The 72089-nt window shown below is 37.7% G+C and overlaps 1 long non-coding RNA gene across 1 annotated transcript; it reads left to right on the top strand.

Annotated features, from left to right (window-relative positions):
- The first annotated feature begins 37479 nt into the window (after positions 1-37479).
- Positions 37480-61275, top strand: LOC109144837. Its single transcript, XR_002045830.3, has 4 exons — positions 37480-37554; positions 46214-46289; positions 52813-52853; positions 58024-61275. It is a non-coding gene; the product is annotated as an uncharacterized LOC109144837 (long non-coding RNA).
- The last annotated feature ends 10814 nt before the right edge of the window (positions 61276-72089 follow it).

Here is a 72089-nt window from a genome sequence, read left to right as displayed (position 1 = left end):
CACATGTGTTACAAAAATGAAGACTGGAAGTCAGCTGAAATGCCATTTGTATGTCTCTAAATAGTAGCAGTTTGGCTGCTAGAAAAATTTACTGGGTTTTAGTCACAATGAGGCACAATATTTAGGACTTTGTACAGCCTCAACATCCAGAAGTCTTTAACAGTGTGCAGTCTGTGTAGGTTTAGGAAATGAAGATATTTGTTACTGAAAGTTAGGTGAATGTAGGGAATAGCAAATATAAGCAGTGTTTGCATAACTCACAAGGTCTGAGTTGCAGATTGGAGTGTGCACACTGATTAACAGATTCTGTTGTGTTCACAAGTGGTACTGAGAAAGAGCCTGCATTGTCAGGCATTTCTTTCCTCAACTAATGTGACACAGAACTGTTTTATAAGCAATTTTCCATCAAAATCTAAATTATACTAGTATGTATTTCCAAACTTCGTAGAATAAACCTTCTGTAAAATTTGCTTGTTTTGAATTGGAGTAACTAGGGCAAAAATTGAATAGTGCTGTCCTAGAGGGGAGATTACAACTTCCTTGGTCTGCTTTGAAATTTAGGAAAAACATGGTTGGCACAAGAAAGAAGATGTATCAGAAAATGTACAAATCAGCTCACAGCATTTAAGATTTCATTGAATTCTTTAAACTTAGCAAACAGAAAACATACAATTAATAAAAATCAAACTTTCTCTGGAATCTGTGGCTTGAGACAGGTCCTAGATGTCAGTTAGAGGCTATATTTGAAGAGGCACTAAAGAGCTGTGGTTGTAACACTAGTGCTCCAGGTTGTTAGATAGTAAGAATTAAATCTTCCCAATAAGTTGTTATAATAACAGTATTCTAAGGGAAAAAAATGCTATTTCTTTCCATGCTTTGCTGACAAGATTTCACAGAAAAAGACAGAACAGCATTTACCCTTTCTTGTCTTGTTGTTTTCTCCTATTCCAGTTGAAGTTACTGTTAATAATTATAAACTTCACCATGCTTGTGTTTTCTCACATTTTATTTCACTATGTTCTACATTGGTTTTATCACTTAAATTTTAATTACAACAAAATTATCTAGATTCTCCTATACCATACTTTTCAGGGAAAATTTTCATTAAAAAAGTGAGAAGGATAACAACGTGAACTTCTCAGCTGATGAGTTAGATAATGGTTCCTGTTTTTCTAAGATGCTATTAATAGTGTGCTTTTTTTCTTTTTAATATGGTCAGTAAAAAGTGTACGGATGTTGTGTGGCAGTCAGGTGAAAGTTAAAGATCTTTTGACCAGTGTAGCTGGTTTGTCACAGTTTCTGGGAATTGAACAAATAATTTTTAATCCATTTTGTATTTTCCATCAAACAGTTAATGGCCTGAAGGTTTGGAGGGGTCTAAACTGAAGTGTTATGAATATTATTCAATATCTGCTAATGTTTTATTAACCTACTTTACATATTCTGGAGTCAGTAGATTGCATCTAGGAAAAAGAGGTCAGTGGTCTCACATCAATAGGAAAACAGAAAGCTTTTCTTTTTGAGAGATGATAAGCAAAATAGGGACAAGAAATTTGGCTTATGCTAGGCTGAAGGGTAATGAAGTTTCCAGGAAAAAGGCATAGCTGCATTTTCCTTCCCATCTGGGTGGTTAATATATCAGGTCACAGATCCTGTGTGTTGATGATTCATTCTTGTTCCTGGACCTCCTCTGTGGTATATCTGCTTGGATAACCTCCACCACTTGAAGCCAAAAGCCACAGCACCTACCTTAGTGCTTTTTTTATTTCCTTTTCTTTTTAATCATAGTGAATGAGTGACTCTCTCATTGCTTTTCTTGGTGATGTGACAACTTTATAGCATAAATTAATTTTCTTATTCCTACTATATCTTCTTGCCATGCAAACTTCTAAAGAGTATTGAAAACATAGGCTTTTCATTGCTTGTTCCTTTTCAAACCTCACTTTTGCTACTACTGCAGGCTTTCCCAACAACAGAAAGTTACAAGCTTCCCAAGGGATAAGTTTTATATGCTTGTTCAGATGATGTCAATATCATCATACTAAATTACCAGGATATTATGAAATTTAACAAATGTTGTTAAAACATATTTTAAATATTGGTGCTTCCATTAAAATTTGTGCCAGGTGCTCATTACATAAAACATTATAGGTGAATGGTTAAGTAGAAAGTGTGAGAAGTGTCTCTTTTTGTTATTTTTGCCTTAGTCTGATCATTCATATGTAAGAGAAAATGGGGGAAGGCAGAGGTAGGCCTGGCATCTCTAAATGTGATACCACCTGAGCTGACTGTAAAATGGGGACTGTAGACTGTATTGCTGAAAATACCAAACAAATCATTAGATAAACCATAGTGAACACTGGAGCCTCAATTTATCTCTAGATGCCTGGTCAAGCTGTTCCTAGAGACTGGAAAGAACCAGAACAATAGCTCCAGACCATCAAGAAAATGAACTTGTGGAAGTCTATCATCCAAATGAAGCCAACTGAAATTCTAACTATGATTTTTTTAAAAAATGTAAATATTGAAATACCTATATTTATGAAGCAGGACACATGTAATCACACACAAAATACAAGACTGAAACATAAGGAAACTACTTTCATATCTAATTTTTCAATCTTTTTTTTTCATCCTGGTCCAGAAGTAGCCTAAACAAAAAATCTGGATTTGACCACCCCTAAGTTTTGAAGTACCAGTGTTCCGCATGAGCAATTAATATATATTGTTACTAATACATAAGCCACACATCAAGAATAGTCCAAATAAAAACACTCTCTGACCACCTTTAGTGTATAGTATTTCCTTGGACAGGATCTGTTAGTGTAGGCAGGGCAATAAACTGTACAATAGGAAAAGAAAACCAATAATAATTAATATTTGTCTAGAATGTAATAATAAGAGAATCCCTTTCTTATTCATTATGCACAACAGAAGAGTGCTGGTGCAAGCGGAACATCTTTTTAATCTAGTAAAATTATGCTTTTGCACTGAAATCAAATAGCATAAAATAATAATTCAGTTTTCCTTGTAGATCCAAGTTGAAATATAAATGGTTCAGATTAGGCCATCTCAGAGTTTCAGTTTTTCTCAGCCATTTAGGAATGATTGTCTTTAACCTCGGGAGGTTTGAACTAAGCCTCAGCCTAGGTTGCAACCTTTATTAGTTTGTCATTCATACAAATGATAGAAATGTTTTGCTGTGACAAATTTCCCTCAATATGATTGACAATCTTTGATAATAAGTAGTCTGAGCTGAGCTAAATTGCAGGCAGAATTTAATTTGCAGTAAAAAGTTATGTCCTGCCCACTCTAAAAAAAAATTAAGAATTTTGTAATTTCATAATCACCTCAAACAAAAACAACACTGCTCAGTTAAAAAAAAATCAGGAATTATAGCATAGTTACATTGCTATGATTCCTCTACATGGTTATTATATTTTATTGCTTTCTTCTTTTTGCCCAGCTGTCCACCATGTTATGGTACCAACTTAAGCAGGAACGTGGAAACATACCACCATGAATGGCCTCAAGTATTGGTGAAATAGGGAGATCCATAAGGGGCAACTTAACAAAATGCACATGGAAAAAAAATGAATAATTCCCCTGCTGTTCTTATTTCCCAAGTTGTGTCTTGAAAGCACAGTTCTCTGGATCCACTCCAGATGTCCTTTCTTCCTGCGTGGGAAGGAGTCCTAAGTCCTGTTCCAATGGCAGTGACTCGAGTTTTGCCTACATGACTGGAAGGCCTTGAACCAGTATTAGAACTATAAAGGTTCACTCACAGAATTCAGACATATATGGTCTCTCATTGCAGTTTCCATAAGACTATCACTCTGACTGCTGGTTGTTGATAAACATGTACACCAAAAGAACTGGGCGGAATCCAACATCTACTAGTATAGGAGCACGTTATAATTGCAGAAATTCAAAAGTTTTCATAAATATTTCAAAGCTTTTTCTGGTTGACAGAGTAATCAGCAAGACTATTCTTATCTTCTCAGAATAAAGAAATCCAAGTTCTGCTGAACTGTTAGCTGTGAACGCGCTCAAGTGATAGAAGAGAGCCAGTTGGTGTGTGTCATTTGGTCTTTAGACTGGCCTTTAATTTAAACTTAGCAGCATATGTTCTAGAATAAAAATATGCCTTTGAGTTTTTTGTTCAGGATAAAAGCTTGGAATTTTTTGTTTAGTTTATTTTAGCTCTTATGGCATGAAAATGATCAGTAAACACATGTACTTCTTTCATCTTTTGGAAACTAAGTTGCTTCAAATTTACACAGAAATTTTGCTGGTTGTTCCCACAGAGCTCATTTTGTTTTTCTGGAATAAGGTTATTTAATACATACTTTATAAAATATCTAGAAAGAGGATGTGGATGAGAGAAAGTGAGAGCTGGAAAATATATATGCAGAAACAATAAAGTATAAAGGAATTTTTTCAAGAAGCTGTTCTCTGCACATTTAGTAGCTTACTTTCTGAATAACAGTCTATGTATTTTTCTGTATAGGTGGCTATGCACAAAATTAAAAGACTTTATTTATTACTGAGCTCGGGCTACAAGCAAAGACACTCCAAAGAACAGATATCTTATTTAATAGAAATGTAGAATATTTAAATTCAGCTGGTGAATGGTAATACATTGGATATTTTCAGAAACAGGCCCTAATATCTTTCACTTAATATGCTAGATGCTGGATACTGCATGTGTCACTTAGGGATCTAGCTAATGTTAGAGAAAGCATACTCAGAGGAAGTGTCTTGCATGAAGAGAAACATAAATATCTAACTCAAAACATAAACCTGGGCTCTGAACACTTGGCACGGTGGCTGGTCTCCAGCACTGGAGCAGGTATATCTTGGTCAAGGTCTGAGCTGTAAATTTGCTCTACAGAACAACACATTCATCCTTAGGCTCCCAGTTTCTCACTTTCAGTTTCCCTGCCTCAAAATGCTTGAAAACTCTCTGCGCTGTCAAAATCCAACAAGTCTCTGCAAAGCACAGTTATGATTATTAAGAATAAAGGTGTGTGAAAATCTGTCACAAACACTACTAAAACGGTGACATTAGTGCTTTGGTTTTATGACTGATTCATTTTGCCTTATGCAGGGAGAAAATTCTAATAACTTGTTCTAATCAGGAAATTTATCCTGCACATAATTCAAGGAATTTAACTGTCAGATAAATGGAAAATTAGGTAGAATTTAAGGAGTGAGCACAACCATGTCATATGTAATAGTCGAACTAAGTGATGTAGAAGACTTTTTAATTTTTCACTTGTTTTTAAAGAGTTATTCCCATGGGAATTTAGTTCTTTGACAGTCAAGGTACTGAGCATTAGTAAGTAAAGGAAATGGTTGAAACTGCAACCATACAAGAACAGCAGTAAATTCACTTCCTTTTGTTATCTCCTTGCAATTCTGTTCCACTTCCGTAATTTCTCCACATTTAATGTGAAATTTAGTAGAGTCCATTGGTATGCCTTTCCCAGGCGGCAAAACTTTCTGTCTCTCATTTTGGGTGTGCACTGCTTTCTTCTCTTTCTTTCTTGTGCTGTCAGGCTTTCTTCCTTCATCCTTCTGCTCTGAATGCGCACATGACTAGGGCTGCCTGGCTGGTTATCTCATTGGGACAAGGAAAACAAGATACCACTCCTCTGGCAGATGAGACCACATTCATGGTTAAGCGCCCAGCATAAGCAGCATAATATAAATTCACTTTGAAAACGGGAAGAAGGCCCATTTTTCTGCAGCAGGTAGATCTGCCACCACTGTCAGAATTGCCTGAGGTCAGGTTTTCCCAGAGGAGTCTTTACCACAGGATGTATTTGTGTATGGAGTAACGCCTCCCTCCATATTTCTGCAAGCTCTAGGAACTGTTTGTTACAGAACAGTCCTCCATGGACAGCTGGATCTCTCACAAACCATTCTTTGATAAATATGCCTATTAGCCAAGTTTTGGTAGCAGTTATTATCTCTGAACTGGGAGCCCAGGTACATGTGGGATCTATGCAGGATGTTTTTTCTGTCGTACCACATGTAGATACCATGTGGGTGTACCCAGATGTTTGTCCTTGAATAACTAACTGTAATTTCTCTTGTGAAAGAAGTAGCAGTTCTTTTTTTTTTTTTTTCTTTTTTCCTTACAATTCATTTGTTGGAAAAATACTTTTGCTTAAAAATTACAATTCAGTTGGATAAAATAGGGAGAAGAAGTGATTTTAGATATTAACTAAGTATTTCCTTCTTAAATAGTCACTGTTTTTGCTGGCTTTCACTTATTCATAAATCATTGATTGTGTTTTCCTTTGCACTTAGGTAAGATCCTTTATATCTTCTTTTATGTAAACTCAATAAAAACTGTATATATGTTGCACTATCACCCTGATGCTAAATGTATTGTTATGGTAAAACAGTAAAAGTCTCATTGTGTGCTTTCCTGGTGTCAAAAGCCTGACAGTCCTCACCTGAGACCTTTGCTATACTGGTGTTGTTATTCAGAGATTCTAGTCTCAATGGAAAAGTGGATAAAATGTTCTTCTTCCTTTGCCTATGAAAATTACTCTAGTATTTCCTTTAAACTATTTTTCTAAAGTACTTAGAGGAAGAAACTCAGGTTCAATTCCCAGTACATGCTGTGCACCTTATACTCTCCTGCCACAATATTTGGTTCTGTCACTGTATTTCCCACTTTTTTGTAATTGCAGCTCATGATTGTCCATTTATAAAGCAACCTGGGGTTTGGCAGTTTCCTAATGAGATGTTACAAGCCCTCATTACAGCTACTTTCAAACAGCTGAATGTGATGTCTTTGGGGTTTTTTTAGATCTTTTTTTGTCATGGGTTTCACTCCAGTGAGAAGGTTAAGCAAGCAGGGATTCTTTTATTTCATTTGTAACCCCTTATTTTCAGTACTCCAAAGAAGGTGATTAACAGCGCAGCCCTAGAGAGCTTTCAGTTTTAAATGTTGAACTCCACCTGAAGCAGTCAGTTCCTCTTCCTTGTTCCAGTTGTAAGTTTTGACAATTTAGAAATACATTTTCATTCTCAGGTACTCTGAAAAATAGCTTCTCTCTAAATCTAATCTTTGGAGAGCTGTCTGATGCCTTTTTCATGTTGTTTGGCAGACATACGAAACAACTGTTAATCATCCTCTGAGTCGTACTTTGCCAGCTGGATCAGAGGATCCTATTTGCTAGGCAGATTAATCTATCTGTTGCTGCTCCATAACCTACTTTGAGGCTTCAGCCCTCATTATGCTGGAAATACACAATGTAGTGATGGAGAGGAATCAGCCCTTTGCACACTCTAAGGCTTCTGTCAAGTCACTGTCTTTGAAATGTTGTAGGACTCTTTAATATTCTAAAAAATAGTAGAATGGTCACCGATAATGATGGCCACCAAAAAGATGGGGCCTTACTTCAAGTTTTGACCTTAATGTCACAGGGATATCAATCTTCATTTGCAAATTGGATATCTTCCTGTGGATTAATTTTCAAGCAATAGAAAACTGGTCTGCTGTTTCTACTGTATATATGAAATAAATAAGTAAATATGTGTTGTAAATGACTTAATTTCTGGGGTGTCCAAACAAAAATACTTTGGCATACATATTTTTAAAGCTCAAATATGCACTATCGAAACAATGTTCCAAATATATTATTGATTTGTGTTAAAAAAAATGTACAAACATTAATTTATACACAGATGTAATAGGGGAAAGCAAGCAAACACACAGAAATACATTCAGTCACATATGTTTGTTTACAGAGAGAAGTGAATATTGGCCTTTTTTTTCTGTGAGGAAGTAATTTTTATCCAAATTTAATCAACTAATACATTGATATTGGTAACTAATAACATTGTCTATTGAATCTCCCACTGCATTTTGCTTTTGTTGCACATCTCCTTAACTTGAAAGTACTGTTGTGGTACCTCTGCAACAATAGTCCTGAACATTCTAATAAGCAATTGCCCATAAAACTTGTCCTACCTTTTAAAGATTTTGCAACTTATAGAGTGATTGAGACAAGAAACAGTAAAAAAACAGATTATATATTTACTAACTACCTGAAAGTCAAGCTAGTTATTGAGTCTTCCCCTGAGGTACCAGCTAGTTATTTAAATAAATTTTTTACCTGAAGGTCATTGAAGTTTCTCGTTTTCTAAGCCCTCAGCTCAAGAAGTGGATGATTTGAACTTTTCAGAGCTCATTGTTATCTCTAACATCAAGGAGATTTTGCATTTACCAAGCGATGTAAAAACCTTTAATATTGTGAGGAAACAGACTGTATGTTTCCAAACCAGGCACCCAAAAAAACTGCACGTACTTCAGGTTTTGGCCTTAATATCTCTGAGATACCTGGCTCCATCTGTAGAACAGGTGAACAGAACAGTTTTACAGCCCCATCTGATGTGAAAGTCTGCAGGAAACTTTAAATAGTGTGCACTAAGTATGACCATAACTTGAATAAAGGGAAACACAACATTATCAAAAGCACCAAATTAAGAGAGAGAATGTTTTTTCCAAGGTACAACTCTCATTTGTGGTAATGAGTAAGTAGTGACCTGTGGAAAATGGCATCTGATTTCACATCATGCCCAATGCATCCTGCCAAACAGACTAGAAAAGAAACTCAAATGATGATGGATTGAAAGACAAATATCACTTACTTGCCCTAAGACTGCATTTGTTGCTCCACTGTGAAACTGTAGTATTTCAATTATAATTTAAATTGTTTTAATTATAGTTTCCTAAGCAATCATTTGCCAGCCAAAGTCCAGATAACCTCGGAAAATAATGAAAAGAATTATTTTTAGCTACACCTCTTACTAAGTTACAGATATGTCTCTGGATTCTTACAGGAAGTAAATGAGAAATGAAAAGAAAAATTGACTTTTGGTTATGTTTGGGTGATGAAAATTAGAAAACTCCCTAATCCTGTCTTAACTCCCGTGTGTCCTTCTTGGCTTGAGTAAAACTCAGTTTTGCTATACCCTGCCTGATTACAAGCATAACACAGATGTGGATTATTCCTTTTTCCTTCTGCCTTGATACTTATTCTCACAGCTGTGAAGGATCAGAACAGTTGTTAAGGTGACCTCTATTAAGTTTTTGGATGGTTTACTTAAAGCATCTAAATTGATATTTTTCATAAATTTTCCTGTACATGTAAGATCTTGACCTGGGGTTCTCCTATCATTCTGGGTGTCTGATCCCATCTAAACCTACTTTGTTATGAAGCCATCAAATTAATCCATTGCATGCTGCTCTTTAATTAGCAGTGATATCAGTTTCAGATCTAAAATTTGGGACTGCTGTGTTTGTCAAAAAATTTTGAAATGAGGGCCCAGCTCTGCTGTGTCACTTCTGTGTTGTGTTACAGGGTGGGTTTTTTTCAACCATCACATGCAATAGACCAAGCCATTATTTTGTAATAGCAAATGTAAATACCCAGACCATTACTGAGGCACTGTTTCCTCTTTATTGGAAGCATGGAGTCAGACTGAATATAGAACAGGAATGTTTCAGCACACAATGGATTTCAAAGACATTGTGTAACCTAGCCATTTTCTCTCACCTCTGCTGTTGTGTCCCGGGTCTGGAGCTGTCAGTGGTTTCCTATGGCCCTGTCACTTGCTAAGAATACCTCTCTTCTTTTTTGGGACAGTGTAGTCTAAAGACTTCATATCAGTCAGACTAGAGTGAAGGAGAGATTTCAGGCTGTAATTGTTCTATTACAAATAAAGGACTTTTTTTCTCTTCTTCGGTACCTTTTTTTTTAACATGGCTTTTATTTACCGATTTTTACTTACACTGTCTTTTTAAATCTCTTTAATATATTTGAGATTATTGCTTTTTTTTTTAATATATATCCAATAACTGCATAATGATACCATTTTGTCTGCATATTCTAAGTACATATTTTGGGTAATATCCTCTGGGATGATTGAAAATCATCCTTTATTTTATGTTACTCTGTTGTCTGGTATCTGTAATACAGCTATTTTTCTTCTGCAGCTGATATAAAGTAAATGGAGAGAATTCTAATTTTACTTTGCTGGTGTATAAATGTGTCATTTCATACAAGTAGCTGTTTTTCTTTGTTGTAACTTCTTTCTCTCTGTTGTAGCCTGCGGCTTCCCTTTTTATTTGATCAGTATAGTTTAGAGCATCACTTCTTCCCAGGAGAAAAACAGGATTTCAAATTGCTACTCATGATTCCTAAGGCGAACTGAAAGGGCACTGACTGAATTAATGTTTCCTTTGCTGTTTTCAGGGCTTATTGGTTTTATTTCCTTTGCTCGTGGATCCATTGTTTTTCTCTACGTCTAATAATGTTTTTATCCAAAGATTGACAATTATTTTTTTCTCAGTAGTTTACAGTTCACCGGAATACAATTTGTTAACTAGAAAATTAATCAATCTGAATATTACCTGACACAAGAGATGAATTTAAATTGCACAAAGCCTAGAGTAACAAATTTCTATCTATATCATCAGAGGGAAAGTCATATAACTTGGTATTCATGTTACCTACTCAGTGTCCCCAGGAACAAATCTTACACAATTGGAACTGTTGCAATGAATTCCTTAATATACGCAAATCCATAAAATGATATATTTTTTGTGTTTGAAGTGGTTTCCTACAACACAACTATAGTTTATAACTCTTAAAGAGAATCTTCTGGTAAATCTAATTAATTTTCCCCTGAGAAAATTCCCAGCATTTCCAGTCCAATATTAGAAACAAAATTTTAGACATCATTATTGGTTGAAGGAGTGTGTATTGTAACTTTGATGTTGGAACTTTGAAGCTATTGGCAAATCTGGCATTGACCTTGAGATTGAAAAAACCGACCTAGACTTTAAAACACTATCTCTCCTCCATACTTATATACAAGAGCATAGATATAGGTTCTTGACTGCCCACATAGGCAACATCATAAGCAGTAACTGAGACTGATAATGTAACTGAACTTAACAGAGAAGACCCATTCTCCTTGTCTAATATTCAGTTGACAAGATCACCTGGCAGAAAATTTTCTGTAGTACAGGTTTTTGTCTTAAGTATAATTATAGGAAATTTATAAAATTATATAATTAATTATAGGAAATGAGATATTGGTGCTCTTATGTTTTCCATCCCAAATCCAACTATATATCATACTACAATCCTGGAATTTAAGAAACTGTGTCTTAGAAGGGTATTACAGCTGAAAGAAAAGGGAGCATACAGACCATCTGACTCCAAATCTTCTTAGGACATTCTGCTAGATGTGTTTACAGTGGGGATGGTGAGACACCGGAAGAAGTTGCCCAGAGAAGCTGTTGCTCCATCACTGTAAATGTCCACAGCCAGGTCAAGTGGTTCTTTCAACAACCAGATCTAGTGAAAGTTGTCCCTGCCCAAGGCAGAGGGGTTGGACAAGATGGTTTTTAAAGATCCCTTCCAAACCAGCCATCCTAAGATTCCATTTTCCTGTATTCCACTGCCTTACAGCTCACACAAAAGGATGATTCCACACAGTTCTGGACCAACAAGTCTCACCATCTGTCTTTCACCAATGACTTTGATGCTTTTAGTGATGTCATGCTTCCACTGATTTATTGACGTTCTGTTTGTCATTTCTGTTCAGGTAACTCCCTCTCAAATAATTTTTCATTTTTCATGTTGACCTGGAAAGATGTTTTTCAGGAAATTCTAATCTAAATATATATAAATAAATAAATAAATAAATAAAAAGAGAAGAAAAAGGAACTCCAATTACCTATGAGGTGAGAAATAAAACATTTTCACAAAGTCATATTGCTGAGAAATGTATTTGTGGTTTTTTCACACCAGTGAGAATATTGTTTGGAGATAGTTCACAAAGAAACATAAAAAAAGCTATTTTCTGGTAGCAATCTATTTATTGTTTTCCATGAAGATGTTCCTTGTCGTGTTCAATAGCACTTGCTCATAATTATTTCCCACTATCAAATGAGAGAATATGTAAAGTTATACATCAATTTCTAGTATTTGGCACTCTGTTCATTTGAAAAATGTTATTAACTTGCAAGTCTGTGTCTCTTCCACCCTTTGCTTTCATCATTGATTGAAATGATGCACTTCCAGTGGATACTCTGATCTCAAGCTGGGCTGAATCTAGACGTTTAAATCTATTTTATATTCATTCTGTCAGGAGGACTTTAAAATTGACTCAGTGCAATGACGTATTTTACTTTCCCTTGATTAGATTAATATATTTGCAGTAAGTAGAGATGACAAGATCAGCTCTCTGGGTCTTTGATTATCTGTGGGAAGAGTATGGAACTGGAGAGGCTGGAAAACCAGGATTAAGCAGTCACTATGAAGTTCTGAATCTGCCATTTGATATAACCTTTGACAGAAAAGTCAAAGCTTGAAAACATGTTTTATAATGACATTGCAGGTCAGGGTCAGATATCCAACTAATTTTCCTTCTTCATATTCACACAAATGAATTGCGTTTGCCATAGTCAGTTCTGTCTGGTCTTTTTAATTAACACTGTATCAAGGCTCTGGCTAAGGGTTTGGTCGGTCCCTGCTGTGAAGGCCATGCTTATGTTTGTCTTCTTCACCCCATAAACTCCATCAGCCTGCTGGTTATTGGTTTTGGGAACACAGACTCTCACTAATACTGAGTACTATTATAAAACAGAGGTCAACAATATATTGTATAGCTACCGCACGAAAGCATTTTAACCATCTGCTGTTTGCTAGGAGCCATTGATATCACCCCACCTAACACTGGATGAAACGTTGTTCACCTTTACAAACAGATGAAAATAACTCTGCTGTTATTGCCAGGGGTAAAGAATTAGTAAGTATGATGTGTGATTAGGCACTTCTCATGATGTCTGTAACAGCTTCCACATCACAGTCCTGATGAGGAAGACATTTCACCTCTCTTGCTGTGTGTTAAATAGCATCCCACACAAAACTGTTTATATATAACTGCAGTGTTTGTCTGCACTAATCTTTATTTTTTGATGGCAGTATGGAAGTTTGTTGGATTATTATCATTGAGTATATTAAAAAACTTGAGAATTGTCTTGGAAAGGCAGTGGCAGATGCTCCACACTGCTTCTTATCTCCTGATTTGGAATGGAAGTGAAAGTCAGCAAGTCCATTTTTTCTGGCATATTGGCTTGGTCATTTGAATTAATTTTTCACTGTCCTTATTAGTTCATGACTAATTAAGAATCATATTGTAAGAACAATATGAAAAACTAGCAGAAGAGTGAAGATTACCGGGCAAAGAAATAAAAAGCAATACCAACCAAAACGGAAACTCAGATAATCTTTGCAGCATTTCTCAGTCATTGCAATCTAACAACCTCCCATCCCTTCCTTGTTTGGAAGACCCGGTAACCTTCCCAATTTTCATGCCTCCCTCACCTCCCTCCCAGCCTCTATGCAGTGTTTCTGTCTCAAGATTCTTTGGAAAAAATGCAGAATCTACAGCCTTTGGTAATAGCAAAACTTATTTTCAGGTAATCACAAAGTAGATGTGAGCAGTCAGCTCTAAACTCAATTTCTCAGAATTGCAATATATCTGCCTTACCAAAGCACCTATGAAAGGTGAATAGGGCTATGCCTACCAGTGCAGCCAGTGAGTTCAGAAATTACTTTAAGGCTATTATTTTTAATAATAGGACATCTGCAGGAGTGAAAATCTGCCTAAGTAATTCACTGTCAAATTTACTTTTTGAATGCTTGAAAATGGCTGCAAGGCCTTTGGCAGCAATGACTTATGTAGTCTAGCTATTCTGTATAATGAAGAGGATTGTTGCCTGCTTCTTTCTCCTTGGCTTCACAATATGACAATGTCAGAGTGACAGCAGCCACGGGTCCCTGGCCTCCTTATTCTAATTCTATCGGATATCAATTGACAACATTACAAAATGCTGACATTTTTTTCACTGACATTACAGTATGTAAAACTTTACCTTGGGATGGACTGCAAAGTTAAGGAAAATGCTGATACAGCCAAAGTACTGCTGGATAATGCTGTTGTGGCAATAAGGGACCTATACTTTGCTAAACAGAAGCACCTCATAGTAACAATAAAGGCATTTTCTTTATGAACATACTTCAAATTGTATTTAAAAGCATAACATTGATTTTTCTGGACTGCATCTTTTCAAAGATTGCTTTGTGATAATGTTCCTTAGTTGTACCATGCTTTTCCAGAAAAAGTCTTCAATGACCTCAACAATCTTCACATTTAAATAATACTCTACCATTTTTCTCAATGCATGGCCTTGCATACATTACTTGAACATTCATTTCTTTCATCTGTAGCAGAGGGAAACCAATGTTTGTTTACCTGTTTAATAAGTATCTTGCGAGAATTAAGGTTTTGATGTTCAGTAACACATTTAACTAATGTAACCAAATGAAGCTAATTAGATGTTTAAGCATTGTTGTTAAGTGGCTGATCCAAGGGAAGATAGAAGTTGTACTTGAAGACAAGCTGGAACCCTAAAATTTGAAGCGAGGAATACCGTTCTGTTTCAGATCATTATGGTCTATGATCATGACGTTTGTATTTGAATGGGGTAAGTGGATTTCAAAGCATTTCTGTGATGCTATAAATTTTGAGTTTTGAGATTTTGAGTTCAGATTAAGTATCTTGGAAGTCAGAGATCCTTGCTGGTTTACTGGGAAATCAGCTTACCAGACCTCTGACCATATCAACAACTTTTCATATAGGGGATCATTCTTCTGTCTGCAAAAATGAATAGCTTGATTAGGCTGCCACTTCTGACTGGGAAGTCAAAATACTCCAAAAAACTAGCCAGAGTCAAAAACTCTAGCTAATCTTCTCCCCTCATGTTCCTCTCAAAAGTATTTGAAGAGCCTCAAAGGAGATTTAAGCATCACCCTGGCAGAAGACAGCAGCTGGAAACGGGAAAACTGTCCATGCAAAACTTATTTTAATTTAGTAAGTCAGATTTCGGACCTTGCAAATTTTCAGGACCTGTTTTCAGGTCATCACACTTAATGTGGTATGCTGCTGCAGGAACTTTTCAGGTCTAAAACTAGGTGTCCTTAAAAGCTGAAGTAATGTTATTATCTAGAGCAGATTTTGATGTGACTAACCTTTCAAATGTATGCTTTTTTTGTTAGCAGATAAGATACCTAAGAATTACTGAACAGTGTTTGATAAAAGGTGCGTCAAGCATGTAGTTAATGTCTGAAAAATAGCTGTAGCAGACACTTTAGAAAAATGAATAGTCTGTACAGGAAATGACTAGCCCCCCTCATCTTCCAGCTTCTTCCCCACAACAATTTACTGACTTTCTGAATTAGATATTGCACATGGACAACTACATTTAATAGACCCCAGAAAATAGGTATTCTTCTGCCTTTTTAAACCTATTTATACATTCAGTCTTGTGTGGGACTGTTTCTATAGTCTTCGTTTTTATGTATCCTATGAAAGAGTACTTTCTTTTATTTGTTTTAAACTTGCAGTGCCCTCTTTCTTTTGAGAACCCATGAATAATCTCACTGTTTTTCATTACTTTATAGGTCTCTATTTAACTTGCATGTGAAAATGCCCCACACAACTTACCGCACATGTGGCCTGGCTTGGTTGTGTTTCTGTATCTTATATGAGAAAAGCAACCAGAACTCAAGTGCAGTGCTCAAGAAATTGGATTTAGACAATGATCAACACGGTGATTTCTATCTACTTTCCAGCTCCTTTTCAATTAAGTGCAAATATTCTACACTCATTTCAGACTGACACTGACCACTAAACTGATGTCCACAGAGTTCTATTCAAGTGATTCCAAGTCATATACACGTTTTCAAAAGCAAACATAACCAATGCATACTATGATTTAGAGGTGCTGGGAAGATAGCATTTACATTTCTGTTATTTTCAAGGGACCTTAAAATAAACATACTCATAGAGCTGTCTTGATGGCAAATTATGAAGAATTAAAAGGATGTCAAATGGCATTCCAGCGTGTATTTTACTGCCATGGTAACACAAAGGTAACTGAGTAGGTTAAGCTACAAATTGCCTACTCAGCTATTTAAAGATGTCAATGAAATAAAGTCACTTAATCAGGTCTATTATTGCTTGTGCTACATAATCAAGACAACCCTATCAAAGACAAAGTCAAAATGCTGGGTGTTTTTGTGTGGTCACTGTTCTCTGTGTGCTGTAACTCTAGCACACAAACTCTGGTCTGTGTGCTCCAGTGTATCAAACATGGCCAATCAATTAATGTTAGTTACTGTCACAGGCTGTTTTGCCACCATGTTAAATAGTAGTTTGCTTTCTTTTGCAAATACTCCACATGGTGAGTTTTCTTGCATCATTTATAATTAAAGCTTAATCTTTTCAAATAAATCTTTTCATATGCTAGATGCATTCCAATTGCACACATCTCCATTAACAATAAAACCAGATGTGCTGAAAAGTACACTCTTGGGTTTTCTACTTCTAACTCAAAATTATATGCATAAAATAGAGTTTTAAGCTGTGGTTGTTGCCGACTAAATGCATTATAATCAAAAACACACAGAACAAGGGTAGTAAATAACTTTTTAAAATTCTTAGCTAATGTTATTCCAGGATAGTAGAAAAATATTTATTTGGAAAAATAAGTAAAAATATTTGCTACTATTCTCTCAGTAAGAAAGTAGAAGTTTACATTGCTTGATTACTTTAACATCAGTTATAACAAATGCACAGCCCCTGCTATCATAAAGTAGCCTGTAATGTTGTTCTATACATTTTATAATATAAATTTTATAATTAATTCTATAAATTTTAATGCTGATTTACTGCTCACTCCACAGACACAGTTGGCCTTAGCAAGTTTTGTAGTACCATGAAAAAGAATTCTGGGTTCATTTTTTTTCCATACCTAGAACTTTACCAGAAATTAAAAAAAAAAAAGTAGATCCTATACCTGTTCTTCCTTGCAAAAACAAATGAAGAATTTTCAAAGCCTGGGCAAGCCACAGTGCAATGTTGAGGAAGAAGTCAAAAAAAAAAAAAATCAGAGAGGAAATGTCCACTTGAACTTAACTTCAAATATATTAATGGAAACACCTTTTTCCATGACAATCTCATAGGCTTAACACTTATTAGTGCTTTATTAGTACGAGCAGCCTACACCAGTGTTATGGCAGGTTATTAGCACAATAATTTCTAGATAACAAAGTGGTTAAGTGGTATTACTTACCCTATCTTTACAAAATATGTCACATAAACACAAAGCGCCTACTGTGTATGGCTAGGGACCTCTTTCCCAATGCACATCTCCCGCAGCAGACACCTTCCCAAGGATTCAGACTCCAATCTAGAAAATCATGTATGCACCTATTTAAATTTAAGCATGTGAATAAACCCATTCATTTCAGTGGGAATACTTGCCGCTTAAACTTAAGCATGTGTTTGGGTTAAGGCTGGTGAGGGCCTGTGGTGTAGTGCAGAGAAACTTGCCACCTACCGTTTCATCAACATCATGTTCTACAGCACCTGGGTTTGCTTTGGAAATTGTCCATCTTGTTAAAAAACAGACTCAAACTTGATCAGCTTATAAAATCTTGAATAGCTTGCAGTTGAAGTAGCTCAGCTGTACATGCGTAGGCAAGACAAGTTTTGTGCCAGGAAATAGACTCTCTCATTTTTCAAAATGAGCTTATTTTTTCCCAATGTTTTTTTATTCATATCAAGATAAATTATTAGAAGGAAATCACAGTTTATTCACCTCATGAAATATTTACAGTCTTGTTGCTATTTTCAACATATCGATTTGGGCCTCAATTCAGTCCTTGATTTCAAAGGAAATGAGATCAAACCTATAGAACACAAAAACTAAGCTTTCAGCAATGTAGTTCTGTTAAAAATGCTAGCCAAAAATGAATATTTTTGCTTTATTTATATAAGTAATTAAACAGTAATTCTTTTTCATAGTCATAGTATATTTACATAGTCATGTATATTTAGGTTTAACTCCTCTAAACCACATGGAGAGGACCGTAGCTCAAAGTTGCCAGAGAGTTTGGGCCAGGCTCATGTGTCCAGCCTCACCAGTGATTACTCACTGCTCATTCCAGAGCAGCTCATTGTGTCGTGTGTGGCAGACAATGTCAAAAGATCTTTGGTTTCGATCAATAACTCACTGAGATGCAGGTGCATAGCAAGACAGGAAAAAAGCCTTTTGAGGTAAGCCAAAATAACACTCGAATATTTTTAGAAAAGTTAACCTTTGTTGTAGCTTTAGTATTGTGTTACGCAGAGAATCAGCTTTATGCACATGTGCATCTCTGGTTAACAACTCCATTTAAACATTGATGGAATTTTCTACTGCATTTGCTCTGGGGCATGCTTTAAAATGTTCATAACTTCATTATTCTACAATTAACTCTAATACAACCTAGCAAAAATATGTACTATTCACTGGGGACTAATTACATCCTGAGTTTCATATATCAAAGTTTTGTCATTTCTAAGTTATGCTAAGGAGAAAACATCAAGTCAAAACAGCTTTTCTCTTTCTTTATTAAAAAGTGTAATGTTTTCACAAAAGCCAAAATCAGAAACAGCTGAAAGCATTTTACCCAAACTGTAGAAGGGGGGAAATTTACCTTTGAACAGAGACCAGTTATGAATAATCATGAGGCAGAAAGGTGAGAATTTGGAACATGAGCATCTGTAAGCAGGTACTTTCAACAGCAAAAGCTTTCAATCTTTACCCCACATTCATCTCTCTTACCTAGTCTCTCTTCCATCTCACTGCCTTTCTGGTCTTTCTCTCTCCCTTTGTTTCCCTTTTAAGACAGTTACCTATTTGTCTTTGCCTCTTTTCAAAGGTAGTAACCTTCCTTCATTCCTGCCCCCATTGCCTAGTGTTTGTTGGTTCTGGAGCTATCTGTTGATACCTGGGAAGCAATAAACTCTTTAATAATTTGAAAGGAGCAATCGTAGGTGTTTAGTATCATTAAAGCAAAATTTGATTTCACTGAACAAGAATCACTAGAGTTGCCTGCATGGGCCTAATGCCAACAAACCAAGTTTTTTAATCTGTACCTTGTCTCATCCTTTCAGCTGTTTGTGGGGACAGCTAAGGCAGGGAAAAAGAGATATAGAAGAGAGGTGGGCAGCAAATCCAATGGCACTTAGAATATCCTAAAAAGAAATGTGATTCATGGGCATGATGACGCTATTGCCATGAATGACACATTTTCAGAAATATTTATCAGCAATTAATTTGTCCATCATATGCCAATAATTTAGCATGCAACTTTATTTGTTCCTCCATTTCTCTTGTAACCCTCTCAAGTGAACTAGCCAGGTGAATCCTTGGCTATGAACTGAGACATGAATGATCCTACTGGTTTTGGCTGGGATAGAGTTAATTTTATTCACAGTGGCCGATATGGAGCTATATTTTGAATTTGGTCTGAACACAGGGCTGATAACACAGAAATGTTTTGTTATTACTGAGCAGGGCTTACACAGAGCCAAGGCCTTTTCTGCCTTTGTACTTCCACACTGGTGAGGAAGTTGGGGGGGCATGGGAGGTCAGGAAGAGACACAGTTGGGACAGGAGACCTAAACTGACCAAAGAGATATTCCAGACCATCATGCTCAGTACACAAAGTGGAGGGAAGAAAGAGGAAAGTGAGGATGTTTGGAGTGATGGCATTTGACTTCCCATGTAACTGTCACATCTGATGGGGCTCTGCTCTCCTAGAGATGGCTGAATACCTGTCTGCCCATGGGAGCACTGAATTAATTACTTGTCTTGCTCTGTTTGTGTGTGCAGCTTTTGTTTTCCCCATTAATCTGTCTTTATCTCAAACTATGGGTTTTCCAGCTTTTACTCTTCCAATTCTCTCCCCAATCCTGCTGGTGGACTATGAGCAAGTGGCTGCCTGGGGCTTGCATGCTGGCTGGGGTGAAACCATGACATCTCAATAACCATAGGTCATCCTCAATTGTTTTCTTTTGTCACATATACGGTATTTCTAAAGAGATCTTCAGAGTGTACTGGTCACCTGTGTGAATAAAATTGTTGCTTGAGCTTCATGACTACACTACAGAGGCAGGGTTTATTTCTGTAGCTAGCACAGGCACAGTAAACTACCCACTTTGATGGACTCAATTAGGTTTCTCCCAAGGTAATCAGTGAGCTCTGTGGCAGAGCCTTAAGAATGTTTCGGTTCTGTGAAGCTGATCAAAACCAGATGCCATTAGGAGCTTTAAATCTGACTCTGTCATTTTGCTGTACATAAAGCTTAGCTCCTTGTGCATCCTTATGCAGTGTTAATTTAAATACAAAGCCCTTGGTAGGCTGCACACACCAAACTGCTGACAGATGCAAGTGTGAAGAGTGCACTTCCCCGAAAGGACTGCTCCAAATACATCTATCTCTCCTCAGCAACAGGGTCCCTGCTAAACTGTGTACATGACACTTCATTTCATAACAAATTTGTTCCTCTCTGGCTAAGGCCTTATTCCTGCCCTTTCTGTAAACAGAGGTATGATATGATCAAGTAAAAAAAGTTATGTATCTGTAACTCAATCTGAGCAGAAAGTTATCAATCCACTAACATACAAACACAGTGAGAGATAATGTGTGACCTCCATTCACCTTAATTACAGCTTATTAGAACCTGCTTTGATTCTTACAATGGTGATTCCAAAGCTCTTATCTTACAGGTTAATGAGAATCAGAAATAGACAGTGTTACTAATGGAACTAACAGAGGAAACACCGAAATTAATCATCAACAGCTCCAAAAGCTAACTTTTTTAAGATTAGGTTATGTAAAATAATATACAAAAAAGAAGCAGCCAAAGTGAAATATTATCAAGTGGTAGGCTATTTCCAAGTCCAAAGCAGGTCATCAGTTGCATTTTGAAGGAGGAAATTCAGCTGTCTATTTCTAAGATGAACTATTTTGATCCTTTCAGAAGGTTTCTTTACAATAAAAATTTGGAAAAGGTAGAAATAGAAAATTTTCTCTAAGAAATCAGTCGAGGTTGAATAATGAAACAACTTTGTCATAGTGAACGGAGGAATAATAGGCTAAGAATTGGACTTGGTTCTGCAAGCCTTGAAATGAGAAGCTGACACAACTGAAGCCTCTAAACCAATGAAATTTTAAGCTAACTGGCCATACAACCCAAATTTAAGAACTGTCTCTCTTTATCACCCTCTTCAGTCTTTCTAAGCATCATAGTCCCTACTTCTGGAAAAAAGCTTCAGACTGATGAAGTCGGTTCCTGTTGTCCTTGACAAATCTAATTTCCTATAAAGCAGTCAACTGGGGAGGAACGCCTAAAAAGGTTGTTCCTTTGAGTGCTGTAGGTTCAGATCTTTAAAGTAGTTGCTTCTACTGACATCATTACAGTACTGGAAAGAGGACACATGAGAAAAAATAAAACTTATGCTGATTTGATAGTACTCTCTCTCTCCTGATTTACTCAGCACATAATTTTTATCCTTTTTCTTCCTCTGACTGAACATATGGTTGTTTCAAATCAGGTGGGTTAAGGAATACTGGCAGAAAAAATAGCTCTTCTGAACTTAGAATTAGTCATCTTCTGAATGAATTCTGATTCATTTTCTGGTGAACTGGAGCTGCAAGACAGCCTTTTCCACTAATTCCATTACATAGGTCTACTATGTCCTATTTAATGCCTTTTCTTCCTGAGCTAAATAGTCTTTACAAATAACTAATCAGTGAGAATTTTGTATGTCATAACCATTTTCATTGCCATTTTCTAGACTTTTTCATGTTTCTCTTGTGGGCTAGTATCATATTGTCTGAGATAGGCTGGTCAGAAGTTCACTGTACCCAAAATCTGCTGTGCACTGAAATTGCGTAAGACCACATCTCGCTTTCTGTGTTTTTTTCTACTCATTGCTTCAGATTTTCTTTAATTTAATGTCATGCATGGTGGCATGCACATTTTTCCTGAATTAACAATTCATGGGTTGTGATATGATGGACGGTTTCTTTCTATTACAATACATGACATTATCTTTCATTCAGTTGCATTTCCCTATTGATCCTGAGAGGACCTTTAAAATTTATTATGGCACTAATCTCACCTAAGATAGCTAATTTTGACTCACTTGAAAAAGCAGCGATGTCCACCTAACAGTAGGTGAATGATTACCTCAGCAGAAGGGCTGTATGCATCTGTCATTAATAAACCTACCCACTATGACCTTGTCTGAGCTGATTCCTTTCTTTTCCAATCCCCCAGTGTTCTGTGACAGAATATTTCCCCCTCTAACCATTCAGCATGCGAAAAGTTTGTGTTAAACATGTTGCTACATAAAGTCATTGTGCACCCCAGTCCCTATATTGCAAGGCAGTGAATAAGCATTCGCTGAGTATCTCCTTGATCCATTGATGGCTTCACAGGCCTTCCTTTTCCTTTTTTATCTTTTCCTTTTCCTTTTCCATTTTTCCTTTTCCATTTTTCCTTTTCCTTTTCCTTTTTCTCTTTACCTTTTCCTCTTTTCCTTTTCCTTTTCTTTTCCTTTTCCTTTTCTCTTCCACCTCATCTCTTTTCTGAGATGATTTCTTTTTTCTTTTGTGTACTTTCTCTCTGGAGAAAAACTGTTTGCCAATCCTGACAATTCTTGTTGCTTTTCGTATTAGTTTGAATACTTTCTTTCTGAGACAGAAAAAACTACTTTCTGCAGTGCCCTTAAAAAAGGGTCTGTATCATGGACTTATAGTTTTAGATAATGTGGTGTTCTTTTTTGTTTGCCTGGCCTTTCCTGATAACTCTTAACATTATTCTTGCCTTTTTTGTATTGCCCTTGAAATTACCTTTTATGGAACTATCCACAGTGCTGATAAGCCCTCTTAGCTGAACAACTTAATAATCTAAAACCATACATGCTGTGCATTAGGATGGTTTTTTTCTGTATAAGCATTACCTAACATTTATAGACACTGATTTCATATGCTATTTTATCACCAACCAACTCCGCCTTCTAAACTTATTCTGCAACTTTTTGCAGGTAAATGCAAACACTATTCCAGATTTGAGGAATGTAAATCTATTCTGATGAAAATTTGTAACCAAAGTAGAGATAAGAGCATGTTTTGGGGTGAAAGACATGGACGTATTCAGAACATCTATACAGGTCCTGCCTATACAGTTACTCACTCTTACAGTCAACCAGATTTTAAGGGCTGCAGTGAGAGGTCTGAAAAACTTCTGTTGGCCCTACATCTCCTTTACGTGTTTGATACAGGGAGAAGAAAGCGTCTGGAACAGAGTGGCTGGAAGAATTCATGTAAGTATGGAATCAGCTTTCTACAGTTTCTTCCGAGGAAGTGCACCTTTAAGGAAATAGGAACAGCCTTCTCTTACTAAAACTTAATACTCTAATGGTATTTCTTGATCCTCAAAGAAAGAAACATTGGCATGCGTCATAGATTGTTCTTTCTCTCTCTCTTCTTTTCTTTTTTCTTTTTTTTTCTCTCTCTCTCTGTATTTTCCTTTTATAATTTTTTGACTGTGATATTTTTGTCACACTTTAGCCAGCTCTAATTAGAATATTTTTGCAAACTGGTGAAGCAGGCAACATTTTCAACTTCCCTTTGAACATTTTGTGAGGCAAAACACAGAAGTAACACTTACATGTAGAGGGTTCTGCTGCTGGCCTTGTTCCAAGCATCTTTTGAAACTAACTGTAAGAAATGTAACAGAATTAGGCAAGTTGGACCTTACACACCCATATGGAACTAGAAAATCTAATGACAACACAGCAAACTGTCAGCTGGTTCTTGAAGTCACACAAGAAAGCAAATCATTACCAGAAAGCTGGTTTATTGAACCTAACTGACATGAACGACAACAAACCAAAATTAGTAAAAGCATGTGCCTAGGGCAATCTACTGCTGTTTATTTATTTTATGTTTCCTAAAGCTCCTTATTCCTTGGTTTCTTTGTTTGATTTTGTAATATAACAGTCTTGCTATGATAAAGTGCTATATTCTGAGGGGACAGTTAATGACAATCAAGCACAATATTTTATTTATAGATCAAATAAAACATTTTATTTATAGATCAAATATAACATTCCTTGACAAATTCAATATTTTTAAAAATCCATTGTAAATACATAGGTTTACTCGCATGGCATCTTATTTCCTCTAGTATGAGGAAAAAAAAAAGACAATGGATTTTTCAGAGTACTCACTTGCTTTGTAGATGAGGCTGAGAAGGTATGAAGATTTACAGTTCCCTGGAACCCACTGCCAGCCCTGAATAGGGCAGAGCTCCTTGCTTGGAATGTATGATTTCCCACTTCATTCCCAAGTATAATGGATCAGAGGATGAATCCATTCCCTGGTTGGCTCAGTTCAAGCTAGGAATCATTTACTAGTGAACCACAATCTGCCTCTGTTCAGACATTCAGATGAGCTAACACATTCTTCATAATTTTGTTTGGTCTTTATTTGCCTCTGAAACGTTTGTGTCTCATTCCTTATTTATCCAATAAATAGAATTTGAAGGAAAGCTTAAGCATGAAGCCATGAACATCACATTCAGCATCCAGGTGACCCTGGCACACATAGTCCTGGAGGTGACTCTGAAGCTTCCTAGTACTTAAGTTTTAAGTAGTCTTCCAGGCTGTTCCAGGCTGTCCTTCCTACTTGTTCCCATGCTCAGACCCATCCTTTACTATCTCAGGCCTTGACCAAGTGAGACATGACCTAAAAAGCCCTAACCAGCTGCACAGCAGAGGCAGATGGAGGTGGTTCAGCTCCTGCTGAACCCCTGCCCAGACACCAGTGCACTCAGTTGGGAATGAGGCATGCAGTGTCTAATGCTTTTTGCACACCCCAGAAGACAGTAAAATATAAGGGCAAAAATCATAGAATAATAGAATCATTAAGGTTGGAAAGGCCTCTAAGATCGTCAGGTCTGACTGTCCACCTCCCACCACCTAGCATGTCCATCACTAAACCATGTCCTCAAGTGCCATATCCATGTTTTTTGAACATTTCCGGGGATGGCGACTCAATCACTTCCCTAAGCATTCTGTTCCAGTGCTTTATAACCCTTTCCATTAAGAATTTTTCCCTCATATCTAATCAAAATCCCCACTGGTGTACCTCAAGGCCATGTCCTCTTGACCTGTCACTTGTTATGTGGAGAAGATACTGACCCCCACCTGGCTGCAACCTTCTTTCAGGGAGTTGCAGAGAGTGATAGTCTCCCATTAGCCTCTTTTTCTCCAAGCTAAACAACCCCAGCTCCCTCTAAATTTCGTCATTGGGCTGTGAGGTGGACTTCTTTGACTTCTGTGGCTTTACTTTTAATGCATATGGATACAAACTCTAACTGACAATTTGGCCCACTATATATGACATGTATTTACAACATAAACCAATGATTATATTACCACACAGTACAGCAAATTGTTTTTTAGGCAATAAAAATGCATTATCAGCTCCAAAGGAGCAATTACACTGCACACTGTGAAAGTATATTAAGAATAACACACAGAACTCCGCTCAGTCTAAATTAGTCTATTGACATGATGGCAGCTCTGAAGATGGAAAAGTGCAGGGGATTCAGGCACTCTGTGCATTGAATTCTCATCAGGAGAACTAAATGGACATAAAAACATCAGTGAAGACATTGGAGGCAGAACTTCCTCTGATCTAAAATACTGATGATTTCAGTAAATCTAGGTTAATTTAAGTCAACTGTTCTTTACTCCTTAACAGAGGTAGAGACTGGTATTAAGGGGGGTGTGTTCGCTTTATTTATTTAATCAAAGGGAGCTTGCCAGCCTAGTTCCTACTTTGTACCAGCACAACACATGTGCCTCATACAGCAACCCTTCAGAACTTGCTCTGAGCACACAGGGCCCTTGTGGCATGGGTGGCCCTGCCTCCTGCATGTGTCCTCCTCTGCAGGCAGTGTGGGTGTCAGTGTAAAGGAGATGAGTGTTTACCACCAACTCTTGCCCTGCCTGGACAGATGTGACCTGTTCCATTCCACTGCATGGATGAAGGTAGCACACACAAGCACTCCTGTTGTTACTACTTTGCCTTCCCTCTTAGTTACTACCTTGAAATTATGAAAAGCTGTAAGGAAGATTACAGGGGAAGATTTAACATTACAGAACCTGAAGAGAATATTTGTTAATCCTCTGATTCCACTTAAATAGTTTCATTCACAAATCACTGTTTCTCTTGCAACCTACAAGTCAGCTACTGGTTTTGTAGGACTAGTTTTAGAACCTGCCATATTTATTACATTTGTTAAAATACGGACATAGAAGACATTAATTGTGACATCTGAAATCATGTTCTTTCACTGCTGCAATGCAGCTTTCATTGGAAGCAATGAATTTGCTTTATTTAGGCCTATTCCACATCAATAGGTAGAGAAATACAGATTTTTTTTTTGTTTGTTTGTTTGTATGAACAAGAAAGACTTGTTAGTGATTTACCTCTGATGTTTATGGATTTCTCTTTAGCACACACAGTATATAGCAAATTATTTTAGGTAATAAACAATATTTGCATTTTAGGACTCGCAGGTGTCAGTACCATATTATGTTCAGAATCATGACAAATTTCTCTCTTCTACCTTGTTTCAAGAAAAACATACGTTTAATATTGTTTGTTGACTCCCAGCCTACCATTTCTTCTCCTTTTCTCTTTTGTGACACATCTTTAGTTTAATGATACATTAAAAAATCAATATTTGCAATTATGGTGACTTGTATGCCTCAAAGTCCTGGCAGAAGACCAGAAACTTTTATCTGGAGCAAATTACAAGCCACCAGAGCTAAAAGTTAATTAGAAATTAATTTTATATTTTTTGTAAATTATTTGTGTTATGTATTTATGTTACTGTATAAAAAATACACATTTAAGCGGGCTATTGTAAGCACAAGAAAATTAACAATAAATATCATTATTCTGCAATAGAATGGTTTGGCCAAGTTTAATTTATTTTTCTCACAGCACTAAAAGAACATCTTACATTCATACTTTATATGCAAGTCACAACAGTTCTGTTCATAACCACACTGTCTCCTTTATATATTCGAGCTATTTGCAAAATTTCCATGATCTGCACAACAAAAACCAGATAATTCTAATGCTTTAATGGCTTAGATTTCCAAATCCCAAAATAATTTAAACTGGTTTTATTACAAAACAAATAAAGATATAAACTGGAAATAAAGTATCTAACCTTGAGATTCTAAGGATCCAAATCATCTGTACAGAAAGTAGATCTCATCCATGACTTCTACATCTTGAACATCACTCTTTTTTCTGTTCAGCCTACTGACACATAAATAATTCTCTGTGCATAATCTGTGTTAAATATGCACAGTCTGTGTTAAGCATAATACAAAGAAGAGTTTCCACCTAAATGCAAACACTGAAAACAGCTATATGAAACATTAATTGATTTGTTTTGAATTCATATCTGACAGTAACAAGTATTGAGCAGTTTTTGCTTTGTTACTGTAGGTGTTGTTAATGGACTTTCTACATCCATTTAAATGCAAATCCTCATGCAAGTAATCATGTGGAGGAAAAAAGAGTATGTTCAGCTGAAGACAAAGCTGGAAGGATAATATGCAAGCATGAACAGAGTCAGTGGAGGGCTTTACAATAAAAAACCTTTTGGAATGCCAATGAAAACACAACTGCATTGAAAATATCTGAATAGAATATTACACCACAGTAGAATGTATACATGATTTCTATAAGGTGAAATTAAATTAAATTTTCATATACATATATATATATATGTGTATATTTATATATTGGCTATATATTTGCAAACATGTTGTACTCTATTCATGCATTCATGTCAGCTCCATAAACAGAGCTTCAATTATTGGCTAAAGGCAAATATTTGTTATTTGAATCTGGAAGTGGAGAAGGAGAATCATTAAACAGACTACTGTATAACCAAATAATGCTTTAGGGTGTCATTTGTGTAGAAAACAGGAAATGAACTGGGACTTAATAAGCATAATTAAACTAGAGAACAGCAAGTTTAGACCTAGGTACCCCAGGGAAGTATGATCTTGAAAGAAATTGTAGTTCAGATATTTCTCAAGGCCACTTAAAGTGGCTAAAGACCACAAAGCCCTGTACTGTGCTAGAACACAGAAACAAGCTTCCTGTCCACTAGTATGTTTTTAACATTTCAGATTACCCTGCTCTGAGTTGTTTAGCCGGCCTGACATGCAATACATTATCATGGATAGGGAGAGCTCGACAGCTTTAATGCACCTCGAGCTTCCTGGCGTACCACTGACTCATTTGACAGCAGCATCATGATGATAAAGCCTTGGAACATTGTTCAGCCCATTTGCTGAAAGACAGTCATTAGTCTGGAGACAAGTACACCTCAGTACAGAACAAGCACCTTCTTTCTTGGAGGTCAATTCCTGGAAGTCCCTCTCCCTGCGCTTGTGAATCCAAGAAAGTTGAGTTTTCAGAGCATTTGTCTAGATTAAGCTGCAAAGTCTTCATGCTGAAAACTGTGCTGAACACCATCAGATTAAATTTCTTAGGTCTCTGAAATTGTTTATATTTGGGTCACTGGGCAGAATGACACAACTCTGCTTGGACAGCCATGTACAACCCCAAGTGGGAAGCTGTGCAGATGGAAGTGGCAATGAAGAGACAAAGTTGAGAAAGACTAGCAGGGACTGAGAGAGATGAAAGACATAGGGAAAGCAGGCAAGAATCTGTTAGAAGTTAGAATGAGAGGAAAACAGAGAGTTGATGTGACAGCTGGTGTGGGGTCTGTAGCTCAGACCCAGGAAGCCGCAACCAGTCCGGAGAGATGGTCCTGCAAGGAACTGTCTCCCAGGGCCCGTGCAGCTTTCCCTCAGCCGCTGGAGTGCCTTTGCAGAGAGGTGCCTGTTTCAGCAGGCTAACAGCTCTTTAGTGATTTTCAGCTAGTGATTTCAGCTCCTGCTCTGTGAGGCAATCTCCAGGCCAGACCAGGAAAGAGAGACGAGAGGCCTCTGTAGCATTCCCGCATAGGTGACTTTATTGTCTTGCACCCGTGAAAGGTGGCCAGTGACAGGCTCGCTCTCCCGACTGAGCTAACTGGGATTCTTTTATGTGGGTGTGAGAGGGTAAAAGCCAATGGGTCACAAAAGATCTACATAGGGTCTCCCAGAGGATCATGGTTCTGTGTCCTCTCTTGCCGTAACAGAAGAGTGCTGCCTTTTCCGAGGGGATTCTGCTGGGAGGTTATGCAATCCCTTTATCAGCAGGCCTCCCTCCAGGGCAGCGGCTGGGCATATCCCACAACTCCCCCTTCTGCATTTAGTAAAAAGGCCTCTCCAGCAGCTCTTCTGCAGCAATGTAGGAGGCATGAAAACATAAGTAACATGATAAGAATTACAATGAATACCCACAAAACACTCTTAACCAAAGACGCAATTCATCCCGTTAATCCCCATTGTCTGAAAAGCTCATCAACCCAGTCTAGGCTCTTACCTACTTTTATGTCTTTCACTAGTTCTTGTAGTTTCTGGATGTTCACCCAGATGGATGTTGAGTGCGAAGAGAGATTGAAGCAGCACATCCCTTCACAGTCTTGGCAGCCATGTCCGTGGGCGAGCAGTAGGTAGTCTATTGCTGCTCAATTCTGTAGGATTGCGTCTCTGGTAGTCTCCTCATCTTTTAAAAGATCGCTCAAGGCAGGAGATGTTGCACTGGCCTGCTTGCTTAGCCAACACCCTAGGTGATTTATATCACCAAGGGCTTTGACTGTGGCTAATCAAGGCATGAACACAGAAGCTGCGATTAGTTAGTTATCGCCTTGCATTGCGGACAGAGGAAAGGAAAATGGAAAATAAACTTTCTCAGAAAAGACAGAATACATTTAATATGTTGGGTCTGTTTGAGTGAATTGCAGAGTTGCTTTACAGGCAGGACAAAAAGGAACTGTAGACAGCAAACCGTGTGTGTACCTGTCTTTCTGTCCACCAGTTCAAGTACAACTGTATCTCAGGCATTCTCTTCATTAAAAGAATTAAGTTACTAATTAACTCTGAGATCATTCTTACGTCTGTTGCAATGACTAGATCTATAGGTATTCTACAGGTTCCAAAATTTTTCTCTTTCTTTTCTTTTCTTCTGAGACATGAAACAAGACAGATCCAGATGAGGTTTAGACTGGATTTAGGAAAAATTTCTTCACTGAAAGGGTGAAAGGGGAGTGGTGGAATCACTGGCACCTGGAGATGTGGCTTAGCAGTGAACATGGCAGTGCTGGGTTAACAGTTGCACTCAATGAACTTCAAGGCCTTTTTCAATTGTAACAATTCCATGATTTGTTTTCCTGGTTCCTGACCAAGGATGGTGGTAGTAGTAGAGGGAATCCTTTGTCTCAAGCTTGAAACCTGGGAGGAGAGGGAAGAAATGGACAAAACATTTGTAACAAATTTGATTTTCATATAAGACAGGGATGAGGGAGAATAGAGCTTCCAACCTAAAGGAAGCCTTGGAAATAAATGCCAAGCATGACCCTCCATACTGAGGGGTTTTTTTCCATTGCTAGCCACAGTAAAAACCCTTGCTGATTAGAGTCAGTTGGTGGTCTTCTGCAAAGAATTCGCAAGAGGAACATTTTGGCTTTCCAGTGACAGACATTTGTGAATCAAATAAATAGCAGTAATACTGATTTTCTCCACCTTCCTTCTTATTGTCATGGCGTTTTGCTGTTCACCTTTTAGATCAGATAAGCATTAATCAAGACTATTAGAGTTAAGTGAATAAATTGCAGTGTATAATTTAGCAGATGAATTTGCCTCTTTTCCTGACTATTGAATATCGCTGAGCAGATCATCATCATTGCCATTAACATATTCATTATTCTAATTTATTCTGAAAATATACCCCATGAAAGCTTCTGTATACTTCGCACTGAGTATTTCCTCTGTGTATGTTGCCTGGCTATGACTGATCAAACAAACCATGTGATGTTGACATAGTTGCTTGACTGGGTAAACACTTGAATACAACCTATCAAAAGAATACATAATAATTTATATTTAATTTGCTTACTACTTAGAAAATAATTTTCTGTTAAAAATCTACAAAAGAAAAATCTTGTCTGTATTATCAACCTTCAATAAACTGAAGGGATTTTTGGTTTTGAATGCAGCTTGTGTGTGTGTCTCATCAACCCCAGACAGGAAGTACAGAATATTCTGCAAAGTCTGAAAACTTTTTTTTTCACTATATCTTCAACTGCAGTGATTCCTGATCGTGTGGTGCACCAGCTGTATTTGTACAGTGGTTTTGACCAATCTTCTTTCTGTCTTCTAATGAAGTAAGATCTCATAGCACACATTGATGACATTATTTAAATTGATTTGGGTACATTTTCTTTCCAGTCTTTCTGTGGTGATGTGGAATAACTGTAGAGTGAACTGACATAACTTACACTGATAGACTGTGTAAGAGGGATTCCAAAACACAAAGAAAAAATAAATCGACTAATAAACAAAATAAAACTAAAATAAAATGAAATATCTCTGATGTAATCAGTTGACTGTGTCTGCAACTGGTCACAAAATCACAAATTGATGGCCATTGCAACCATATGGTTTAAAATGATCCCTAAAATGTGCCCCAAAACTTACCTGATTCTAACTAGTTCAATTGAAAAAAAAAATTTAAAAAAAAATATATATGTATATCAGCAGAATTATTTTTTCAGAATCTGGCATTTTCTATAGATTTGTTACAAAGCTCAAAGCTCTTAATGGATAAATGCAAAGTCAGGATCCAAACCCTTTCTTAGGACACATAAATATTCTTAAACCACTTCCTACTGTGAAGATCAAAACAGAGAATCCACTGACTTACCCAGAACCACACCAGGATGCAGCAGTAGATTTATCACTGCTGATCACTGAACAGTGGCCATAGCTGAAGCAAAATCTTCAGCCCCTTTCTAAGACACAGGACACAGCTCCATAAAATTGGTTTAACAGATCTGCCAAACATGCCTGCCAAATCAAACTATTCTGAACTGATTTAAAACATACTTAAAGTCACAAATAACATAGCATATAGTTTTTCCCACTCAATATTTTTTTCTGTGAAACTATATTCATTCAATGATAGATGATGCCTAAAGTGCTGGTTTTGACATAGTTGTGACCTAACACATGGGAAGATCTTGGTGTTTTCCAAATATTCCAGACAAAATGTGTTGTCTCCTGTGATGAAGCTGTGCCCTGAATGCTCTGGCAATCCTGAAATGAGTCTAAGATCCTGGAAAAACTTATGCTGTCCAGGGCAAAATGTTTCAGCCAGACAGGAAGGGTTTCTCCACTTTGGGTTTCTCAGGAATCTGCCAAAATAGAGAGCTGAGAGCCTTTGGCTGGAGTTTACAGGGTTGGGTTCAGATGGAAAATCTATAGGTTATTTTTAAAGTATTATGTTTAGCCTTCTATGGGAAAACCTCAAATGTATAATTTGTGTTTCAGGGTGGGGCAGTTCCCTCCCCTCTCCTCCCAAATTCAGAATTCCCTAAGAAACGGAAAGGTCAACTTTTGACCTTGTCACTTACAGACAGCTGACCTCTGTGCTCCTACGCCCATGAAGCAGCCAGTTCCTTCACACACAAACAACTCAAGCTATTGTATGGGTTTGACCCCAAGTTGTTAACTCTACTTTCTCTAACAGACCATTACAGTGATCCCAAGAGCAACCATGCTGGGCTTTTGCAGATTTCAGACTTATGGAGGTTTGCAGAAACATCCTATATGTTACAGGTCAAAGGGTATATATATCACAAAGAAAGTTCATCAGAGAATAACAACGGTGTTTATTTACGGAACTGGATATTCTCATACTTTGTGAAGCAACATTTTGAAGTGTTTGAGATGTCACATTCTGTTCCAACACAAAGGAGTCAGCCTCATGGCTGCACCCATCTCAAAGTGACTGTACAATGGTATAATTAATTCCCTTTATAGTTTACAAAAGCAAGTTCATCAATCTTCTTATCTATCCCCTGCTCCCACACAGTTTTCATTACCAAAATGGCTGGGAAATGCAACACTAGTTTAGACAAGCTCTCTGTTACTCTGTGTCCTAGCTCATGGCAAAATGCTCTGTTCCAAAAATGAAACTTAATAATGAGCCATTTAGCTATGATTTTTAATGGCTTAATCAAGAATGCTGTTAAGGATCTCCAAAAAGGCACATCCCATCATACAGTGGACACTGTAAATCTTTTGTTGGTTTCTCTACAGGCAACCTCCTCCCCTTGCCCAAAAAAAAAAAAAAAAAAAAAATTTAAAAAGCTGAGACCCCTTTGCTATAGAAAAGGATCATTCTTAATGTTTCAATAGAATTTGCATTACAATTCAATTGAGTTTGTAATAAACATGGTGACAGTGTAGCTCTCTCACACAGTATCAACCAACACAGTAGTCTACTCCAAGTCCTAACATGTTGTCAGCTACACATTTAGGACATAAAATATTATTTTATAGCTGACTTCATCCCTACTTATTGAAAATACATTTGTTCTAAAAGTTTATACCTATAGACATGTTGTTGCCATTGAAGTAAAAGAGAGTGTTGTCATTTAACCTTTGAGAAAAAAAGCATGAGACAAAATACATTCTCATAAGTTTTCAACTGAGCAAATAGACAATAGAATGTAAATAATAGTACTGGGCTTGTCAGTGGCAGCATAAGTATCCACAGGTTTTAATAAGGTCTTTTAAAATCAAATTTCTCCTCCTAAAATATAGTAGAAGAACAAAATAATAAATTATACTTGTTTTTAGTGGCAAACACATGCACTCCATTCATCAGAGCTCAGCCAGCGGTGCCAAAAAGATTTCAAAATCCTAACCACTGAGATCAACAAATTGCTATTCACACTGTGTTACACTTTCACTTTAATATTCCATCTTTTTTGCTGTGTTTTGTTTTGCTTTTTTGTTTTGTTGGGTTTTTTTAATGCTCGTCCAGGGATAGTGTTAACACACATCAAAAGAGATTTATTCCATGCTGTATTGAACAGATGGCAGCTAGAGGACTGTGTGAGTAAAAAAGAATATAGCTGTGGGGCGTGTGCTTCCTGATATTAGCTGACTAATTGTTCTTAAGCTCCATTACATGTCCATGTGCTTGAGAATGTTGGTTTATTCTACAGTTCAGCAAATCATTCAGATGTAAGCTAGATGAAACAAATTTCTCTCTGTCAAAGGGATGCTGAAATTAAAAAGGTGCTGTTTTAGTTTAAACATAACTTTGTGATCATTTTGGGCTCATCTGCACTTATGTTGTAGGTCAACACAGGAAAGCCACACATGGCACACATACATATGCAAACAAAGATTTCAAAAGGTCTTTTTCTGCAGTTTTCACTAAAGCTTTCTGTTTTGTTTTCTTTTGTTTTGTTTTGGCTTTTTGTTACCACTGACTCTTCTTCCACACTCCAGGCACCTCTCTGATAAGCAGAGGACCAGATAAACCAGGACTGCATAAGACTTCAGATGCTCTCCCTTATACTACAGTACTTGCTGCAACTGCTTTATCATTAAAAAATGAGGGAAGTGCTATACACACCTTTACATACAAATGTACAAAACCTGAATACCAGACATACAAAAAGGACAGAGAAGCACATCATTGTGTTAGACAGGGCTATATCAGACTTTACAATCTTGCCTTGTATCTTGTCCTAATAATATTACAATATAAATTTTGATCAGAAAGTTAAAAAGGGCTTAGAGAGTACAGAAATCACCCAATTTAAATCAGCCATCTTTAAAAAAAATGCAATTTTGATGCAACTCATGAAGAGTGAAAATTTATTAAAACATGCATTGTCTGCAGAGATGTAAGTTATTGGTTCTACTATCAGGCAGTTATATATTAGGCATGCATTGTCATGTAATTGCCATGCTCTATTTTACATTAGCTCATGGCATCATTTTATTCTGTTATTTACATGGGGAAACTTCATGAGTTTGTGGCTCTGAACAAGTTTCAAGCCATTATGGAGAGTTTACTTTTGCATTTCACTGGTGCAAATAGAATTTCACAGAGCCATAGAATCATGGAATGATTTGGGTTGGAAAGGACTATTTATGGTTCCAATCTCCCTGCCATGGGCAGAGACATCTTTCACTAGACCAGGCTGCTCAAAGCCCTGTCCAATCTGGTCCTGCATTCTTGCAGTGCAGAGGCATCCACAGCTTCTCTGGAAAACCTGCCTGAGTGCCTCACCACCCTCACAGTGAAGAATTTCTTCCTAATATCTAATATAAATCTACCTCCTTCAGCTTAAAGCCATTCTGCCTTCTCCTGTCAACCACATGCCCTTGTAAAAAGTCCCTCTCCAGCCTTCTTGTAGACTGTTTAGGTACCGAATGATGCCACGAGTTCTGCCTGGAGCCTTGTCTTCTCCAGGATGAACAGTCCCAACTCTCTCAGCCTGTCTTCATAAGAGGGGTGACCCAGCTCCCTTATCATCTTCATGGCCTCCTCTGCACTCACTCCAACAGGTCCATGTCCTTCCTGTGCTGGGACCCCAGAGCTGGATGCAGTGTTCCAGGTGGGGTCTCACCAGAGCAGAGCAGAGGGGCAGAAGCTCCTCCTTCCCCTGCTGTCCACGCTGCTGTGGATGCAGCCCAGGATGCGTTTGGCTTTCTGGGCTGTGAGTGCACATTGCTCTCTGCAATTGCTGGACTTTCTGCACATTGCTGAGACATGATGAACTTCTCATCGACCAACACCCCCAAGTCCTTCTCATTTTTATTTAATTTCCATTAACTGTCTCTCTACCAATACCTGTCACACTGCAAGCTGACAATATTCTTGCAAAACATAGATTAAAAATCAGAATAACAACAGTAGCAACTTTAGCTTTTTAGTGCACCATTCAGCCAGGACTGTCAGACTTGACATGAGTATGGATCCTTTTAGATAGGGTTAATCTTAAGTTGTAACATTCAAAGGCTGGATTGGCATATCTGCAACATGTCAGTGTGCATGTATTAACTTTTTTGGCAACTTCCTCCATACGAAATTGGTTTTAATCCAAATGCACAATCATATCATTACAGAAAATCACTTGGCTCAGACTCTTTCACTTAGAATTTGCCTCAACTTGCATGCCATACCTACTGTACACACACTACATACTAAAAACAAAAGGAAAAATCTTTCACTTGCGCTGTTGTGCAATGTGCAATAATTGAATGCAAACAATTGAAATAAAGTTTCACGCTAGCAGAATTGTGTGGAATTTTCACAGCACCTGAATTAGCTGTGTGGATGCTATCACACAGCAGTTCATATTTCAAGGTAAACAGTCTTACAGTATCCAAGGTGAATCTTTCACATGATGATCTACCTCTCTTTTCAGTACTGCACCAGTCCTCACATGTCCCTATTGCTGTCACATTTCTTAAATTCAGTCTTTCTGCAAGCTGCTTAACAAGTGAGAAATTATTTTAATCAGTCATCTTTTCAGGTTCTTTCAACTGCCTAGTGGCATGACTGACAGACCTGGTGGCTTTATTCTTACGTGAAATTCTTTCCTCTTCTTTCTTTAGTGACCCTTAGAGAGGGTGTTATTAATCTCTGAAAAATCTTCACACTTATCATCTATCTTTCTCATTAAATAGATTGTACTTTTCTAAACCATTTGTGTTCAGATGCCCTTGATACATGCATAAAATACTTCTAACATAAAATATGGTAATGAACAACTCTTGATTTCTAACTTTAATTTCTATAGAGTAATTTTATTTTTCCACAGATCAGCCTATATAAGCAGGGATTGGAAGGGACATTTTAGTTTCTTTTCCTCCTTTTTTTGTTGCTGTTGTTTGTTTTTTGTTTTTACTTTTCATCCCACTCTCATGTTACTCTTAAATGGCTTGTGCAATCTGTTTACAAAGTAGACTCACAGCCATTTCAAGTCAACAGGACTTTTTTTTTTATGAAGGGCTGTAAAGTTTATAGCACATTTAAGTAGGATGTAATATGACTTCATATATAAACTTGCACACGTGCTTGAATTCAGAAAGTAAAATTTCTCTTGCAGGTGTAGCTGGGATTAAAAAATGTAGTTTTTAAAGCTCGGTACTGATATTCATGCTTTTTAACAAGCTGTATATTTAGCTAACATAGGTTAGCAAGGATTAACATCTATCTTTTTTGAAGCTTATAATGAAGGACTGATATCACTATTGTACTGTGTTTGATCATTTTTTACTAGAGACACAGGTTGGGCTATCATTGTATGAGAAACTGTGCAAACATAACAAAAGATAAGCCACACCACACCCTAAAAATTACTTTAGAAAACTGCATTCAAGGTCAAAGATGTATCTTCCCTAAATTAAGTTGAAAGGTTTCTTTGTATTTTCAGTTCATATGAGCCAGGAATCACTCCTTTTCAGCTCAGTCCTTCTGGACTTGCATGCCTGCACAACTAATACAGAAACATTCTGTAGCAAAAGAGAGAGGTATGTGGGGTTTCATTGTTTGTTTTCAATAGCTGCTTTAGAACAAAATACTCATATATAAGAACTAAAAGGATCTCAGAAGAATGTGGAAAGTGTAAAATCTGGCATCCAGGAGATGCAAAAATAAACTGAAAAGTCATATATTCAATGACTCTATTGCTTGTATATTTAACCAGAAATCTACAACACTTTCTGATTCTATTAAAACATTCATATTTGTAGATGTTTCTACAGACCTTAACCTGTTTGTAGGACCAGAATTCCTAGCTTCATTGTCAAAAGTCTTTTCATACCTTGTCTGAGAAATTAATATATCAGAGTTCTTCAATTATAAGAATGCAATAGTGCCATCAGGCTCTCTTAAGTTCTGTGTTCTGTTACTGATCATGGTCTCTTACCTCTGCTAAGTGAAGAAGTATGAGAATCAAAGCTAGCTTAGCTTTTCCTCCTTGTATTTGTTGTCAACTTGCTGATGGAGGGACATGGACCGCTGTACATAACCTCAATTCTGAATGTGCCTCCTGGTAAATCCTTTTCCAGGGGGGAGTGTATCTAATTGTTCCATTTTCATATGGAGTACATTAATACTTTTTTCACTTAAGATAACTAGCACAGGTAAGCTCCCTTTTCCAGCTTTAAGCCTGATAGTTTTGTTTGTGTGGTTGTTAGTTCTTCTGTTGTGTTAAATGTGAATCGTCACTTCATACCCACAGCCTCTGTGTCCCTCAGCATTTCGCAGGCTTCTGTTACATTTTGTATTCAGTCATTCCTCTTTTGTGGTAACAAATTTGGGTTCTCAGTCTACTAAAGATGTATTCACATGAAAGCTCTCATCTCTGATTATCTCCTTTATACTTTTTATTGCATCCAGTCATGTAGCTCAATATTTTCACACTTCAGGCTGTTTGAAATGCTTATTTTTACTACTCTACAAACTCATGTTATTTCTCGTACTTAGCTTACTTGAAAACCAGATTGTTCTGAAACATATAGAAGTGGGAAAAATGTCAGAGAAAAAAAAATTTTGAGTTTATCTTGGAGAAATGTCTTGGAAATTAGCAATGGCTTAGCATGTCTAATATTTTTAACCAGCTTAATGTCTACAAAAATAACAAGTTGTAAATTTCTAAAAAACAAATAATTTAATCAAGAGTCTTCCAAATAGTAGGAAAAGGCTAGTCAGACTAGACACAGTAAATGTTCCAATATATGCATTGCAACATTATTCCGTGCCAAATTGATCTCATTACCTTCAGTTTGTTCACCCACACAGATATACAGCTGATACCCTCATGGCTATCCACAGCTGATATTACTGTGTGTAAAACAGCAATGTGTGTGCTTCATAGTGATTAATCTGTATCACTTTTTATAAAGCAGACCGACTAATATTTTTATATATGAAAAAATATCTAATTTTAAATCCATTTCTCTATAAATACCTTATGAAACTTGGCATAAAGTAATTTGATTCAAAGATGGATGATTTGTAATGATGTTATTGCATATCATTTGTATTTCTTAAATTACAAAGGTATACTTCAAAATGTTCATTCAGAAATCTTAATTTTCCTCTCTAATCATATGGTTGCCACATAATGGCACTGGGTGCTCTCATCACATCCTCACAAACATTAATATGGATGTCCTTACTATGCCTCTGGTGTTTAAAATCTTCATTTTCCATCTCTACTAAACAAAAATATTTAGACACCTAATTATTGCATTTCTCAAACTGTTAAGGGTGTCACACAATATGCAAAAGCTAGGATTATCAGTGAGCTCACACTAAGTGATTTCCCAGGATCAAGCTATGAGTAGAAAAGCAAGGACCAGAGTTTGCATATTTTACAAAATATACCCTATGCCTTGAACCCTTTCTTGAAAAACTTCAGTCTTCAACTCAACTTGCTGCCTCCAAATGCAGCTGCCCTCCTTTTGCAGAATTTGAACTTAAGCTTGTCTTTGGAAGAGCCTTGCTTGTTTTGCTGCATCATGCATCTGATTAGCCAGCTGGGGGGAAGAAAACTTTGCCTGTCAAGGGAAACAAAGACCTATCAAAGATTTACACATGGGCTTAAGTATAGCCAAAGACAAGCAAAAAAATGAGTGAAGCCAACTGTAAGTACCGCTTTTTTGTCACTGACTTAATGGGATTTCAGCAGGCAATTTAAGATGAACTTGTACTTATTTGGAGTCAGTGGGATGTAAATCTGTGGGATCTAATATAAAACTTCTGTGGGAGAATGGTAGGCTTGTCCCCCAAGTCACTGTTACACATGATGAAGCCCTGCTCTCCTGAAGAGGGCTGAATATCTCCTGAAGAGGGCTGAATATCTGCCTGCCATGGGAAGCAGTGAATTAATTCCTTGTTTTGCTTGGGTGGTGTGCATGGCTTTGGTTTTTCCTGTTAAACTTTCTTTGTCTCAACCTGTGAGCTTTCTGGCTTTTACCCTCCCAATTTTCTCCCTGATCCCACTGGTGAGGCAGTGAGCAAGCAGCTGCCTGGGGTTGGCTGCTGGTTGGGGTGAAACCATAATGCACAGGTTCAATCCTAAACAAATTTAGAAGCAAGGAGACATGTCTAAGGATTTTAGGCAAATGTAATTTGTAAGGATTACATTTTATTGATTATTAATTAAAAGGAACCTGTGAGTTTCTAACGATTTCACAGAGGAGTACAAAATTTGTTCTTTCTGGAGTCTCCAACACCATATTGAGAGAGGATGCTTTGGCTCTATTTACCACTTTCAACCATAAACAAAATTCAATTACATGAATTATATAATTGTATGATCTAATGCATCTCCTGAAGTGGACTGCACTTATGGGATTAGATTGATTTAGGAAGCAAGAAACGCAAAAATCATTTTGCAACACATAAAATTCCAGCTATTGATGGACATCTCCTCTGCATTTTTTGCACACAAAACACTCATTATCCTCCACCATGTGTTCTGCAAGAGTATGAATGTAGGAAACTGCATAATCCTGCAACTGTGGAATAACAAGACATCAACATAATTTCTTAAGATATTTCTCTGAAAAAACAAAAATGTCCTGTTTGCCAATGTAAGACAAAAATGTTTTATTGTAGTGTGGAAAAGCATCAAAAACTAGCAATACGGTGATTGTATACTAAGAACATGTTTATCCACTTAAATTCTTAGAGGAAGCAAACCATTGTGCATTACATTTGTTTCACTCTAATATTTGACAAGGCAAAAAACATATCCTCAACTATCTTACTGTTGGTAAAAGCAATTATAAACTTAACCCTGCTAAACTCTTCACAACTGCCTTTTTTATCTAAAGCAGGAGTTGCGTGCTGCTTGATGGGATGTAAAGGAGGTGCATCCACCCCCTGATGCATAGCTGGCACTTGGGAACACAAAAGAGATTCCACTTTGCTATCTAGTCAGAGGCGGGGAGTGGGGAGGGGGTAGGGCGGAGCTCCTTTGTGCTAGATCAGTGTATTTCTTCTCTGACAGTCATGGAAGTTAGGGTGTCTCTTGTTTGTGATGGTCATGTTCTTCCCTTGTGTTTTCTAAAAATGTAGGGGTTGCACAGAATCTCTTAAGCCTGCAGTAACTGTTTCTTCTCTTCCAGCACTTTAATTATGCCTTTCGGAGACTGAATCCTTTCTGAAAATCTTTATTATGTGATATTTTTGCTGTAAAGGGAAAGCTTGTTTGTTGGACAAAGGAGCTTTCTCTTTTCTGTTTGTTTATGATAGGGCAATTAGACTTCACAGGAAGGTTCTCTAATAATTACACAAAGCAAAGGGAAAACCTTAATTAAATTTTAACGATGAGTACAACTGTGCTGATTAGGATAATGTGGTCATTATAGCCTACCACAAGATGTCTTGTTTATACTGTATGCTGCTAGTACTTATGAAGCTTAACTCAAAATTTTATTTATCTGAATTTGGTAATCTCTGCTGTTATTAATTACAAACTCTGTTTATACTCTCTACACCTCATCACTAATATAATACATGTTCCTCAAAAAGGCACAATTATATGAACAACAACAAGATTTCTGTAATATAGGTAATAATTTTCCCATGTAATTTTTAGGAGCTCAGTGACTTAAAGTATATTGGACTTCAGATTTGAGTAAATTAAGTGTCCAAAATGGTGACAGGAATGCTGTCTAAAAGTTTTGTTTGCTTTCTTTTGGTAAACAGACCAGATATCTTATAAGGTGTGTGGGCTGCAGGACTTGATCTCTTCTTCTGTGACAATCATTGTAATAATTTTAAGCCTAGCAGAAATAATTGGAGCATAGGGCCCTGTGTGGAGACACATTTAGACACTTAAAGACATGACTCAGCCTCCAGAGATGTAGTGCAACAGCGCATCTCGTATGTTGTGATTCCCAGTAACTAGGCAGGCACCTGAGCTATGTGAGTTATCCATGAAGTTGATAAATTGAGAGATGCTGAAAGTCCAGATGCAGATGATAGGAAAAGCTAAACACAGGTGTGTTTGCAGAAGTCTATAATGCCTTTGGTATCTTCATACTTCTCAGATGTACAGAGTCAGATTTTCTGGAGTAGCAACAACAGCCTCACAAATGAGAAATGTGATGAGTCACACTAGTGAGATACTGGACTACCTTCCTCTGATAAAGTAGTGGTCTTATATAGAAAAGATCATACACATAAAGTCAGCAAGAGCAAAAGGAAATCAGGCACTCATTCAAAACCTGCCACTGACAGTGCTCACTGGGGAGAAAAGAAGTCTGTAGCCTGGCCATAATGTGTCTGTGGCAGCACAACCTTTGGGATATATAAATGAATTAAAGCTGGGACTTCAATATCTGGTACGAGGGTAATATCAGAGGGTGAGGTCTGATTTTAGCTTTAAGCATTCAGTTAGAAGTAACGAAGTGTGGAAAATGAATATACCATCCTATTTTGTTTCCAGGCTTTACCATGGATGCTATGAGCCCAAGCACTTTATAGAGTGGCTTATATCAGGCTCAGGTTTCCACATTGCTCACTCGAGCACCAAAAGCACATGCAGTTAGAACTTGAACATTCAGATATAAGAGATTAATGCACATTCCTTATTTTCACACCTCTGTGAAAAGAAATTAATACAGGTGGCTTTGGATAAGAAAGAAGTATAAAAACAGTATAGTGCTGTATCAAGGGGCAGGATATCTGGGGGTCAGAGTCTTAACTTATGGTCTGCACCTATCCCTTTTGCATCAAATCAAGGTAGGACACGATCTCCTTCACCTTCTCTTTCACCTGTGGAGTTCCCATCTGCACTGGCATGTAGCTTGGGCAATATTTCCTGTGTACCCCAATACAAATGATCAGTGGCAAGTTTATTGCCATCTTAATATACAAAATGGGCAATGACACAGGTTATGGCACCATTCAGCATCCACTTTCTTTGCTCTGCCATGTCACTGGAGTATCAGTCAGTTCTCAACTGGCTCCACCTTCTCTGCAATTACTTTGTGATGGGTCTCCTGCAGAATGCTGCTTGCTGAGCTACATACAAGCTGTATCCCACCTGGGGAGAAGGCTGCAAAATTTTATATTAATGCAAGTATAAATTACAAAATGCATCTGAGATTTATTTGGCTTATGAACGTGTTTGTGCTTTAAGGGCGTTGCCGACAAACAGCTTTGCAGTGTTCATGATTTGCCACAGCTCTCAGTCCCACATGTAGGATGTGATCCTCCGAAGGAAGGAAGTATGAGTTAGCAGGGGCAGAAACAAATAGTTTTGTAAGAACAAAGGGCTCAGTCTTTGCAATCTAGTATTTCAGATTTCAGTGACAAAGGTATGGAGGACCACTTGGGGTCTTTATTAAAGGACGTCTAAAGAAATAATGAAGCGTGAAGAAGTGACATGATCAATAGATTAGCTCCAGTTTACATTTGTTATAATTCTCACCTAATTGCTTGCTTGGGGCTGCCCATGGCCTTAATTGCATACTGGTATGTCACCTTTGAACTCTGCTCTGTTATTTTAATTGTAAACAACGGACTGTCTTTTAAATATTTCCTCCAGTTTTCCTTCTTTTCTGTCACAACTGATCCTATGCTCCCTGACGTACTATAAAAGGAAATGCTTTTCCCCTGTTGTGCCTGAAGACTTATTCTAAGTCAAAATTCAGAAGTTCCTAATGGCTTAGGTCTAACACTGGCCCTAGAAGCATCATCACTGCTTACAATAAGCAGGAAAGGTGACTCACCAAGTTGGGAACCTGGTTAATACACCTGTGAGCACACCCCCTCCCCCCCCCCCCGCTAAAAATATTTCAAAACACCATGACAGATAGAAATTCTCTCAACAGTACAGGAAATGTTGTAGAATTTGTGGATTAGGATTTTTTAACATTGCCTGCAGACCTTAAAGAATAATATTGCACCAATAAGGTATTTCAGCTTGTTCTAATATAAACAAGGAACAGATCTTCCTATCCATTGGGTAACATTTACATTTATTCCCTTGTATGTCATACAGAGCCATTAATCATCCTAGCAGCCTCTCTACCTCATAGGAGATGTAGGGCAATGATAATGTTTTATGTGTGTAATTAATCCTGTAGCAGATGTGTAGTTTCCAAGACTACTGCCATTAGAGTATTGACAGGATTCAGAACAAATATTCAGGCACTAGCTTAGTAATGATTTTAATATGATAATATCCTGTTACTCATAAACACAGAATATTCAGACCTTAAGTTTTACATAAGTGTTGTTATTTGTAAAGGCTTTCAGAGAACTAGTGAAGACAATTTTTTATTCCTGATGCTGCTGTTAAACAAACAGCACACGATTAGCATACCAGCTGGGTGTGCATAATTTCTCAATTCTCCACCACACAGTGATAGTCATCATTTGTGAAGTGAGAGACGCAATTTATAATGAAAATAAAGGTTATCCAGGGAAAACACATGATGCCAAACAAAATCCATATACCTTTCAAGATTTGGTTTTAAAATTATCCTACCTTTCATTCCTGCTAAAAAGATCTCCTTAGCTGGATTCTTGGCAAAGTGACAAATTCAATTACATATCATAATAAAATTGAGGGAAGTAAAAAATCCTCTAATTTTCTTTCAAAAGGCACCCCCTTTGCAATGCATATAGATCTTCAGTTGAGGATTGGCAGGACTACTGCTCCTACATCTTTTTATGCTTTTTCTTCACTGACTTTTCATTTTTTCTCACTGTATTATTCCTCATTTTGCCAGGAGATGGGTGCACCTGTGAGCCCCTCAACTTTCAAGGCTACACTTTATATGGACGTGATTTTTCCAACTATTTTTAAAAAGTATGTGCTTCTAAAATGCATAGAAGTGTGAACTGGCGGCAGTTCCTCCTAATTCCAAATCACATGATACATATGTAGCTAATATGTCTACTTATAGAGTAAAGGAATGTCTTTTATAATTAGTTTGGACCAATTTGATTCTACAGTTTGGTGCAATTAATGAATGCATCAACCAACAGCCCCCAATTTGGCAGGCCTCTGTTGGACTTGCTCCTCAGAAATAAATGCGGACCAATATAAGGAAGATATTACCTTCATTGGCTTCACAGTGTGGTTATGAAAGATGATATGCAAGTACAAATTCTGTTCTCTCTACTTCACTGTCTGTGGAAACTGCAGAGTGGGGGGGAAATGTAGTTTTTCAAACTTTGCTTTCCAGTTCTCTATGCCAGATGAAAAGAAGCGATGGAGAGAATCACCAGCTTCTTGTGTTCAGGACAGGACTTGGGGAAGAGGATTACTCACTGGAGAAAAAAAATCCATGTGACCTTTGTGGCTGAATGCTTTGGGTCTGCTTAGGAAACACGACTTTGGTAGGGTTTCTATTAATTTTAATTGTCCCCTGTCACTGTTCTGTGTGAGGACATTTTGACTTATTTACTTGTAATAGTCTCTAAGCTGTTTTGCAGGACTAGAAACTGGATTGTCAATGTTATTCACAGACTCTACTCATGATGAAGGTGGTCTCAGCAGTTCGCCCAAAAGTAGGATATTCATCCAGGAGACACTGGGAATACATAGCAAGTTTCATAATCTGTGTTAGATATTGTTATAGACTATCTGATAATTTACCTTATTTGATCCACAGACTGAAGGAGGATTTTTCCCTTTTACATCTTCTTATGCAGAAGTAGTAACAACAATCTGATATCCAATATGCTGAAATACTACTATTACTACTACAAATAATAATCAAATTCACATCACCTAAATGAATGTTTTATGGAGAATTTATTAGGAAAAAGTTGTGCACTTTGGACTGTATGTATTTACTACTGTTTGATTCTCTTTTGTTTATACAAAAGAAGTTTCACTCCATATTTCTTTTCCTCTTTTTACACATAGTCGATAGCTATATATGGGCTCTCTGTGTATATTGAACTGCTGTTAACAGCATAATGAACTGTAGGGGCCTTTTAATATTAAAATGGTGAAAGAAAAGATAATAAACATGTTGTCAGAAATGTTTAGAACGCCTTAATTCTGTGATTAGTATCTGTGAATCTGTGAGTAGCTGCTTGCCAATTTGTTCCAATTAAAACATGAAAAAAGGTTATTCATCATAAATAGCACAATAATTATGTACACTGTTCCCTTCTCTCTTTTTTTTTTTTTTTTTTTTTGTTTTTTAGGTTAGAATGAAGCTAGTTTCTTCATTAAAGAAACAGTATGTACCAAGGTTGGAGTTGCTGCCACATTTTATCCTACGTAAGTCACTTTGTTTAAAACAAACAAACAAACAAAAAAATGCAAACCAAAATACGAGCTCCATGTTCTGTCTTTACTCATATAAAGAAATAAAAAGGACTGCAACTGGTCAAATCAAGCATCTGTCCAACAAGCACAAGTTAGCATGAGGTGCTTCAGAGTGGGATACAGCATACTTTAGCACAATGGACCTACAGCACAGTGTAGGTTCTTGTTTCTGGCAACTTATGGGCTAGAGACTCTCATTGGAATTTGAATCAAGATCCTCATTTTTAACAGTCACTGAGTAACCTAATTCTGTGATTTTGTTCAAATCTCTCCTTCAATTCCCTTATGCTCAAGGCCTTCACAGTTTTCTGCAGCAATTAATAGGACAATGTTAGTTAGAAGTGGTATAGAGAAAAAAAAGAAATTTTTGCTTCTCTTACAGTTATTGCCTTGGATTTCCATTGAATACTTCCTATTCCTAGTATTACAAGAAAAGTAGGGAAGCATTTCCTTTTCACACTTTCAGTACTGTTTATTATCTTACAGATAATATATTTAGGAATCAAGATTAGTGGTTTTTAAGTGTGGTCAGGGATTTATATGCTAGCTTAATGCAATTCTTTGTTTTGCTCTCAGTTCTTCATATGCTATTGTTCCTTTTGCCCCGTTGGTGGTTCATCATATTCATATCTGATTTGTTTTGAAAGTCTTGAGTTAATGCTGGCAGCAAGGCTAGAGCAATAGGAAAAGACTGCATGAGTGAAGTGCTCACCTTCCCGACACTTGAGAGATGCCTTAGGGAACATCTGAGTGCCTGAGTTCCATCAGCTCCTGGGAGTGCTCCCTAGATTGCAGTGTCAGTAAAGTCTTTTAGAACAAATCCACAAAAGGCTCTAAGTCTGTAATATGTGATGAATGGAAGCAGGTGGAAGAAGCCAGGAATGAAAATTAGGCACAGAAGCAAAGCACCAACCTAAAGTCAGGCGGTTTCATGGTGGTTCAACTTAGTAATTTGATCCTCTTTCCCCCTGGATTTGCTAAAAGCAGGTTTCATTGATGATTCACCTAAGCTGTTCTATAGAATCGTGTCATGCAGAATGAACCCAACCAGTAGACTTTAGGATTTTCTCCTGAGTGACAAAACTAAATCTAATTTGCTTTTCTGCTATGGTTTTTATCTTTCTTTTCCACATCAATCATCTATGAGTTCCATCAGCTCTCTAGACAGGTTCTTGGTTCTGATGCACTTAAAAGGCAAGAAAAGTCTTTTTTTTTGCTTTTAATAACTTTCTCTTCAAAACCTTTACTAGCTTTTTTTTTGTTTTGGCTTCAAATATATCTTGTCAGGGCTAATATTATTTTTTATTTATTATATATTTCTTCTATATTCTTTTTATAAAGGATATCTTTTTAACTGCCTTTCTCATAACTTCAGTTTTTAATTATGAAAAAAACATTTTAAAAATATCATTTAAAAAATTATCTTGTGAGGCACTGGAACAGGTTATCCAGGGAAGCTGTGGATGCCCCACCCCTAAAAGTGTTCAAGGTCGGGTTGGATGAGGCTTTGAGCAACCTGGGGTAGTGGGAGGTGTTCCTGCCCATGGTGGGAGGTTGGAATTCCATGAACTTCAAGGTCCTTTCCAACCCAAAACATTCTATGATAGTTTGGAGGAAGAGAAAGGTGGAGTTTTGTATTTGTAGTGTTAGTGCTTCTATTTTCAATTTTTCCTGCAAGCACGGAAATGGGGACACTGCAACATTTTTTTCTATAGCATAAAAATTAATTCTACTGGTTGACTTAGTTTTAGGAGATTTTTAGTCTTGATGTTGCTTGACCTGAAAGCATACAATTAACTAACTACCATAAGCAGTCTAAAAATGAAGAGAAACCAAGAGAGTCAAGTGAAAATACGCTTGAACTTAGCGAGGTCCCGCTGACAAACAGGACAAGAAAGTAGATAAATATAGGAGATTATCGCTAATTTTTGTTCTTAATTTTAGCATCGAAGGAAATGTTACAGATCAAGTACAATTTCTTTCAAAACAAGAGCACACAAAGAAAATGGTAGTAGTTGTAGCAGTAATAATAATAATAATAATGCAAAAATGTAAAGAATATTCATTAGCCAGTTCAGGCTAAGAAATGCATGACATAAGTAGATTCGTTTTCCTCCAGCAGATAGGGTACACCTTTCTTCTATGCAGTTTGCCAGCATACACTGACTACTGGGTTATAACCAATTATGTGACATGGTTTATTTGGAATCCATCCTCAGATTTTTGCCATACACACTGGCCAGTCCTATCAATCATTTCCAACATGAAAGACACATTGTCTAACTCCTGCCCAGCTGCACAGATTTTCATGTTACTAATTTGAATTATTTACAGTGTATGAGCTTACCCTAAGAATCGTGCAATGCAGTGTATTGTTTCCCTCTTGGCAGTGTTTATAGCTGAAAGAGAGGAGCTACTGTAATTTTTGAAAATTGACATAATATCTGTTTATGATGCCTTATTAGCACATGCTGAACCCATTTGCACTATCACCTGCTTTTAAACTAGATAATATGAGCAGTGGAGAAATGTTGGCTGCTGTAGCACATGAAGATATAATTCAGACTCATACATCCTCTCTTCTGGGAGAGTTGGGCAAGAGAGAAAGGCCCAAGAAATTCCATGCTGTTAAGCAGATTTCAGATTTGCTTTGTGAAAATCCCTGTCATGCAATAAACCATGCATTGAATAAACTGTGAGTAAAAATAGCTTTGTTATGCTTTTAAGTTTCTGGCATATATCACCAAAATATGTGGAGCTAAGGCAAAATGGCTCTCCAATTTTAGGGAGATCTCCTACTGCTGACCAAGTAGCAGTGGCAGTAGTGGTGCTGTCTCATAGACTGAATTTTTATCACTGCATTATCCACTGTTTCTCAGAGCAGATGCTTCTTGATTTGTGCCAAAATGCACTACATTCAAGCCAGTGACATCCATATGAAACAGTTTAACCCACAGTTAATCTACTATGTGGTCACTGCTTTCTTGTGCTTTCAAGTATGTCACTGTATATGAGAATAAAATATTAGGTAATGCTGCTTTAACAACTGTAACTAAACCCCTATCACAATGACAAGCCACAAATAATATGTTACAGAGCAAAAGGGGGAAAAGTACAGGGTTTTTTTCATGGTGAAAACTGCTATGGGATTGGTATCAGTGATATTCATTTTGTTAATATATGGAGTAGCTTTTGCATCAATATGCATGTAAATGGATTTCTAGAAACTGACTGTCTCTGGTTAAACTTGGACAAGTCCTAGAAGAAATACCTTTGAATGATTTATTTTTCTTCATCACTCATTTTACCATTTCAGCAAATATCTGACATCTTTTTGTTTAGAAAATGATTTCACACAGCAAACAAAAAAGCAGTGTGTAATACAATTGCTTAAAATGAGTCATTTGGGGGTTGATCCAAAGTCCTTTGAAGTCAGTGAGAGGTTGCCATTGACAGCAGTACCTTTTGAATCAGATCCTCTAAGGGATAGATATAATAAAAGCTGATGACAAAGAAGGTAAGGCTAAAAGGTAGATAAAGGGAGATGAAAGGGGGGGAAAATTGCCACACTCACCCAGCTTCATACCACTTGCAGTAAATCCATTAGGATATTTAACCACCTAAGATAAGTAAGTTTCTCTTTACTGTGGTCTATTAAGTGATAGGGAGAATACACAAACAATATCACAGATTTTCTGTCAAGGCAGGCCACCAAACCATGTTCAAAAGTGATGTTCAAAAAGCATTGCACTTGCAGAGGCTGTCACTGATTTACAAGCCAATACAGGCTGCAGTGAAACACACATGAGATGTTCAGTGTCTTCCCACGGGTGGGTCTTTCTTCATAACCTCTCTTCAGCCAAGCAGTGCAATGCCACAGAGCCACAACACACCACAACTCAAATGCCTTTTCAAATACTATTCTCTTTTTATGGATAGCTCTTTTCTTCTTGAAAGAGCCTTCTTCCAAATATGATCTTTAAGTACACTTTACTTCTCTGTTTATTTATTTGGGATTTTTGGTAGAAATCTTTTCTTTCATTTGCACCCTTCTGCAGCATCCATTCTTCAGCACTGTGTTTTAAGTATGTATTCTTCAGCTAGAACACGCTGACGTTTAAGCAAACATAAAATATTTTTTTCAATCTTAGATGGCATTTTTAAATATTAATATGCATTTATGGAAATATGTGCTGGTGAAAGGCATCTCATTAATATCAAGACAATCCCTGTCAACGTAGTTTTGAGACACTGTTTTCTGAGCTATGTGTTTATAACAGCATGCACACTTCCTGTAGATCTCGTCTGCATTTTCCTGCTATGTATACATAGTCCAGCTGGGAAGAAATATGAGCGCCTCCAGCTGAAGGCCAAGTCAAATACTAGGTCTTCGTGTGTCTTTGAATTTCTAATAAACAATCCCACACAGAGAGTAATAGTACGGTCAAACACATGCAGCTAGCTTTGAATATCTGATTCATTTAAATGCTCTTAACTTCCACATTTGTATCAACCTTGAACTTCATATTCAATTTCTAAAAAACACTCCTATTTTATTTCCTTAAGCAATATGCCTTAAATGCCTTTCAACTGAGTCCATAAATATTTAACAGTTATGTCCTTCCTTAGATTTTTCTAATAGATCTTTCAGAATCTTCAGATTTGAGTGTAGGTAACAAAATACAATCAGCTAGTTATAGTATGTTATAATCTGAGTAATGTGAGGTCAGGTTTATTTTGAAAGCTCACAATCTAGACTTTACTTCCATGATTTATTACACCACAGCTGAAAAAAATTGGCATTAAGTAGGACTAGGACTACTTTACACAGTGCACTGTGAACACATGTACCTGAAATAAATGAAATGACAAACATTTTCCCCAAGCAGTGTTAAATACCAGTGAAGATTTAGAGAGCAGAAGCACTGACCTATTTAGGACTGTCTGCTGGGGGACTGGGCAGGCTTCCCATCCCTATGTCCTTAGATGGAAAGAAAGCGTTTGACAGTGCTATATTGAAGAATCTAATATTTTTAAAAGATTTATAATTTTTATCTAACCTTTATTCACAAAGGCACTCTAAGCAAAGGAAAGCGGTATCATTCAATCAAGACTTTATTTTTGTGGATCAAGTTCCAGACAATTTGGTCTATGGTAACTAAAATTATCATCAAGGGTCAAGTAATGCCTAGTGATAAATTTGGCACAAGTGTGGGACCATCACTTTTGTTTGTACATAACCACAGAGACTCTATGCTTTGAGCAAGGTTTACTTGATTATTCAGAGGAACTCACACAGGTAAGGAGGAACATGTATTAATGTGATTAAATACTTATGCAAATGAAGAATCTTGGGTATATTTCCAAAGACTCAATGAACATGCTGGAAAATTTTACTCTGGTCTAAAGGTACGAAAACAAGTGGGTCAGATTTTTTTCTTTCACTATGAGTTTTGTTTTATTTTAAAGGAGTTTCAACTTGTATGATAAAATTGGCTAAATTGATAAGGTTTTTTTTTAGTTTCTTGCCATTTATCCCTGGATTCAGTTATCAAAGCTATAAATTACAAAGTATAGTCATATTTTCTGAATGCTAAACATTCTGACAGAAATTCATACGGATAAGTATTAAAAAGTTGGCAGTTTTTCCAAGTTTGACTTACTAAAAATGAATAAACAGAAATTTTCATTGTATTTCTGGAACAAATAAATATGTGCTTACACACACCTATTCTCTGAAAATATACATTCTTAGCAGCATGTATAGGTTATATATCAAGGATATTATGAAATGAAGGAAGAAATAAAATCATATTTGGTCATCTTTTCTCTCTGCAACATTTTCTACAAAGGCTTCAAGGATTAAAAGCTGCTATTGTGCCAAAAGACCGCTTGAATCAACATCATCAGCAAGGCAGTGGGCATCTCTATAAAAGGGGTCTTTTGAGATGCATGTTCAGTGATTTTTGGAATATTTCAGCTTTTGTCATGTTCTGGTTTTGGCTGGTGTAGAATTAACTTTCTTCACAGTGGCTGGTATGGGGCTATGTTTTGGATTAGTGCTGAATGCAGGGTTGATAACACAGAGTTGTATTTGTTATTGCTGAGCAGGGCTCACACAGAGCCAAGGCCTTTTCTGCTGTTTGTACTTCCACATTGGTGAGGAAGTTGGGGGTGCATGGGAGGCTGGGAGGAGACACAGCTGGGACAGGTGACCCCAACTGACCAAAGAGATATTCCACACCATGTGACATCATGGTCAGTACATAAAGCTGTGGGGAAGAAAGAAGAAGTGGGGAAAGGTTGGAGAGATGACATTTATCCAAGAAAGTGTTACGCATTATGGGGCCGTGCTTTCCTGGAGATGGCTGAACACCTGCCTGCCCATGGGAAGCAATGAAATAATTCCTTGTTTTAATTTGTTTGTGTTCATGGTTTTTGTTTTCCCCATTAAACTGTCTTTATCTCCATCCAGGAACTTTCCAGCTTCCAATTCTCTCCCTATTCCTGCTGGTGGTGAGTGAGAGGCTGCCTGGGGCTTGGTGGCTGGCTGGGGTTGGGCCATGACATATCATTAGACAATAATGGCTTCTTTTGGTGGGGCTGGTTTGGGTTTTTTTGCATGCATGGCTTTGGTTTTCTGACATCAATCAAGTACATGATGTAAGCTTATCATGCTGGAGTTGTGCACTCTGTTATTTGCTGCTTTTTTTTATGCTGTGCATGACTTTCTTTATGGCAAAGAAATAATTATAGAGTTGTCATTGTATCCCAGTACCTTTCAGAAGCCTTAAGAGGTAGACAGAGTAAATCTGGACTTTTCAAAACAGCAACAGAAGCTGAACAAAAATTATTATAAGGTTCACTCACATGACAGCTGTTAGATAAGAAATGGTCTGAATGCCAGAACACCCCTGGTGAATGTTTAGCAACTGCTAAGGAATTAGTGATGCTTCTTAAAAGCTTGTCCATGAGATTACATTTGAAACTAATATATTATAGGGTCAAAATGTGGGAAAAAGGCTGTTCTTCAGATGGTCAAGCTCTGTGTCCCAAGTCACCACAAATTTGTCATCTCAGGATAGTATTTCTCACAGCAGAGGCCAAGTGGCAGCATGAGCTGGGAGCCCAGAGGCCACGAGGCTCAGCAGTGTCCCTGAGTATCTCTGCTTATGGCCCAGAACCTTCTGCCTGTTCTTCTGCTGGCCCACATGAAGGGGAGTGGGCACAGCCTGAAGGTGCCGTGGCTCCTGAATGGAGCTCCTGCGCTTGCATGGCAGGGAAGGGATGCAGGGAGGTCAGATCCATTCCTGTTAGATCAGGCTTCTCAGGGCCAAGATCAGTTTGTTTTAACTCAGTTCCCTCCAGCTCACACAGCATGCCAAGTGCTGCAGCCCAATCACCACCCTGGTGGACCCACATCTGTCATACACTGGGGAACCAAAACAGGACATATTTGCCCTCCCTGCATTCCAGGTGTGGTCTCACAAGCGAAACCCCACAAGTGAAACATTTACCCAGCATCCCCAACCCCACTTTCTCCTTCCACACTGATGGAACTACTTATGAATCTGGGGATGAGTTCCACTGCCTACACACAGGTGCTGTTAAGTGATGGCCACTCCCAGACCTTCATGTGTCTGAGACACCCACTATCTTTGTGCATAGGTGATGTCAGTGTTTGGGAATCCTATGGCTTTCTGGAATGGCAGCTGGAAAACCATGTCACTGACATCCTTATATGGGCAGCTGAGTCCGTCCATCAGTGCTCAATTGCAGAAAGACACTCTAGGAGATGCTCTCATGCTGGGAGTCAGGAGATATTCTAACAACTTTCTCTGTATCTTTCAAGGCAAAGGTGATGGCCTCAAAAAAGTCATCCTGTAACACATACCCAGCCACCCACTCAATTTATCACGTGCCTTTATCTGTGCTTTTTATCAGTCTCTCTACCCGAAACACTCCTCACCTGCACAAACTTCAGTGCTAGTCCATTCTTTATTTGTCCTCCCTGTCACGAACACCAAAATGTTGTGATTTAGAGTCCTGGTTTACAGCTATGCCAAAGAGCTGTATTTAGCATAGGGTATGTGGGAGGGCATGTTGAGTGTTTCTTCATATATTGCTGAGGCATAAAACTGCCAGGAGGAAACTGAGAAGGGAAATTTGCAGGTAGAGTAATAAAGGAGGAAAAGACATGCTGTAATTCTGCCAATTCCATTGAATTTAAAAGCAGAGTAGAATTCCAGGATAATAAAGTTCCTAGAATTTGTGTGAAAACTGGCAGCTGGATAGAGGCCAGAAATACTCCCAGTGCCCCCGCAAAGGGGAAGAGTGGCTGTACTCAGCCATAACTGGCCAGCAGTGCACAAGCAGCACCAGAGCAGACTGGTCCCCCTTGCAATGGGGTCAGCAGAAGGGTAGAGAAGCAGCACTGACTACGTGGATGGCACTGTAAATGCGGGATAAAGCATGCTGCTCTGTAGAAATACAGGTTTCATTAGTTCTCCCATTCAGGGAAAACTATTTTTTATAAACAGAAGGAGCAACCCATCAGTAAGCTCATGGAACTAACAAATGTGGTGCTTGATTGTTCTATTTGTCTAAACACCTTCACCTCTAGCCCTTCCTTTTCCTGCCAATTTACACTGATGTTTTTAGAGGCAGAGCTTGTCATGCTGCAGTGTCTTTACCATTATTAAGAACATTTTCCTTGACAACTGTTCTTAATAATCATGAAAGTCCCACAGCAAGACTCCAAATGTATCTACAGTACAGCTGACTGATTTGGAGCCCTAAATAACCCAGATGAGTAGGTGAGCTGATCTGGAGCTGTCAAAACTGGCTCAGCACCACAGATGTGTCTAACAACAAATTGAATAAACAATGTCAAGAGAAACCAATAAGGTATTAACACAGGCACTGACAGCAGGTCTTGGACCTCACAATTAGCTACCTGCAAATAAAATCTGTGCAATGATTGGAACTACAACAGGCTAAGACAATTTAGAGCTCAGTCAAGTGGTTTAGTTTTGATTTGGGTTTTTTGTGGCAGAGAGGACAGAGCTCACGCCAAGCTCTGTAAAAAACTGGAGACTGTAGTTCCTTGTTTGGTGGTAGGGTCCACATGACTTTTTTTTTTTAAGGTTTGGTTTTTTTCCCTACTGGACTGGCTCCTCAGTTCAGGGTCATCTTGTATCCTGGTGGTGTCCTGGGCTGGCAGCTAAAGGAGTGACTGATGAAAGGGAAAGACTCAGCTTTCTATGCCTTCATTGCTACTGAACACACTGTTGTGAGACTGTAGGTTTAGTTTCTGCTATTTGGCCATTTGGAATAACCCAGAGATCATCACCTTTGTAGAAGGTTTTGTAATTAGCATGAATGGCTCCCAACAGCCTAAGACAGTTATGCAGAGCTGTACAAAATGCCAAAGCTCATTTTCCAAGTAATCGCTAGACTGTTTTCATCTGGTCCTTCTAAAACTCAAGCATAATCTCCTCCTGAGCCCAGTGAGACTTAGAGAGAAGGACATTTCTCCATTTCTTTGTTCCCTGAACTGGCTTTGGAAAAATCTTCCCATGGCACACACAATAGAGATATCACACCATGCTTGTTTGGCTTTCTGACAACACTGAAACAGACACTCCTGTATTCCTGATCAATGGTACTGTGCCTCCAAGCAAGCTGTATTGCGCTGTGAGCTGGTGTCTGCCATAAAAATCCACACATGATGTACATAAATGCATATACATACATTCATTTATATTCCCAGCACAGCAGATGAAATAATTCTGCACCGTGTATATTTTTGAGCTGTTAAGGTGCACTGTTGCTTTGCAAGCAAAACAGTAGATCTTTCATTTGCCGGTGACATTGCACAAAGTGCTTATAATTCAGTGTTAGCTTATCAGCCGTCCAATCTCCCACTCCAGGGAATGTGTCAACCATCAAAAGGAGTGGAGGAGGTGTGCTGAATCTTAATGGCTTCTATTTCATCAGACTCACTTTCTTAAGGGCATTTAATCAATGAGGACAAGTAGTAGGCAGATTTTTAAATAAATGTGTCACTTTAGGTTAATCCTCAGTACAGTTGAATGTATTTGTTTATGCGATTCCCCGAATATGTTCCTCTGCTGCTCAGCTGAATTGATAATCTGTAAATCAAAACATGTTACAAGTAGTTTTAAACTAGCCCTTGAGCAATGACTTCATTTGACCTACTGGTATCTAAACCGTTCAGAAGTTTCAGATCCAAGGGTGTTTAATGTCAGTTTTGTGTTCAGCATAGTTTCAAGTAAGCTTTTGGTTCAGTGACTCCAAATTGGGTTTTGGTCCTTGAAGGCTTATAGAAATATTTTTGTGGAGCTTTTTTTTTTTTTCATGTGGCAGGTTTTTCCTGTTTTTTTTTTTTTTCTTTTCCTTTTGTGAAGCAGTCTTTGGGGAAAAAAGCTCACAACCATTTGCCATATTTAAGCATTGACTCTTATTATTACTTAGTCTCATACAGCAATTAATGTAACTGTATGATAGGAGAAAATAGGTAACTTTTTAGGAGCATATTTACTTTTAAAACTGTGAAAACACAAAACCAGATAAAATTGGTCAGATGAGTATCTAGACAAATTCACTTGTGCTCATGCAGGTGATAAGCAGCTACCTATGAGTTCTGATTTATGATGTTAACTCCCTGCCAATTAAAACACTGACACCATTTATCCTTCCCGCTCACATAGGAGAAAAAGATTATCAAAATATTCATGGAGGAAAAAAGGATCATGCATTAGCATATATTAATCATGTTTAATCTATTGTAAAATGGATCTAAATTATAATTATACCAATATATATCAGTGTTCAGAGAGAAGTAAACTGGCAAACCAGTGGAAAAAGAAGCTAGCCCATCTGTACTTCAGACTTCCACTTATGCAAAACTTTGGCAAGGCTGCTTTGATTTACACTGATATGAACAAGATTATAATCAAACCTAACAGCTAGACTGTATGCTATTTGTGGTACTCAGCTGTGAGAACATATAAGGCCTGAATGTGTAGTCAAAATCCCCTTGTAGACCAATGCAAACTTCACCTGCACAATGACCACAGGGCTGTACTGTAATAGTGTAGAAATTATTCTGAGCTGTAATAGAAAACTTTTACCTACAGCCATTTATGGAGGTCTTTTGCAGAAATACTCTGTAGATTGAAGCGAGTGACATTGCAAAGGACATCTGTGATTACGATAGGCTGCTTGTGTTATGTAATATAAATCATCTGAGCATGGGCATCCAACCAGAATATGACTTTCCAGTTCATGTGAGGAGTAATTAGATTGGCAAGAGCACACCATGCGCAGAGTAGTGAAATAAAATAAAATGCATCAATGGATCTCATAGACAAAACAGAAAATAGGGCTGAGGAGGTGTTACAGGTGCTCTCAGCAATGTTCTTATAATTTTAAGGGTGATTTTCACGTGACCTTAACCTGCACAAATGCTCTGTTTCCAAACTATGTAGCACTAGCTTATAAACATATATATAATGAGTACTTTCATATCTGTATTTATGTACTGATTTGTATCCCAATTTCGCTTCTCTCTGTTCAAGTTAAACTAATTCCTGTGCATTCCACTCCTAATGTGCAATTAGCTTCCTGAGACTGAAATCTATTTTACTTTCTTACCTTGCAGGAGGCTTTGAAGACCCCTTTGAAGACAAAAAACACTGCATCACTTAGAGAAGGATCTTTAATATGGATCCGAATGCCATGTAAATCAAACCATTCTGTAAACTGTGCTTCAATCTCTTTAAACAGATCTCCATGTTAGCTTTAACATCATTATGCCCCATTGTGATGAAAATGGACTTTCTGTATCCTGTGATAATGAAAATAGCCACTTTATGCAGTTTCTGTCTGCAATTATCCAGGCTTTTCTCAGACTCTAGAGGAATCTAAGCTAATTGCTTTGGGACTTTTTCTACATTTCCATAAATTCTTTGTTAATTTTTCATGAGAAACTGTTATTGCAGTTGGCCTTAAAGTTCCCATTGTATTCAATAATGTAAAGAAGTCATTATGAAAACATAACCAATTCACTAGTGTCTCCATCAAAGCTACACTCTTTTATATACACGTATTCTTAGGTGAGACCAAATGACACTTGTTTTTTTTTTTTTTGTATTTTGATACATGCTTTTCTTCTGAGTTTACTCAAAGCAAATTTAAAAGTGCTTCTATGTGGTGCATTATTGTCATTATAGGACATGAATTGAGTTTGCTTTATCTCAGGGCAACCTTCTCAATGCAAAAAGCAGCAGATTTGCATTCATTTTGGTGGCATCATGCCAGTTTACACTCCCTACAGCACCAGCCTCAATGAGATCTGTGCTTTAACGAAAACAGCAGCACAGTCCACTGAGACACGACTTTAAAAGTCCCTGAATCACATGAAACTGGCTTGGCCCCCTCAGAACCCTGAAAAACACTAACAGCAATGAAAGCACCTACGCATTTTAAGAGCTTATTGAGTGTAACTGATTTTCACCTTCTAGCTCTTTCTGTTGCAATAATAAAATACTGCCATTTTTGTAATCAGATATGTCACACTGCCAGCTCTGAAGCAGCTAAGGCAATCTGCAGTGCAAGACACACCTTCACAATGATTTTCTCTTGAACATTGCAACAGAAGAATACATAAACTACTGAGAAACAAAAGACAAGTACCACTGTGAAAAAAATCTCACTGAAAAATCAGGATAGGCCAGTATTTTCCTAGTTAAGGAATACTGCTTAGAGATATGGTTCATGGAAAGCACAGGTTTTGCTGATATCAATAGAAGCCATTATAGATTAGAACTGAATCATTTAATGACCTGTCTTTCTCCAAGGTCCTCTAAGGTCTGATAGCGGAAAAAGGCAAGGGATTGTAAGCAAAACTCAGAAATCTCTAAGGTTTGACTCAGAAACATGCTCACAAATCCCACTGCTTATCCTAAGCTTTTCTAAACCTTTTTCGTGTGGTAATGAAGCAGAGGATCATTGCATGATTGGATCTCTTATTCTCTTTTAGGTAGGTGGTCTAAAATAAAAGAAAAGCAATATTGCTTGTGATATTTACCTTATAATTAAATGAAAAAGCCTTAAATAAGTAAAATGTTAGCACACTTTTTGCTTTCTCACCAAAAAGATAAAGCTGGCTTCAATCTTGTCCCCAGATTAAGTTTTTTCACATTTGTTACTGATTTTCCAGTGCTGGAGACTATCAATTCAAGACCTGTGCCCTTCCATAATTCCCAGGAGCTGTGGTGCTTTATTCTCCAAGGAAGTGACTGATGTGAACAGGAACATTGACAGCATATGGCACCACTCAGGCTGCCTGAAGTGGATGGCATGTTGCACTGGAGGGAGATTTACTCTGTTTCAGTTCTTGTGCGTGCTCCCGAGCAGGCATATTCCCAGCCTCTCTCCGACGGCAGTTTTACTACCGTTGCTTTTCGAGGATTTGCTGCCACTGATGCTAATGACGATACAAGTGAAAGGAGCTGTACAGTAGCTACTAGGCTGAGATTTTGGCTTATAAAAGAGTCTCAACTTTGGGGTTTTTCATTACTCTAGTAATAGCAAAAATAATGAGTGGTATTAGGACTCTAAGCCTTCCATGTATTCAATTTCAAAAGTGCTTGAGCTCTTTACTACTCTACCATCTCTACCTTATCCACAGCACTGGATACATAAGGTTTTTTCCCAAGAAGTACATCCACCCTCTCCACATTGGTTTTCTTCCATACAAAATTGGGTTTGCTTTGAAAGAGAGGAATGATTGGAAGGCCTGTGGTCACCCAAAATTCTTCACCTGTAGGAAGATTAATTGTCTTAACAGCTGGTCTGCCTCTCTTTTCACCATCTTCTCTCCAGTATCTGCTCCACGCCGCAAATCTGACCCCATGCATTGAGGGTGGATCAGGGAGGAAAAATAGATTCACTGGCAGGGGTGGTCTCTCAATTCATAAGGGATGTGCAGTCATGTTTTTCCCTGTAGTTGCTGAGTGGACCAGAGGATACAGGATATTATTTGGGATGCCTAAACAAGCTGTTAACTGAGAAGGGTGGAAGAAAGATTATAGAAGAGAGGACAGTCATGAAGTACTGGAAACTAAGAGATACACATAAGAAAGGAGATGTAAACACCTGCTTGTATGAATATGTATTTTCATCTGTCTACTCACAGGACTGAGGCAGGAGACAGAAGCAAGAAGGCAAAGAGGAGTGGAAAGGTGCAAATGCAGGAAGCACTTCCAAGATTTTTGCTCAAGAGTACAGCAATGGCCAATGTTTGTTGTACATGGCTGCAGCAATGCAGGAAAACAGACTTTGAGCTTCTGGGGAATGTTTGGCTGTGCTTCCCTAAGCAAGTCATGCTGCTTTGCTTGCACACAATAATTACAACAGGCTTTACAGACTGTAGCTTATTTACTGGAAACAAAAATTTCACTTGGGTAAATTCAGTCCAGCAGACCAGGTTTATTGTATCCTGAATATATTCACAAGCTCATAACAGACTAGGTAGTTCCTTCTTTTGTAGCTGGGTTGTCTTGGAGGGTTTTTTTACATGTCAATTTCTTTCTAGCTTTGGTATTTTGTTGCTCTGATATTGCCTGAACCAAGATAGCAAATGAAGTGATTACACGAGCTAGTGAATGTGACTTGGATCTTTTCCCTTTTCTTCGCTTCAGTATCTGCTAAATAAGTGAGAGAAAGACAGCTGCCTGAAATCTTTGTGGAAAAAGAACTTTAAAAAGAGCAAACACATACATTAAATAGCCTTGGATTTTTCCAAAGTCCTTAGTGCTTAGTTTCAATCTATCAGGCAATAAAGATTATTTAGGGAATATATGCACAAGGAGCACATAAAATTTTCCCTGAATTGTTAGCTAGCTGTGAGACTGATCACCAAAAAAACACCAAAAAAAAAAACAAAAACAAAAAAAAAAACAAAACAAAAAAAAAAAAACCAGCCCTTTCATTCTTACAACAATCACTCTTTTTCTATTAGCTAAATGTATGGAAAAAATCCCTTGACATATATATTTATATACAGTACCTATTTTCATATAAGTAAGTGTGGAACGACCACATTCCAGCTAGCTACAATGTGAAGACAATTGTTCATTGAAAGCTGTTGGAAACATAAAGTTCACATGCTTTCAAAAAAACCCCCAAACAAAGCAAAAAAACACCCTGAAAACTTTGACTGTTAAAGTCCATTATCCATTATGTTGTTCTTTACTCCAGTGAAGGATCTCATAGAAGTGCTGTTACAACAACAATGAAAAACACATTGCTTTACATGAAGCTTCATTTGTGAATTCCCTGTGGCTAGTGCATTTCTTTCCCAAACTGAAAGAAATGAAGTGTCATGTGTATCAGCTTGTTCTTCATTGCACACATTCCTCTTTACATTGATGAGATTTTTTCAGTACAAGCATTCAAGAATGGTACTTTACTTAAAGATACTGCATTATGTTAAGCAGACAGTATTGTCATTATTTAGCAGCTATGGAAGACTGTGGATGCAGTCCTGTTGATTTTATTAAAAAGAGGCTGTCAGGATCTATAATTCACACATCATTAACTGCTTCATTAAGACTACAGCAGCTCTGTGAGCCCTAAACTTGTAGCAGTTGCATGACAATACAGGTAAATGTTCACTGGTTGAGACATGCAAGCATCTCCACTGACTTGTTCACTGGATAATTAAAAGCCAGTACTGTTTTTTAGGAAACACTTTTTTCAAACTACAAGCATAAATGCATAAAACATGTTCACTTAAAATTGATTTGATTTAAGTTAAAAGCATTACTTTGCAATGAGGTGTGCAATCTCACATCATCAATCAAAAAAAGGCAATAACATACCAAAATGTACAGTCATTTAAGTATTTTCATATGGTTTGTGTTTTCTTTAATGGAATATGAAGCAGCCTGTGTGCTGAAACAATGTGAAGCAGAACTCATACAGACATGAGCAGTGTGAATTGTATTTATTTAAGAATTTAGAATTAATGGAGCATTAATTATGAAGAGAAAAATTTTATTTTTGTATTATTTTTACTGAGTCCTTCTACATTTCCACTCTTGCTTTTCCCTCTTCTCTTTCAATAGACATCTCCTTCCCTCTCTCCCTGTATTTAGTTAAAGCTACCAGCTCAAAGATAAACACATAGCATGGATTTTGAACAGGACTTTGGAGCCTGATAGACTTGAGTATACTGGGAAACAAGCAATAAGATTTGCACTTCATGAATTATGCAGAGTTGACTGTGGCAGCCTTCTTGGTGGGATGCATGTGCAGTCCTCATAACACCACTGAGCTGTTCCCCTCTCTGCTCCGTGACCTTTTTGCCTTCTTGCATCCATGGTCACCACTATTTGTGCGCCCCTCAGGTGAAAAAGTGGGAACTGGTCTGGCAACTCATGCTGCCAGCTTTGGTTCAGCCACCTCTCATGCCTTGTCCCTCAGAAGAGCTCTTTGATACCATGACACTGCTGGTATTCTGCAAACACATTTGCTGATGGGAAAGGTTTCCTTCTGTTGCTAGCCACCACAAATTTCCAGCCTTCCTCACCTTGGGAGCTGCAAGCACACCAGGCATGTGAAGATCCTGCCCACTAGCCCAGCAACTGCAGCCTCCTCCCACAACTCTTTCACCCGGAGCACCCCAATCCCTTGGGATACCCCAGCAGCTCAGCTCACCCTGGAGCTGCCTTGGCTCAGGGCCACTGGGTGTTGGGGCAGTCACTGGGCTGGGGCCAGAGGACCAGGTGCTACAGCTGCTCGTAGCATCACCATTGATGCTCCAAGCCTGGGTGTCCCGACAAGTCTCTAGCAGCATTTCTGGGGCCCAGCATCCCGTACTGACACACCCAGCAACAGCAGCCTGCACCCCTAAACCACTTCTCTGACTACCTACAAGTGCTCCCTAACAGTCAAGAAAACTGAAATCTACTTTCTTTTCAAGAAAACAAGCAAAAGTTTTTCTGATGGCTGGCGGTCCTAAGTGAGTCTCAGTGTGATTCTAACTTTAGGGTTACAGTCAACAGAGCAGCAAGGCCAAAGCTACTGTAAGAGTGGATCTGCAAGGGGGCTGTCAGAAAAAGCTAAAGGCTGTCTGGTAGTCACACTTTTCTCATTTTTTATCATGCACTTTTTGGAGGCTGCTAAATAAAATAAATTCCATGATATTGTATTCATTGTTATCAGTCTAGGAGCAATATGCAAGGCATATTTGACTGATGTTACCCTAGTAGTTCATTTGAAATTTTCAAACTTAGTTCCTTGAAGCTTTACTAACAATAGAAATAACATGGTTGTTGCCATAAATTAAATTTTTTCAGCAAACATATCGGACATTCCTTGGAGCCAGTATGTGAACATCTATATTGACATTTTTGTAAGGAAATATTCAAATTTTTATATTCTGTTTGTTTGTTTGTCCTCTCCATTTACCTAGAGAGATACAGATTTCTACTCAGCCACAGGATATTCCTTCAAGGTTAAATCCCAGGTCTCATGGGGAGTGTATTATTCTCTCTGTAAGATGTCAATGTTTCTAATAATGTTCTAATCAAGAAAAAAATTCTTACCAATAGCGCAATGTTGACAACTATTTTTGCTGAAGGACAGTGGCTGCACCACTCACAACATACTTACAGTTTATAAGGATCTCTGGGCCAGAAAACTTTGGCTAGGATATTCTTTCTATGTTTTGGTGTACTAGTGATTACTGAGAAACAAGATCAGCTATAATTTCCAATCCTTTGACTTCAGTGCTGTTCAAATGCATCAAACACTAAAGAACAAAGCTCCATGTCTTTTTCCTCTCATTATCACTAGTGAATATCAGTGCTCTCAAAAGCACTGGTTACACTGGGAGATAGTGGATTTTGTGCAGACTGCAAAGGTAGTTACTGTGTAAACAATTAGAGGACAATAGTTTTCACTGTGACCTTTTACTGACCTTCACCATGAGGTATAAACTTCTTTGCTAGAAGTAAAACATGAATTCCTTCCTGTCTGTCCAGGACAGATAGCCTAAGACATGGTAGTAAATTCAGTGTGCCCAAGGCCATTCTCTAGCCAACCTACACAGAACAGCACACATTCTTTCCCCTAAATTATCCTATCATTCAAAACAGGGCAACCAAATCCAAACCTACAACTTGGGTATAGACCCACCTCTTCCCCAGCAGATGGTGTGGGCCAAAACTGGGATGAAAGAGCCCTGGCAGTGTGTCAGTATGGACAGGTAAGCCTAGGACTAGCATGGTCCCCAGGTCTCCTTAATCCAGCGGTATAGAAATAGCAGGAGGCTTATTCTGATGCTCGTGAAATTTTCTGGGGAGTAAATCTACTTCTTCTGTATTAATTTTACTTAGAAAACTTGCAGGAAATAAAAGAAAGGTCAGTAGTCACCACAACAGCATCTGAGTAAGTCAAAATATATTTTACAAATTTTTCCATCTCAGCTAGCATATTCCTTTCACAGCCTTATGCTTTCCCGGCAACTCGTATTCAGTTATGAAGTTTTAAAAAAGAGATGAGAAAAATCCAGTAAATTCAGATATTCTGAGGTGACCTGACTGTGGGGAGAGCTGTTTGTGTCCAGAACAGGATGACAAAAGGATTGTATCTATGGTAAATCAATGAGCACTAAATGCTACAGAAAGTTAGCAAAGCTTAATTAATTGGTCCCGCAAGACACCATTGGGCAATTCAACAGTAAAATATTTTTCCTCAGAGATCATCCGGCTTTACAAGAGCTGAAAAACCCAGCAATCTGCAATTATGGACTGCAAACAAAAAAACGTGGAACTCAGCACGCATAAATCTTTTTGACAAATAATTGTAATTAAAAAAATCCCAAACAAACAAACTGGAAAAGAACAGAAGTGTTTTTCCAACAGGTGCATAGTGAGCTAAAGGGAAACTGCCCTATCTTTTTGGGAATTGCCCATGCAATTCTAGAAACCTGCAGACATAACAAAAAGATAAGTGGAAGCAGGAACATTCTCACGAACGCTCCTCCTGGTAAGAGAGAATCATCATCATTATCATTTAGTGTACAAACCATGGTGTTTGCACATGCTTAAGTCATGCAAAACTAAAAAGCCCCCTTAGGAACATGTAAATATCACCACAACATTTTTAATATAGAGAGATATATATATTAAAAATATATATATCTTTAAATTAGACATATATGCAGGCTGGATCTCAGCATGAAATAGTCTTCAGAGGTTACACCTTACACCTCAGCAATGTTTCAAGGATCAGGTATATATGACTGGCTATATGACCAGTATTTTGGCTTACAAGAATTTTTGTAAGAACCTCTAAGACAGTCTTTAACACTCGGCCTTTCTAAAGAGTAATGTAAACCTCCCTTGCTGGAACCTCTTTCCTTAACTTCTCGGCCTATCTATGACTTCCATGAAGTAAAGTTGCTTTCCCGTTTTGGGAGGTTTCTTTCTTTGTTTTAAGACTTCCACCTCTGATCAGATTTTCTCAAAACTGAAATCCTCCATTTCTAGCAATTCCCATTCTCCTTCAGATTCACTCTACTCAGACCACAGCTTGAAATGTAAATGGCCAAAAGAGACAGGCCACGGAGCTGACTTCTCCCCACTGCTCAGTAGAGAGGGATTGTTAGTTAATGTGTTCCATGCTGTTTCATATCCCAGCAGGATGTGTTGATGTGTTCACAAGAGCATGACATTGTTGACATTGTTCACTTTGATCCATGATAAACCCCTAGAGAGTCACTACCTAACCACTACTTTTACAAGTTTATTTTCCTCACCTATGCATCATGTTTTACGTATCTCTTGCACTGTACTTTTCCAGTTTGTGAAGATTATTCAGCAGTCCAGTTCCATCTCTTAATGCACTTCCAGCCTGTTCCAGTTTGGGAGGAACTATACATTTTTTAAGAGTATATACTCTATTTCAGTATGTAAGGTATTGATTAATATATTGAAGAGTGGTCTCAGAGCAGCTGAATGGGAGTCTCTTCTCAGTCCGCACAGTAGTTTGACCAAGAAGTGTTGATAATTATTTGCCAAACAAAGGCTAATAGTCACATTTGTTCCTACTTCACAACACCTTAACAACACCACAATTCCCCCACTTGGGTTTGAGAGTGTTGTGTGATACACAGCCAAAGTGTGCATTGACACAGTTTGTCTCTTAACTACAGTCAAGATAGGTAACATCTGGTATTACTCTCCTAATGGCCTAGCAGAGAAGAAGATTTGGTTACTTTAAAATTATTTGCTCATTTTTGTTGACAGTTACACAACTCTTTGTGATGCCTAAAGATTTCTTAGCTTTATAAATATTTTTCATATATTTGCAAATTTGTAGATTTTTAATATAGAGTTGTATGGTTTCTAGAACTTTTCCTTCCCTTTCTCAAAATACGTTAACCCTTACTAACACATTATTGAAATTCTGTTTTGTCTAATTTGTAAGAAGGGAATTTCTGATGAGGCCATCTTGTTTTCCAACAGAACTTAAGAGACATAAAAAATGGGACAAAGAAGCCCCTGGACCAATTCCAAGGGGCTGGCCCAAGGGTGGGTTACTGGGGCAACTGATCTCCTATTGGATGTACCTGCTAGATATACTGATTAATTAACCTTACAGAAGTTGTAGAAATCCTTTATCATGCATACGCAGAGCCATATTTGTGCCCCTGAAAGCTTTGATTAAAGAGTTGTTTTTTATATATCACTCTTAATACCATTTGGAAAGTTTTTACTCCAGGAAGTACTTGTTCCAAGTAATTACATAGAGTGTGTTTTATTATTTGTTATAGCATTATTCAGTGAATTTGAATATGAACTTACCTCCTAGCCTCAGCTAATAAGATGCACTAACCTGGATTCCCATTTTCTTCACCATGCAAGGGTGGTGGAATTATTTCTGCACCATGGCACAAAAAAAGAAAAAAACAACTAGTACAGTTTCCAGTTTTGATTTGGTAAAGAATCCCTTTTTTCACACTTGCACAGGCACAGTATAAAGACTCAGAGACTTTTTAAGCACCTTGCGGCAAGTCAGGCGTTTCAAGCCAACAATTTCAACCACAAGCAGTTTACTCATCTCTGCTCTCACAGCATGTTTGGCACATAACTTCAGAACCATCATAACTTTCAAGCCCAAGGTCTGGACAGAAAACAAAAATCAGGAACTGGTGATAAAAGAAACAGATAAAAGCCTATCAGCAACTAAATAAAAGTCTTCTGGCGTAAACACTTTCTCCTTTAAGGTCCTTGGCCTTCTCACGTTTCTTCTGATGTCAGGCTGAAAATTCTCACAGCTCCTCAGCAAAAAGATAAAACACCTGCTAAGTTTCAAGGTGGAACAAGACTGTGGCTTCAATTTCATTACTGCTTTAAATAGTATCATGATACTTCAGCAGATGTTGAAGTACGTTCAACTCTTATGCAAGCAGGTATCAAAATCTCTCCTCAAAGCCTAGAACAACTCTACCGGTCATAAAATTGAATTGCTTACAGGGTCCTTTTAGCTGTATGGAAACTTGAGTCCCAGAGAAGTTTCATTTTCATATTTATCGTACATTTCACATTCATCATGTATTATGTGTTTATCAGGTGCTTCATATTTATGTTAGGTACATAGCTTTAATCTTGGTAAAACACTACTTGAATCCTAGATATAGGACAGCCTGAAAAAAAGACAGAAGATTTGCATTAATACCTCTGCCACAGGTGCTTTATAAAATGTCTGTCCAACAGCACTGTGCTAATAGAAGTCTGAATAACTCACCAACATATCTCCAGTAATTTCTCAAAAAAAGATCTTTCTCATTCTAACTGTATATTCACCATTAATAGTGCCAAAAAACTGCTGTAATCACACAGACATATAAAGATGGAATTCCCCAGAGTGCTTCTGAAGGTTGGAATCAATTGCAATTGCTGTAATGGTATTTATACATCCCCACTGTCAGGTTCCATGAAGTGCTGGGTTTTTTGAGATCTGGCCCAGAGCTCTGACATATTCCTGGGGACCTACAGTGTACACCAGATTTGTGTACATGGCCAGGATGTATGTGATACATAGAACACACACACCAAGCAAAGCACTTCTCATGTGGCACTGTGAAAACACAAACCCTAACACACACATGAGCCTGAACAGTGCAATGAGCTCTTCTGGTAGGCAAATGGCCTTTATCTATCAAGTACTTGTTATTGTTTTTCAGCTTAACGTTAATCAAACCAAGCAAAACTTCATTTACACATAAGCATGTTTTAAATAAATTAAATGGCAATGGTTTTAAAAGTGCTTTTTCTATTGTGGAAGTAATGTGAGGACAACTAATTCAAGATGATAATGTTAATGGGAGTTGATAAAGTGTTTGAGTAGAGAGTTGTACAGATTTATCAAGTGAAGCATACATCTTAAATGTATTAGAAAATGATCATCTCACACTGATTAAGGACGTAACATTTCTCTCCACCGAGATGTGCTTTATGTCTGGGAGGCTGTAATGTGTGTTGCAAATGGTGTCAGCATTTCACAGACAAACTATGCATTTCTCACTTCCATGTGTTCTGTCACTGAGTGAATGGAGATGCTAGAAAACTCAGCTCAAAAAAATGTTCACTGGATTTCAGTCCAAAAGAAGTCGTTTCATTACAATCCAGCCTTTTTTCAAGAGCTTTAATCCATTTTGAGATGTTTCTCTTGTATTGCCTTAGCAGGCTATGACACAGTTAGACAGACATGAGGAAACTTCAGCCCTGCGAACACTTGCTCAAGAGAGACATGTAATCTCTGGCAGTAATGCTTAATCACATTCCTCAGTCAGGTGTCAAACAGAGCAAAAGCACAAACACACAAGCAAGTTTTGTTTAGAGGACCTCAAAAAAACCAGCCAAGTGGCAAATTTGGACATCTGTGCTAGACTGTGGCTGTCCTGTTTTTTCAGTCTAATCTGTCAAGATAACCATTTCCCCATTCTCTTAAACAAACACAGACTTCCTTGTTTAAACACTGCAACAGTTCTAACAGAGCAGAGGTTTTAATCATTCTCTGCTAAGTACACTAGCAAGAGGCTCAGAAAAGAAGCAAAACATCTTAAACGTAAGCTGCTGATTTTGCTGTGTGCAAAAGAGCAGGGCATATGACCCTCAGATTTCAGATGAACTGTACACAGAGGGTGTGTAAGAAATAAAAATTACTCAAAAGGAGATCATTTTTTTTTTGGCCCCTTAATTAAAAGAGGCCAAATTAAATTCAATTCTACTCTGAAAAAATAATTAGAATAATTAATCTGGGGGGGAGGGTCACTTTGCCTATAGGGTAACCTTTCCTACAGATTCCCTCTATTATTCAGATTATACTAATGCAGCACTAGTAAAAGCCATTCCATGAACATTATAATCATAAAATTTGATAAATGTAGCACATTATTTTATAGATGGCCACTGATCTTAATACCAAAATCTCAGAACATACGCCTCTTACATAAAGACCATTAGATATAGACAAACAAATAAATGCAATTAAAATCCATCATCTATTTTTTTCTGAATATTGACTCATCTTTTTTTTCTCTTCAGTCTTTTCCCCTGATTTTCTCTTTTATTAGTTATGATTAATTTCATTCACATCTGTATTATTTATCTTAGATTTTTATTGTTCTGCATGTTGTTCTCTTGCCTCTTTTCAGTAACTATTTGTTCTTTTTCTCTCTGAAAGGAGTGTTTCTTTTCCATTCATTCTTTAATGCTTTTATGCCTATCACTCTTTACTGACTCACACATTTCCTCTCCTTTTCCTGTGATCTTTCTTATTTTCTTCCTTCTGATTCTTTTCATTGCATTCTACTCTTTTTTTTTTTTCTTGGGTTTTTTTTCCCTACCATTTTAATTTTTCTTTATCCTTTATCCCTGAAGTCTCTTTTTTCTTACCATTGAATCCCTTCATCTCTTTCTCACCAGGGGATTTCCCTACATCCTAATCTTACATCTCTTCCTATCCAACATATGGTGTCTCCTACCTTCTCATTCCTGATGGGGTCCTTCTTCCTGTAGTGCTTCAGATGATACATTTACACTGACAGAAATGCTATTCTCCCATCTTGCTCTTTCACCTCTTGCTTTATTTACACTGTAGCACAGGCTGACTCTTACCACATGCTTGGCAGTCAGTCTACCCAGGGTCTATCCAGGGTCTGGATCTTGTGATTTCCCTCAAAAATGATCCCGAATATTTTCTACTCATGAGCCACCTGCATGTAACACGGCTGCATGTGCTTTGTTGGGAGCCTCCTTTTTGCTTGGGAACAGGATCTTGGACGAGTCAGGGAAGAAGCCCTCCACCACAAAGATTCCTTGGTAGGTCATATAATCTTCCAAGAGCTCCTCTTTCATGGCACTCTTGTCAAAAGTGTTTCTCCTTAGAAACCACTGCTAAAGAAAAGAACAAGGAAGGAATTTTTAAAACACTTTATTCTTGGACAATAAAGGATACACATCACAAAAAAAGAATATCTGCATTTGTCTCTCACTCAGAGTTTATCCCTCCCACAGTGATTCTGCAGGCTCAATATCTCTTTGAAGCAGATGATACTCCTTTATTCTTCTTGTTACTCTCCTGTTTTCCTAGATCATCTCATCAGTGAAGTAGGGATAAAGAGCAGGTAGGTCTGGAGAAGATAAATATCTCCTGGTAGACCTTTGCTCACCCGTCAGGTTACTCACCACTTTGTTACCCTGGTCAAAATGTTCCTACCCAATTCTCAGAGAAAGGCTGAGACGACTGGCTTCCATCAGGCAGTCTAATTGCTCTTGGCAAAGACAGCAAAACATCTTCTTACACTTCGTACATTCAGGCTAAAAATAATTAGGCATCTGGTTTTACAGCACAAGCTGGATAAAACAATCCAGAAGGAAAGTGCCATGGACAGTGAATCTGAAACACAGTCTGAAATGAGATACAGACAAAACATCATGTTTTCTTGCATAGTGATGTATAGACATTACTTCAAGAGTGATGTATAGGCACAAGAAATAGCATGTCACATGCCTGAAAAATATTTGTCCTACCCAAAAGGTGGTTTCCTCAGACCAATAATTCAGTCTGAATAAAATAGTAACTCTCAAGTGTTCCAGCAACACAGCTGCTCTTTTTGCTCTTTGCTGAATAGTGCCAACTTCCAAACTACCTTTCAGAAAATAGTAGCAGCTGAGGATCATAGGCAGTTCAGATATGGAAAGAGCTGGAAGGTGTGAATCAAAGTCCCAGCAGGCATAAATTCTCAAAAACCCCCTGGAAACAAAAGACTGAAAATTCACCTAGAAAGTATCCCCACAGGGAGTGTTAGTCACAGTCATGACACAAAAGTGAAAAACCAGCCCTGAACTGACTAATTGGAGGGTGGGGAAAACAACAAAACAAAATAAAAGATGTTTTTATCACAGGCTAGGGCCTGCGACCCAGGTTCCAGAGGCGAGTCCCCCTCACAGCAATCTCATCAAACCCAAACTGCAGTTTGCTACAGTAGTTCTGAAAGTGCCAAATGCAGAACAGCTGGTTGTCCATACTCCCCATCTGAAAACATCAATTTAAAGCTTTGCGAAGATTTCCAGCTGTACTTACACAGAAACCCTTCTGTTGCTGAAGAGTGTGAGCATACTTAGAAAAACACTGAACTCAGAATTT

The sequence above is a fragment of the Corvus cornix genome, chromosome Z (genome assembly GCF_000738735.6).
Source record: "Corvus cornix cornix isolate S_Up_H32 chromosome Z, ASM73873v5, whole genome shotgun sequence".
Taxonomy (NCBI): domain Eukaryota; kingdom Metazoa; phylum Chordata; class Aves; order Passeriformes; family Corvidae; genus Corvus; species Corvus cornix.
This window is presented reverse-complemented; position numbering and strand designations above follow the sequence as displayed.